Consider the following 72089-nt stretch of genomic DNA (forward strand, 5'->3'; position numbering starts at 1 on the left):
AACCAAATTTTCAATTTTCTAAGTATAAAGGGCCCATAATTCCGTCCAAATGCCAGTCAGAGTTACATAACTTTGCCTGCACGGTCCCCTTATGATAGTTAATAAGTGTTGCAAGTATGAAAGCAATAGCTTTGATACTGTAGGAATAAAGTGGACCTAAACACAAAACTTAATCAAATTTTCAATTTTCTAAGTATAAAAAGGGCACATAATTCTGTCAAAATGCCAGTCAGAGTTACATTACTTTGCCTGCACAGTCCCCTTATGATAGTTAGTAAGTGTTGCAAGTATGAAAGCAATAGGTTTGATGCTTAAGGAATAAAATGGACCTAAACACAAAACTTAACCAAAATTTTCAATTTTCTAAGTATAAAAAGGGCACATAATTCTGTCAAAATGCATGCCAGAGTTATCTAACTTTGCCTGCCCAGTCCCCTCATGATAGTAAGTAAGTGTAACAAGTTTGAATGCAATAGCATTGATACTCACTGAGAAAAGTGGACCTAAACGCAAAACTTAACCAAAATTTTCAATTTTCTAAGTATAAAAAGGGCACATAATTCTGTCAAAATGCATGCCAGTGTTATCTAACTTTGCCTGCCCAGTCCCCTCATGATAGTAAGTAAGTGTACCAAGTTTGAATGCAATAGCATTGATACTTTCTGAGAAAAGTGGACCTAAACACAAAACTTAACCGGACGCCAACGCCAACGCCGACGCCAAGGTGATGACAATAGCTCATATTTTTTTTTCAAAAAATAGATGAGCTAATAAGTTTGACAAGTCCTACACATCATTTATAATGACATAGTATAATAAATAGTAAAATGAAAATCTATTGAGGTCAGTTCAAACATTAGGTTTGTCATTATCAACCGATTGCCGATCAAATTCATCGGTTAAAATCGCCAGAAAATTGGTTGTTTTTTCCCGAATCTTTAAAATTGCGATCGGAAGTTTTGATCATGCAAACCGACAATAATTGACGAGGAATAACCATACTATAGTAGAGCGACGCCCGGTCATTCAGTCAGTCCATTAACTCCGCCTAAGAGCTACTGTTTTCAATGAATTTCTCAGCGAGTGGCAAATATTGATTTTTCCAGCTGTCAATCAAATTCTTCTTGGTAAGCACGTCAACCAATCAGCGCTCAGGCAGCCGAATACACGCCGACCCCACGTGAAATGATATCAAATAGCTGAACATTTCACAGATTATTACTGACCATATCTCAACAAATGTTGCACTGTAGAGCGTAATTAACTAGTTTTTTTAGTTAGAGAAAAGGTTTCCATATATTAAAAAATGCTCTTCGATTTTCTACCAAAATAAAAGATAATAGCGACCTCTGCGCTACGAAGTTGTAATTCAGCATCTAAATATCAAAGTCTTTGCTTTCTCCGAGGAAGAACGACGTAATGTTATACATGAAGTCTAACTTTGGCATGATTTTCATCTGTACATGAAAAACACGAGAAATGTGTCTCGGTTGCTAGAATTTTCTTATTTTCCATGAATAATGAAATCTGAAAATGATTTTGGATAACACATTTAATTATACCTAGGTTGGCGCTAAGGAAAACAAATAAGTCGCCAAATCTAGGGGGTTCGGGGGCATGCCCCCCCTGGAAATTGTTGGACCCTAGATAGTCTGTGGTGCGTTTTAGGGCTATTTCCTGAGCAAAATTAAGACTATTTTTGTCTGAAATTAGCCTTTTTTTTTTGTTTTAAAATTTTTCTTTGCTGGTGAGCCACTTGCTGACATTTTGCAGCCGATTTTTTTGTTTACATAGACACCGGTGGCGTAGTGGTAATGATACATTAACACCGTTAAACAGTTTTCGGCACATGTGGTTTTTAGGTTTGAAACCGAGCCCGTCTCGGTAGTAATTATACGACATTTTATAAAATCCAAACATTACTTTTTCATTTTTTGTTTTTGTTTTTGAAGAAATGCGTGAGACCGTCATTGCATGTCAAAAACCGTGAGACTCACGACGAAACCCTGAGACTTGACAGGTAGACGTTTCCGATTCTGCACTATTTTAGAAGTCCTCCGATCGCGAACCTAACATTTGGTCATTCCCTGAGTTTACATTATTCTGTCCGCTTTCTTTTCTAAAGAATTATGTTAATTTATGTTGCTTCGACTTTCCATTTTCGCTATTTATTATTACTAATTTTTTCACGATTTAGAAAGTGAGTTGCAGATTCCGGGAAAATTTTTTCCTGGAATCTGCAACTCACTTTCTAAATCGTTCTTTCAAGTCGCATAGCGACCGTAAAGGGAAGTTACTCTTATCTACTTTTTTAGCCAATCACAATTGTTATTTCTTGGGAAATTAGTTTATAGTGGCTATGTCAATGCCATAACTCCGCCCATCTGATTAAATGACAATTCCGTACTGGTCGATTCGATAACGTTGAATCGTAACATCTATAGCATAGGTCATTACACGGCACGCTTCAGTGATTCAGTTATCATGTAAATCGCTAAGTAACCCAAATGTTCGAAAAGTCTGGTCGCAGTGTAAAGCGTGACCAATTAAGACGTTAGCCATGTGGATTATCGACCTAGGCGGTCGTCATTATCCCCTGGGGCTTTTCCGGTAAGGGTGTTATCTGCGTAATCTTAGCAATGTTTCTGGCAATTTATACGGCCTGAAAACAGGCATTTAGAGTGTGCATTTGTAAAGCATAGGGTCTTTTTTTTTCAATCGCCAATTTCATGAAAATCTTATTTTTAATCGCCAGCTAGGAATTGTAATCGCCAATGGCGATTTCGGCGATCGGTAACGCTAACGTAGATTATACGCATTTTGAAAATACTTCAATTAAATAATGCATTTTGTTATACAAATGGTCATAACACATAATGTAATAAGTAGGTAAATAACGTGTTTTGAGATTGCCAAACTATGCATACATATAGGTCTACATGCATGAATGACCTGACAGGTTATATCACGATCCAGAATGAAAAGTACTCGGTAAAATTTAAAGAAAGGCGCCTTTTTATTCTCTGAAATTCACTTTCACTTTCGCAAACTTTTCTGAAAGAAGGTACAGTACATGTAACAGTTTAGATTGAGTGGTTGACTTGTGGTAATTACTAAATATAAACGGTTCCCAATGCTCTCAAATCGCCTTACGTGATTCAAGCATGTTCAATTGGAATTCCCCAATCCCACAATTCAATTTGTATATGCACTTGCGTTAAATGGTGGACAACATTCATCGTCAAAATTGGGCGTAATTTGGTTTTGAAAAAAAGAAATCGTAATAATACTGGATTATCGGGTAATGGATAGAATCGGAACATGCAAAGATCTATCAATATAATATATTTTTACATTGTACAGTTTACTAAAAATGTGAAAATCTTAAAATTTTCTATTCTTTTTAGACCTCATTTTAACTTTTTATGCTCTGAGAATAGCAGTATTTTGTCCCTAAAATGTCTAGAATTCGTTTTCGGTCAGGGTGCTTCGCCCAACTGACACCCCTACCAGGGCCTTGCCCCCGGCCGAATCGGTTACTTTTCCAAAATAATCCTTTGTTTACAATCATAATGACAACCCTGAAACAGTTTTCTATTTATTAAACATTAGCAAAAGTTGTAATCACATATTACATTTAGAGGAACTTGCAGTTAATATGGTGTTTCCACCCCAGGAAACCCGATACCTGGTGAGCTCCCAGGCTGAGAGATAATTCGTGTTGATCAGAGAATAAAGTTTGTTTTAACTTAATGTATTTAAATAATTCTTATGTATTTACAGATTTACAATATCGCTGGATATTCTAGACGGGGTCGAGGAGAAAGTATCCCTCTTCAATCATGAAGAAAGGCCAAACTGGCCTATGAGTCCAACAAAATGTAATGCATGTGATGCTGGTCCTTACAGCGGATACAGTTCGTACCAGAGGCACTGGGCCATGAAACACAGTGAAACTGTCTCTATTTTTTCAAGTTCCTTGTGTGCTAAAAAGTTTGGAAGACGGACCGTGTCGCGCACCTAAGGAAACATCATAAATATCCGGGGCAGCTGACACCTGAGACCATCCAAAACATCCATAATATTGATCCTAATGGCTTCCTGCCTTATAAGATGGATCACAGGGAACGGCTGCGCCAGAAGAAGAGACAGTCAGAGGTGGCCCCAGACTTAAAAACTGAGCGCGCTTTGGGACACCTCGTTAGGTGTAAGACATAGGACCCGTTCTATTACATTGGTGGAGATGCTGGGGAATGAACCCGGGGCCTCTCACTTGCGATGCACAGTATAGTGCTTAATTGTTTTTCATTCAAATCAACTGTATATAGATGCATAATGAATGTACCTGTTAAGTTATTAGAATTCCTAATGGAATATTATTACAAGTTTAAGGTTACCAGATAAATGACCATGTAAGCCGATAATATAAAATTGTAGTCATTTTAATAACTTAATTGCGTGTTTAAAGTGTTGAAAACAAAACAAATTTAACGGGTACATTAACATTTTGTAGTTTGTATTTTAATTTTTGTGTATTTACCAGTAAATAAATGGCTATTAGGGTGTTAATATTTTTGAAGCGACGGTCATAAGTTATATTGTTTCACAGATAAGTGTACCGATTTAGATCGCCCTGTGTTTCCAGTTGGAGGTCCTTTTACCTGCCAGGTACCGGGATGCAGTACGGAAATGTTTCTTACATTAAAGAAATATCAACAACATTGGGTGCGGTCACACGTCGCCACTCTGCGACGTTTTAATTGTCTTCAATGCCCATATTTCTCCTACAATTTGTCCAAGGCTAGATGGCATGGTCGGACACGGGGTCCCCTCTGCTTCTGTAATTGCACAGTGGTAATGAATGCCTGGTACAGAGCCCCAGGAGATATCAAGTGACCATGGGCAGCATCACCGGAGGAAAGGGCGGTGGCTATGATAGAAGAGTGCAGGGAGAGGGCTCGGAGAGAGCAGGCGCGTGCAGTGAAAAACCTCGACCTGGCAGAATATTTTACCCAGCAATATGCAGCCGTCCATGAACTTGATTATTGACTTTTGAATTATAATTACCTATGTATAATAAAATTGAGGGTTAATTTAAAGTACTGGTTATGTGTGTAATTTTCAAGTTTGAAAGTGCCTTAATACATGGAAACACTTTTTAGAGTTATACTTAAATATTGTAATTTTATTAAGGGTAATGCAAGTAAGTTCAAATTACAATTTTAGAAAAGAGCATATTCAACATAAAGTTTGTTTAATTACAACTCAATTAATGAATGTTTTTTGTTTACCATTTATTATTCCCATTCTGCTTACATTATAAGGGATAGGGTTTGCAGATTAACTTAAAGGATTATTTATATATAATGAGAGAAAACTAATTATTTAACATTTGATATGTTGGTTGTTATATTAATGTTTTGTTTATATGTTACAGAAGGTGCGTTTTACAATACTTCAGCCGGATGGGCCTTGGTCGATCGGAACGTGCGTTTGAAACTCATACCGACCACTGTTGATCGCCGTACATGAAATCTAAAAAAAAAACAAGATGTGTTTGTGAAACACAATGTCCCCCTATATGATGTTTGATCTTGAAGGATGACCTTGGCCTTGTGAAGGATGACCTTGACCTTTCACCACTCAAAATGTGCAGCTCCATGAGATACACATGCATGCCAAATATCAAGTTGCTATCTTCAATATAGCAAAAGTTATTGCAAAATGTTAAAGTTGGCGCAAACAGACCAACAGACCAACAGACAGACCAACAGACAGACCAACAGACAGGGCAAAAACAATATGTCCCCCACTACTATAGTGGGGGACATAAAAAAATCAATTGTGATGTGAGAACATTTAGTTGAAGTGTTGTTTATGAACTCTTTGTGTTAAGTGTGTTAAATATGTTTTAAAAATCTCAACAGTGTTTTCCTGAAAATATGTTAACATAAATTCATTATATTCATTTATTTTTCTGTTAAGGGGGGATGAATGTAGTAGGGCTGGTTTTCTCCCTTCATTCAAATTATTGCCCTTTAAATGTAAACTACTTTTATGTGTATTTCCCTTTAGTTAATAAGTTACCATATTGTATAATAATATGTTGTGTTCGATATAATTATTATAATTTATATGTGTATTTTGTATCATTGTAGTATGATATATTGTATAAATGTTGTAATTGCTTATTGTATGGGGACGTGTTTGGAAATTGGAGTTAACCTCCGCACTTTTCCTCAAAGGAAACCATGACCGGTATGTTATAACACGTTCATACAATCTTAGAGTAATAATAAAGTAGATAACAGTTAATTTCCTAGTTTCTTAGTTATTCGTAAGAGTTAATCTCTGTAAAGCCTCGTTAGGTGTAAGACATAGGACCTGTTCTATTACAGTAACCGAGGCTCAAACGCTAGGTTGGCGCTAAGGAAAACAAATTAGTCGCCAAATCTAGGGGGTTCGGGGGCATGCCCCCCCTGAAAATTGTTGGACCCTAGATAGTCTGTGGTGCGTTTTAGGGCTATTTCCTGAGCAAAATTAAGACTATTTTTGTCTGAAATTAGCCTTTTTTTTTTGTTTTAAAATTTTTCTTTGCTGGTGAGCCACTTGCTGACATTTTGCAGCCGATTTTTTTGTTTACATAGACACCGGTGGCGTAGTGGTAATGATACATTAACACCGTTAAACAGTTTTCGGCACATGTGGTTTTTAGGTTTGAAACCGAGCCCGTCTCGGTAGTAATTATACGACATTTTATAAAATCCAAACATTACTTTTTCATTTTTTGTTTTTGTTTTTGAAGAAATGCGTGAGACCGTCATTGCATGTCAAAAACCGTGAGACTCACGACGAAACCCTGAGACTTGACAGGTAGACGTTTCCGATTCTGCACTATTTTAGAAGTCCTCCGATCGCGAACCTAACATTTGGTCATTCCCTGAGTTTACATTATTCTGTCCGCTTTCTTTTCTAAAGAATTATGTTAATTTATGTTGCTTCGACTTTCCATTTTCGCTATTTATTATTACTAATTTTTTCACGATTTAGAAAGTGAGTTGCAGATTCCGGGAAAATTTTTTCCTGGAATCTGCAACTCACTTTCTAAATCGTTCTTTCAAGTCGCATAGCGACCGTAAAGGGAAGTTACTCTTATCTACTTTTTTAGCCAATCACAATTGTTATTTCTTGGGAAATTAGTTTATAGTGGCTATGTCAATGCCATAACTCCGCCCATCTGATTAAATGACAATTCCGTACTGGTCGATTCGATAACGTTGAATCGTAACATCTATAGCATAGGTCATTACACGGCACGCTTCAGTGATTCAGTTATCATGTAAATCGCTAAGTAACCCAAATGTTCGAAAAGTCTGGTCGCAGTGTAAAGCGTGACCAATTAAGACGTTAGCCATGTGGATTATCGACCTAGGCGGTCGTCATTATCCCCTGGGGCTTTTCCGGTAAGGGTGTTATCTGCGTAATCTTAGCAATGTTTCTGGCAATTTATACGGCCTGAAAACAGGCATTTAGAGTGTGCATTTGTAAAGCATAGGGTCTTTTTTTTTCAATCGCCAATTTCATGAAAATCTTATTTTTAATCGCCAGCTAGGAATTGTAATCGCCAATGGCGATTTCGGCGATCGGTAACGCTAACGTAGCTCAAACGATATCCCACAATTCAGTTTTCTTCCGGATGCGGAAATAACAACATGCCATTTTGATGGCTTTGAAAATTGGATTTATATCTAATTATTACCTGTGTTTTGGTTGAGGTTTTGTTTAGACAACTTTTAATATTTGTCTAGCAACTTATTATCCAGATTATTTCATATATATTGAATTAAACTTTTGTTTAATTTATGCCCAAGGGCTGAGTGTATTCAAGCGTACAACAGAGAGTCTAAAAAAAGATGTGTCTTGCATGAAAATGTAATAGGGCTGATTTTCTCCCTTTTGATTATTTATTTCCCTTTTTGTTATTAAAACTATAATATAATGTTGTTTAAGGGGTTTGTGTATTTTTCGTATTGGGTGGGTACGTGTATCTTAAACTTATATTCTCCTTGAGGGTGGGAGTGGGTTTGTTTGTGCATTGTTATATTTTTGCCATACATATATTGTTTGTACTCTGTACTCTGGGAAGTCATCTTCCACTAAAGGAGTTATTGCTCTGATTAAGACAACGCCTTACAAAGGTCATGTTAATTACTTGTGCATGTGAACTTAATAGGTGATATATATATATATACTTAATTGTAAAGACAGCATTAATTCAGCTTCATGATATAACTTCCTTTCATAGGCAGTGTAATAATTCTGTTACAAAAGTGTTTGATTACTTCACAAGTTGTTTATTGCAAATAATGTGTGCAGCAAATATATAACATTTATCATAGTGTCTAGAGTGTCTTTTTCTGTTGTACATACTAGTATTAGTGAAATCTACAATAAGTATTATTGCATTTTGTATTATATATACCGTTGTTGTTTCTGTTTTTTTGGAATACGGTTTAAACTAGAGATTGCCAAGCAATATTGTCCGCTACCGGTGAAACTCCACCATTGTCAGTAAAAAATAATAATTTTATTATATATTTGTTGCCATAGCATCCAGAATTCTTGACGAAGGAAAAAAATGAAGTGATGTGCATAATCTCCATATTGCCATCTATCCATGTTTCAAGTTTCATGAAAAAACACGAAGAACTTTTAAAGTTATCGCAGGATCCAGAAAAGTGTGACAAACAGACAGACGGACTGACAGACGAGCGCAAACCATAAGTCCCCTCCAGTTTCACAGGTAGGGGACAATAATTACTGTTTGCCAGACTTGATAATAGTTAGACATATTCTGACAGAATTGTTTACATTCATTGGCAAATTCGACTTAGATTTTGATGTCTGACAAACGCACTAGAAAGCTTACTGTAAAAGCTATGGCACAGTACAAAGAAAAGATTAAAGACTTAGAAGATGCTCTATCTAGGAATGAAGCAGGGTTCAATTGGTTATTCAAACCTACATTACTGAAAACACTGATATCATGAACCTTCAAAAGGTTTTGGACATTTCAGTAACTACTTATCAGTTTGTGATGAACAAATTTAGAGAGTGTTTGACTGAAACTAGAACTGAAGATTCCTTATTGAAGCTTAAACATGTTGAGGACTTGCATGAACAGATCTCCAAAACATATGAAGAGTTTTTAGCCAAACTAAATGTCAAACCCCCTTATAAGTCATTAGAAACTACAAAAACCTACTCCCATTCAAGATCCAGGACTAGTGTTTCTGAGAGTGTTATACTAGCTTGAGCCAAGGCTGAAGCAGCTCTTGCAAAGGTAAAAGTCGCTGAGGAAGAGCAAAGAGTTAGACGAGAGATAGCATAAATTTCAGAGAAAGAGAAAGTAGTGGCGGCAGCTGCAGATATGGCAAAGGCCGGTTTAGTAAAATTTGAGAAAAAACTCCTTTAAGTGTTATATAATTCTCAGCTTAATGTTTAACACATTTATTGTCATTCGTTTAATACAGAAATGCGCTTTCCATAAAAGATAGATTACCATTTTTCTCAAGAAGCAAAGGAGCTCTTTTATGAAATTGCTGCTAGACAGCAAGCAGTAATTGTTGATGTAGCAACAGTAATGTGTGTGCAGGCATTGTCCCATTGCTGCTAGACAGCCAGCAGTAATCCTTGATGTAGCAACACAGTGGTGTGGGTGCAGGCATTGTTCCATGATGGACCATTACAAGGACAAGTTTTGTGGTGGTATTGCCCCATATACTGTGCAAGCCAGAGACCTGTATGCTTTTGTTGTTGAATCTGACCATTTGTTCATGCTTGTGAACCTGGTTAAAAGAACTTGTATTTTATCTACATCAAATGTATATGTAATATCAATATCATGCAATAAGACAACTATCCATGTCTCAACTTAAAATAAATATTTGAGAAAAAATTACTCGTAAAGATTTAAAACATTGGCTTCTATGTTCATGCATCTTAAAAAGTCCATAAATCTAGATTTATCAAATGGTGATGAGTTTTTTTAAGTGGCCATATTTTGAAGGAAATGGGATTAGTGGTAAGTGATCTGCTCAGCAAAAAAAACGTTTATGAACAATTTGTAAGCTCATCAGGCAGTTGATGTGGAGGACACAAATCACTCAATGCGACAAGCTGCATATAACCAATTTGTTTTTTTAATACATGGACGCCTTACAACTGCACATGCATTTGTCAGAAGAATTTACTTACACAGAAGACACTTCATTTTTAAGTGATGAAACATCAAAGGTTGAGAAACGATTAAAGGTCTTTATGCAGAGGAGAATTCCAGGAGGGTTTAGCTTTAGATTTTCATAAAATTGAAAAAAAATCAGGGCAGGATGCCTGAGAAAATTCAGGACAGGATGCCTAAGACACCCTAAAAGATATTTCATGACAAACACTCAGTTGCCAATGAAACAGACAAAATAAATTTGTAAAAATATTGTTGCCACCATATGTCACAGAGCAGATAAATCTGTGAACTGTGCAATGACTGAGGCAGATCACAACCAATGAGGCATACTGTGCATCTATTAGTGCACATTCAGAACATATGAGCCTCACTCTGTGAAAAGGGTGTTTAATTAATGTGCATAACGTGTTGTTCCAGATTAGCCTGTGCAATGACCCTTTCTGCTTTTATTGTATTTTTCATTTCAAGGAAAACTTCTTGACGAAAATCCAGTTTAGGCGGAAAATGTCTGCAGAGGCTAATCAGGGACGACACTTTACGCACAAGCATTTAACCTCTTTTCACAGAGTGCTACAAATATCGTTACTAAATCATTCTGGATTTATCATAAAAAATGCTTCAAGATAGGAACAGAAAACAAACAGAAACATGGAATGAAGCACTGGACAATCATTCCAGACTTCTTCAACCGGATGTATAGCGGTTTTATTGATTTTGAACAAATTTTACAGGTATCAAAAATAGATAATCCAATGTAAACAACACTGAAGGATGTGGTGTAAAAGGGGAATCCTCCCAAACTTGTTTGTCTGTAAATGACAATGCAAATGTACATGTTCTTTGAAAGCAAGGTTTTGATTTTTCAGATATATGGGTAATCAGAGATACTTTCCCGTACTGGGTCAGCGTTTGCATAATGCAGACCAGAAAAGGGACCTAAGCACCTGAGACAGAAAACAACTATTGATGACATTTTGGTAAATAATCTAGGAAGTACCCTGAATAATGGAATTTAAAAGGTTTAAAAGGCTGCTTAAGTACCAGCCTCATTAAAGTAGTAAATTTCAAGGGGTGAATAAGTTAGTCTGGCCTGACTGCTAAAAAGAGCATTCTAATTATACGATTTTTGAAATGGTAGTGTTCTTAAACTGTGGCTCAGGGTACAATTTAACAGCTCTCTAAAGAATGTAAGAATAAAATTCAAAATACGGAACAGTGGTCAGACGCCTGATGGGTTCCAACTTTATATTACTGTTATATTAGTATTCTTAAACCTCATCTCTGGGTACAATTGGTCCACGCCCTAGAGAATGATAGAATAAAATACAAAATATCGTAGGTGAACAGACAGACGCCTGGTTGGTTCCTCCAGTATATGACTTATTGTCTCTCATCTTGGGTTGTAAAATCAAACAAGAAGTTGCTTGATCTCATTTGGATTTAAGCAAATATTTCTCATACACATTTTGTAAGACCCTATGCGATATAGATCAGAGAAACTGGTCCATGGCAAAAAAGAATTGCTGGACAAGCTAGCAAAAAAGCATAACTGGTTGAAGTTGTTTTAGTTTGAAATTCTAACTAAGTTCGAAACCAAACAAAATAAAACTGATGTAAGAGACACTTGTTGATCTACTTCAGACGAGGGCTTTAAAGGCAGGCCTAGATGTATAGCCTAGTTGTAGGAATGGTTGGACTGCTCCGCCTTCTACCTGCCAGGTGATTGCCTGGTTGGTACTGGTGGTGTTTGGAGTTATCTATTTCACCACACTAGTGCCCACTATCCAAAACTTCTGTCAGCCAGGTGATTGCCTGGCTGGTACTGGCGGTGGTACTGGCGGTGTTAGGAGTTCTCCATTTTACAACACTGGTGCCTGCTATCTACCACTTCTGGCAGCCTGGCAATTGCCTGGTTGGTACTGTTGGTGTTTTGAGTTATCCATTTCACCACACTAGTGCCCACTATCACGTTTTAACCAATGTTACCATTCTGTATAAAACGAGGTGCATTTTTCAAACCTCGAGCCACTTTCATAGCGAATCGCACAGTATACTTCCCAATTTTAAGGCTTCACAGGAAATAGCTGGAGACGGACATTTACATTTCGGATGGATTTTATTTGTGTTGGAGTATCTTGTTTATATTTTGTTTCTATCTTGTTTCAATTATTTAATAAGAATTATATACAGAATAATACAAATCTATACGATAATAAACCAAGAATAAAAGTTGATGTATTATACAAAAGGACTTGTTGCCTTCTTTAGCAAACTGATGGGTAGTTAAACAAACCTGGAACATTTAAGTCAAAACAAAAAATTACACAGCGCGACTTAAATGAACCTTTGAACACTAATAAATTCACATAAAGGTAGAAGTGCCACATGTGGATATCATTTTTGGCGCCGTGACCAGGATACTTAAAGTTTGCAGGCAACTACAAAACCGGAAAAGGGGCCGGGAAAAGCAGTAACTAATCCCTTTACAGAATATTATTTCAACGACAAGTGGGAAGCTATGAAAAACAGTAACCATTCATTTTTTACAGAATATTTTTTCATCGACACGCTAGGGGAGCAGAGACGACATCGACAAAATTTTAAAAACATTAATCGAGACTCTTTCAGCAGCAACGACAACAACATCAGCAACGACTTTGACGACGGGAGCGGCAGAAAACCATCACGACAATGACAGGCAGCAGCAAAGACCATTTTTTATGTTTATGATTATATAGATTTAATTAATAATTGTTAAGTGACAAACAAATAATTGTTATTATATTATCTAAATATTGTTTAATAATTACAGGTCACGCAATATCGGTGGAGCTCTCCTGAAGGACGTTCACTGGAAGAGTACAGCTGAGAAGACATTTTTCACGCAAGCCGGAGTCAGGTAAGAACCTTTTTTATCTCTCAGTTCTTAGACTTAGCTGCCAAATTGCTGAGTACCCATATTTTAGGTTAAAATACCCACATTTTAGATTAAATTGTTTAGCACCCACATTTTGAGTAAAGCAATAAGGTTACGTTTTTTAAGAAAATAATATTAAGATGGCCACAGGATCACAACAAACACATTTTTAAGTACTGGCGGAAAGTTTAATTAACTTACCGGACACTTTATATGCAAATACAGCTTTAACACAGTTAACACGATTTTCGGGAAAATCGTCGAAGTTCCATGACTGGACGTTAGAACTAGAAAGATTTTTTATGATTCACAATTGCGATGAGGCCAGAAATATTAAAATAGTATTTCAGACGGCTGCAGGCACGGTCTGTGAATTCTTAAACCGTTTTTTAACTACAAACCCTGACGTTAGGTTCAGACAGGACAAGTACGAGAAGCTGCTAGAGGAGTTCGCTAAGAAGGAGGAGGACATGGAAGACATAATATTGACTTAAAAGCTGAGTTGAAAATGCGGTACGGGGAAATAACAGACCCGCAATACACTTTAAAACTATTGAGGAATGTTAAGCAACGCGCAGGGGAAAATGTCGCAAATTATGAGGAACGTTTGTTAATGTTAGCTAGGGACGCATGTAAAGGTGAACTCGACAAGAAGGATCCCATGCAACGCATTTTAGTAGGTCAATTTATCGATGGGTTGAACGATGATGCAGTGAGAATTAAATTAATACAAAGCAACCCAGTTAATTTAACAGAATCAGTCAACATGGCTCTTAAAAAGCAGAACATCTTAAAAAGGGTGAACATGAGATGAGGTCACGGGGGAATGAATTAAATAATTCAAATAATGATCCACAACCAATGGAAGTAGATCATGCACGTCTGACACGCAGATGTTTTGAATGTGGAAAGAAAAACCACATCACAAACAATTGCAGGACAGTTGGGGCGGTCAATCATCAGCCATGTATGGAATTGGATGATTTTAGGAACAAATGTCATAATTGTCTTTCAACCAACCATTTCATTAAGGATTGCCCAAAACCAATGACAATTACTGGTTCTCTAGCCCACCATTTTTATACACAAACCTTAAAAGCGAAACATTTAAACATGCAACGTCCTTTCGACGCAGGCCAAACGAAGGGAACAAATTAGAGGCCACACAGTTAACAAGAGGGCCTGAAAGGCCCAAAGTCGCTCACCTGAGATAATAAGATATTATTGGGACAAATCTTCTGACCAAGTTTAACAACGATCGGAAAATAAAGGTGGCCTCTAGAGTGTTAACAAGGTTTTACTATAGCCATATAAGGAAAAATGCCCCACCCCCTTGCAGCCATGTTTTTCAACCAACCAGCATCATTTTTGAACTCATCCCAAGATATTATCGGGATAAATCTTCTGACCAAGTTTCATGAAAACGGGACAGTAAATGTGGCCTCTAGATATTTAACAAGATTTTACTATAGCCATATAAGGAAAAATGCCCTGCCCATTGGAAGCCATTTTTTTCAAGCAAACATAATTATTTTCGAACTCATCCAAGATATCAATGCGACCAATCTTTTGACCAAATTTCATTAAGATTGGACAATAAATGTGGCCTCTAGAGTGTTAACAAGGTTTTACTATAGCCAAATATAGCCATATAAGGAAAAATACCCCGCCCCTGGTGGCCATATTTTTAAAGCAACCAAAACCATTTTCTAACTCATCCAAGATATCATTGGGACAAATCTTCTGACCAAGTTTCATGATGATCGGAAAATAAATGTGACCTCTAGAGTGTTAACAAGATTTTACTATAGCCATATAAGGAAAACTGCCCCGCCCCTGTGGTGGCCATGTTTTTAAGCAACCGGCATCATTTTTGAACTCGTCCAAGATATCATTGGGATGAATCTTCTGACCAAGTTTCATGAAGATCGGACTATAAATGTGGCCTCTAGAGTGTTAACAAGATTTTACTATAGCCTTATGAATGCCGGACAAAAACCATCCCAGATAAAAACCCTCCCGTCAGTTTTATAGGGGCCGGAGAAAAACCCTCCCATGAATGAACATGGACGAACAAAAACCCTCCCATGAAAAAAACGGGGGAGGACAAAAAGTGGACCTAAACACAAAACTTAACCAAAATTTTCAATTTTCTAAGTATAAAAAGGGCACATAACTCTGTCAAAATGCAAGCCAGAATTATCTAACTTTGCCTGCCCAGTCCCCTCATGATAGAAAGTAAATGTAGCAAGTTTGAATGCTAGAGCATTGATACTTTATGAGAAAAGTGTACCTAAACGCAAAACTTAACCGGACGCCGACGCCAAGGTCATGACAATAGCTCATAATTTTTTTTCAAAAAATAGATGAGCTAAAAATGCCGGACTTCACCGCCTTCTTACCGCCAGGCAGAAATGTTTTCTCAAAAATCAGAAAAAAACTGATAAACGAAGGTGAAAAACTTACATTAGATAAAGCATTGCAAATTGCGCAATTGTATGAAAACAGTCGGGAGCAATTAAAATCGATGCAATCAACGGCATTGAATGACGTCGCATTGATCGCTAAACCAGGGTGGGGGAAACAGCCCATGAAAGGGGCTACCAGAGGCAGGAAAGGAGCTACAGGTCAAGCGCAGGTCAAGGATGCTGGGGTGGCCTGATGAGCGTTGCAGAAAAATGATAGTGGCCTTTCACATCATAGCACCAAATCATGCAACAACTGCGGACTTTTACAACCGAAATGAAACCGTCCCGCATATGGGAATACATGTCATACATGTACAAAAAAATCATTTTGCTTCTTACTGTAGATCAGTGAAACTCTGTTTGTGACAGTGAGTGTACCTCCAAGAGTGAAGACACAGACTACAATGATGATATTGGTATCGTGAGTACAAGATTGAGCTTTAGTTGAACGTTTGGTGGGTCCTTCTAAAACAGCAATACATTTCAAAATTGACACAGGATCTGTAGTGAAGTAATACCTATTGCACAAAATGAAACCATGAAAATATCTAATCTGTTACAGCAAGCTGTTCACACTCGACAAGCTACACAGGCAACACTCTTCCAATACTAGGTCACATTAACCTCCCATGCAGTTATAAATCAAAAGTGACTAAAACTGACTTCCACATTGTGAATAGCAAATCACATCCATGATTAGGTATGCAAACTTGCATAGATCTCGGACTAGTGCAGTTGACATTTCAAATAGAGAATAAAATCCTTGACCGTGACACAGTCTTGACTGAGTATGGCGACCTATTCAAAGGCACTGGAGTTTTGCCTGGAACATGCAAATTGTTCTCTTGAAAACAGACGCTGTTCCTGTTGTAAATTTGCCTAGGAGAGTCCCTGAGGCACTCAAAAAAAGAATCCAGACTATGGAAAAAGAAGAGATCATTACTAAAGTACGTGAATGACTGACTGGTTCTGTTTAGAACAAAGAAATGTTTGCACAAAAGGCCAAACTACACACTCCATGGTACCAGATGTATAGGACCATGACAATCTTTGGAAAACAACTTAAAAATAATAAAGATAAGATTCCCTTTATACCATGTGCAGTTCAACACAAACTTTTGTTAAACAACAAACAATAGGTATACAAGGGTATATTTACAGAACTGTATATTACCAAGGTACAACCACATTGCTCCAGGAGTCAGAAAATGGTAGCTTGCCAATGTATGTTGATATTAAACCAGCTGTTGGAAATGTTTAGCTTGATTAAAAAACAAGGTTGTATTCGCATTGTTCCATCTAACTACTTACACTGTTTTAATTTCACCTAGAGCCATTTTATGTGAAATAAAGCTATACCACAAGAGTTTTTGACAAGTACCGGAGACATTGTCATATTGTGTGGTTTTTGTCACAAAATGATCACCAAAAACCTCAAATAATGAGTCAATCAAACAGACTCAGTCACCAACCTCTATTCAATTCTCTGCATACAATAAATAACCTTGATGAATCCTATGTACCCTTATACAATTATTGTTTCATTTTTCTGCCCCTTTCTGTCTATCAAATTCACATTCTTATACACAAAATTAATGTGCATTATCTCAAAGAAGACTGCTCAAAACAGTCTTATTCCAATAACATTAAAGCAAAACTATACAACAAAACAGCTCTAACATACTATAAACCAAATAACTTTATACATGGTGTGTCTACTATCAATTTTAAGACAATTGTAAAAGTTAAGACTTGCTCTGGAAAAATGGGGATTATAAATGCATGTACATAAAGTGTTGTCCCAGATTAGCATGTGCATTTTCGATTATTTTGTTTTTCCTTTGAAAAAAAAAGACAATAAAAGCAGAGAGCGTTGTCACTTATAAGCCTGAGTGGGCTACACAGGCTAATTTGCGATGACACTTTACGTACATGCACTTTGTATAACAAATCTATAAAATACTCCTCTATTTCTGCTGCCTCTTGAGGCAGTCTGGAATGGTTACAGCATACATTTACTCTAACAAACCTGACATTGACATTGTTTTCAGCTGAATTCCTTCATTTCCGATGCCTGTTGAGTCCCGAAACTGATAATGCTTATAAATTGAAGTATATTTCCTCATTTCTTCTGCCTGTTGAGCCGTTCTGGAATGGTAACTGCAATCAAGGCCACTACGAAGTTAACCAGTCCGAACACAAAGAACACAAAACTCACATCAAACGGCGGACCCAGCACCTCTGAGGAGTAGGAAACCGTCCATGTGTATATTGCACCTCCTATCAGGGGCGCGATGGACCTTAAACACAACCAATGAGAACCGTTCAAAGAATCATCACAATACAAGTACATAAGTCTGATCAAGTGCTCCAGCTATGCCTAAATGGACTGGCGCAGCACTCTGCCTCACCAAGGTTCTACCCTTCCCCCTCAGACAAAAATGTGACTTCTAGAATATTAACTAGAGCTTTGTCACAGACGTGACGTATACCCCCAAATGCCACATTGACACAGACTATTTTGCATCCTGTCTTCACAAAATAAGAGAATCTAAATTATGGCCATTTTTAAGAATTATTATGCCATTATCATTTATGGCCATTTCGACCTTTGAACTCTTGAATTCTTTCGCATGACATACTGTCCAATGACTGTGAACAAAATTAATGTACAGAGTCATTTTAAAATCTCACAATGATTGACATAGTTATAGCCCGGACAAGCTCATTTTATGGCCAATTTTACTTTTGAACTCTAAGTGTGACCTTGACCTTGGAGATATCGACTTAGTTCTTTTGCATGACACATCGTCCAATAATTGTGAACAAATGTACCAGGTAATTTTAAAATCTCACAATGAAAGACATAGTTATGGTCCGGATAAGCTCATTTATGGCCGTTTTTGACCTTTGAACTTAAAGTGTGACCTTGACCTTGGAGATATCAACGTAATTCTTTCGCGCGACACACCGTCAAATGATGGTCAACAAATGTGCCAAATGATTTCAAAATCTCACAATGAACAGCACAGTTATTGCCCCACAAGCTCATTTATGGCCATTTTTGATCTTTGAACTCAAAGTTAGACCTTGACCTTGGAAATATTGACGTAATTCTTTCGCGCAACACACCGTCCAATGATGGTGAACAAATTCGCCAAATGATTTTAAAATTTCACATTTAATGATAGTATAATGGCCCGGACAAGCATTTGACCTTTGAACTCCAAGTGTGACTTTGACCTTGGAGATATCGACATGCTTTTTTCTCACGACACACCGTCCCATGACGGTGAACAAATGTGCCAAGTAATTTTAAAATCTAACTTTAAATGACAAAGTTTTGGTCCAGACAAACTTTCGGTTTAAAACACACTAAGTGACCCAGTGAACTAGTTTTTGACCCGGCATGACCCATATTCACACTTGACTTAGACATCATCTAGACACAACTTGTAACCAAGTTTGTTGAAGATCGGATGAAGTTTCGAGACAGACCAGCAGACAGACCGACCGACAGACAGACCGACAAAGTGACTCCTATATAGCCCCCATTACCAATGGTAATGGGGGTATAATAAGGTTTTACTGTAGCCATATAAGGAAAAATGACCCTCTCCCTGGCAGCTATATTTTTGGGGGAACCATAACCATTTTCAAACTCAGCCCAGATATATTATTACAACAAATTTTCTGACCAAGTTAAATGAAGATTGGACTGAAATGTGACTTCTAGAGTGCTATCAAGGTTTTACTATAGCCATATCAGGAAAATGTACCACCCCCTGGCAGCCATGTTTTTCAACGATCAATAATCATTTTAAAAGTCAGCAAAGCTATCATTAGAACAAATCTTTTAACCAAGTTCCATTTTGATTGCACCATAAATGGGACTTCTAGAGAGTTAACAAGGTTTTACTATGAACTTATAGGGAAAAATGATCCCACCCCAGGAGACCATGTTTTCAACAGACCAAACACATTTTTAAACTCATTCAAAATATCATTAAAACAAATTTCAACAGACTGGAAACCTTTTCAACTCATCCAAGATATCATAAGAACAAGTTTTCTGACCAAGTTTCAAGAATATTGAAAGATGAATGTGACTTCTAGATTGTAAACAAGGTTTTACTATAGCTATATAACTTAATAAGGAAAAATGTCCCGCCTCCTGGCAGCCATGTTTTTCAACAAACTGTAACTATTTTCGAACAAGTTCAATGTATAATTGGGACAAATTCTCTGACCAAATTTCATGAAAATCTGACAATAAATGTGGCCTCTAGAGTATTAACAAGGCAAATGTTGACAACGCATGATGGATGACGGACGATGCACGACAGACAAAATGCGATCACAAAAGCTCACCATGAGCACATTGTGCTCAGGTGAGCTAAAACACATGCTCCATTGAAAATATACCACAGGGATAATAAATGCATGACTACACATGCTGAAAAGCCCTTTCGACCGATTTTCCCATTAGTCACTTTTTCAGTGAACACTTTGCCCATACATGTTCAAGAGTTCATAGTCTTAAAATATCCCTCAAGGTTAAAAAAAACAAGTTACATCTTCACATTTAAAACTTTCCATTTAAGTTGTAAAACAAAAAACTACATCAAAAAGTGTTAATCCAGTATATATTAAACAAGAGGGCCTAAAAGGCCCAAAGTCGCTCACCTGAGATAACAAGAAATTATTTGGACAAATCTTCTGACCAAGTTTCATGAAGATCGGAAAATAAATGTGGCCTCTAGAGTGTTAACAAGTTTTTACTATAGCCATGTAAGGAAAAATGCCCCGCCCCCTGGCAGCCATGTTTTTCAACCAACCCACATCATTTTTGAACTCTTCCAAGATATTATCGGGATGAATCTTCTGACCAAGTTTCATGAAGATCTGACAGTAAATGTGGCTTCTAGAGTGTTAACAAGATTTTACTATAGCCATATAAGGAAAAATGCCCCGCCCCTTGGAAGCCATGTTCTTCAAGCAAACATAGTTATTTTCGATCTCATCCAAGATATCATTGAAACCAATCTTCTGACCAAATTTCATGAAGATTGGACAATAAATGTGTCCTCGAGAGTGTTAACAAGGCTTTACCAAAGCCATATATAGCCATATAAGGAAAAATGCCCCGCCCCAGGTGGCCATGTTTTTAAAGCAACCAAACCATTTTCGAACTCATCCAAAATATCATTGGGACAAATCTTCTGACCAAGTTTCATGATGATCGGAAAATAAACGTGATCTCTAGAGTGTTAACAAGGTTTTACTATAGCCATATAAGGAAAAATGCCCCGCCCCTGTGGTGGCCATGTTTTTCAACCAACCGGAATCATTTTTAACTCGTCCAAGTTATTATTGGCATCAATCTTCTGACCGAGTTTCATGAAGATCAGACTATAAATGTGGCCTCTAGAGTGTTAACAAGATTTTACTATAGCCATATATAGCCTTATAAGGAAAAATGCCCCGCCCCCTGGTGACCATGTTTTTAAAGGAACCAAAACCATTTTCGAACTCATACAAGATATTATTGGGACAAATCTTCTTACCAAGTTTCATCAAGATCGGAAAATAAATATGGCCTCTAGTGTGTTAACAAGGTTTTACTATAGCCATATAAGGAAAAATGCCCAGCCCCCTGGCGGCCATGTTTTTCAACCAAAGGGCATCATTTTTGAACTCGTCTAAGATATTATTGGGATGAATCTTCTGACCAAGTTTCATGAAAATTGGACAATAAATGTGGCCTCTAGAGTGTTAACAAGATTTTTCTAGCCCTATAAGGAAAAATGCCCCGCCCCTTCGCAGCCATGTTTTTCAAGCAAAGGTTACCATTTTCAAACTCATCCAAGATATTATCGGGACAAATCTTCTGACCAAGTTTCATGAAGATCGGAAAATAAATGTGGCTTCTAGAGTGTTAACAAGGATTTACTATAGCCATATAAGGAAAAATGCCCATCCCCTTGGCGGCCATGTTTTTCAACCAAAGGGCATCATTTTTGAACTCGTCTAAGATATTATTGGGATGAATCTTCTGACCAAGTTTCATGAAGATTGGACAATAAAAGTGGCCTCTAGAGTGTTAACAAGATTTTACTATAGCCATATAAGGAAAAATCCCCCCCCCCCCCTTGGAAGCCATGTTTTTCAAGCAAAGGTTACCATTTTCACACTCATCCAAGAAATCATTGGGACAAATCTTCTGACCAAGTTTCATGAAGATCGGAAAATAAATGTGGCCGCTAGAGTGTTAACAAGGTTTTACTATAGCCATATAAGGAAAAATGCCCCGCCCCCTGGCGGCCATGTTTTTCAACCAACCGGCTTCATTTTCGAAATCTTCTAAGATATTATTGGGATGAATAGTCTGACCAAGTTACATGAAGATTGGACAATAAATGTGGCCTCTAGAGTGTTAACAAGATTTTACTGTAGCCATATATAGCCATTAAAGGAAAATAGCCCCGCCCCTTGGCAGCCATGTTTTTCAAGCAAAGGTTACCATTTTTGAACTCATCCAAGATATCATTGGGACAAATCTTCTGAGCAAGTTTCACGAAGATCAGAAAATAAATGTGGCCTCTAAAAAGTTAACAAGGTTTTACTATAGCCATATTAAGAAAAATGCCCCACCCCTGGCAGCCATGTTTTTCAAGATATAATTGGGATGAATCTTCTGACCAAGTTTTATGAAGATTAGACAATAAATGTGGCCTCTAGAGTGTTAACAAGATTTTACTATAGTCATATATAGCCATATAAGGAACAAGAGCTGTCAGAGGACAGCGCGCTTGACTATTTGAGTGCTTGACAGTATAACGTAAGCCATGATGGGGAAATTGTTCATATTCAATAATTTATAAGACGATCTTTCAAAAAAAAAAAAATTATTTTTTTTTTGGGGGGGGGGGGGTAGGGGGGGTTGAGAGGGTGATATAATGTGGGGTGTGGTCATTAAATAGACGATCTTTCAAAAATATAAAAATGAAAAAAAAAACATTTATTTTTTTCGGGGGGTAGGGGGGGGGGGGGGTGAGAGGGGAGTATAATGTGGGGTGTGGTCATTTATTAGATGATCTTTCAAAAATAAAAAAAGGGGAAAAAAATTAAAAAAATTGGGGGGGGGGCAGGGATTCTGGGTTGGGCGTGGGGTATTGTTTGGGTGGAATCCATTGTGGTATTCAGGTAAGTGTTGTTTTGTCAAAGTAATAAAATCTGATCATGAATATAGAAGTTATGGCAATTTAAGCAAAATGTTCAATTATCTAAGTATAAAAGGGGCCATAATTCTGTCAAAATGCTTGATACAGTTGTCTGCTCTTGTTTATAGGTTGGGGTCATGTTAGTAAACAAGTATGCAAAATATGAAAGCAATATGTGAAAGGACATTGAAAACATTTGGTGTAGTACGCAAACTTTAACAATTGCTGCATATTCTAAGTTGAAAAGGGGTCAAAATTATTACAAAATGCTTCATAGAGTTGTCTGCTCTTGTTTATAGGTTGGGATCATGATGGTAAACAAGTATGCAAAATATGAAAGCAATATGTCAAGGGACACAGGAAATATTTGGGGTAGTATGCAAACTTTAACATAGATTTATCAATAATATGCATATTCTAAGTATAAAAGGGGTCATAATTCTGTCAAAATGATTGATACAGTTGTCTGCTCTTGTTTATAGGTTGGGGTTATGATGGTTAACAAGTATGCAAAATATGAAAGCAATATGTCAAGTGACACAGGAAATATTTGGGGTAGTACACAAACTTTAACATAGATTTATCAATAATTTGCATATTCTAAGTATAAAAGGGGCCATAATAAAATGCTTGATACAGTTGTCTGATCTTGTTTATAGGTTGGGGTCATGATGGTTAACAAGTATGCAAAAAATGAAAGAAATATGTCAAGGGACATTGAAAATATTTGAAGTAGTACGCAAACTTTAACATTTGACACGGGAACGGCAACCCCGACGCCGGGATGAGTAGGATAGCTCCACTATATATATATTTCATATATAATAGTCGGGCTAAAATTGCCCCGCCCCTTGGCAGCCATGTTTTACAAGCAAACGTAACCATTTTCGAACTTATCCAAGATATCATTGAGACCAATCTTCTGACTAAATTTGATAAAAATTGTTAGATAAATGTGGCCTCTAGAGAGTTAACAAGGCAAATGTTGACAGCGCAAGACGCACGATGACAAAAGGCGATCACAAAAGCTCACCTTGAGCACGTTGTAGAAACCGTTGGAGACAGGATTTTTTTGTCACAATATTGCACTATATATTCAGATAAAAGGAAACGTCTTGAGGGCACAGTAGTTGGGGGGACAAGAATTTTTTTATAGAAAATTTCAAAGAGCTATAACTCTGTGAAAAATCATCCGACAGAACCCGCTGATAATATGCACATCTCCTCTTGGTAGTGAAGCTTCCCATAAAGTTTCATTGAACTCCGGTCATTAGTTGCTGAGAAATAGCCTGGACAAAAATTATGCACGGACAGACAGACGCACACACGGACAGACCAAGGGGCGACTAAATAAATTTTGGGGAAGCATAATAAAAGAATTCACAACATGACAGATAAAGTGACGAATTAGCATACCCAATGTGGACCTTAATTCTTAAGAAGTTAATATGAAAAATACCTAACAAAGAAAAGTTGTCCCTTATTAGCCTGAGCGGACTGCATAGGCTGATCTTGGATGACACTTTACGCACATGCATTAAACCCCACTTCCCCAGAGTAAGGCTCATAAAATGTTACAATTTCTTTTAGTACAAAACATCAAGATAATCCAACAACAAGATGGCAATAACTTAACAAAAGATGTGTTTGTCAGAAACAAAATGCCCCCTACTGCGCCCTTTGATTGATTTATATATTTTTTTGATTATATCCCTTTAAAAAAAAATTACTTCTGTTGTAAAAATGATCTGTACCTGCTAAATGATAAATATAAATTATCTCCCTTTAAAGTTTATTACTTCCCTTGGATTTTTTTTTAACCTTTGACCTTGAAGGATGACCTTCACCTTTCACCACTCAAAATGTGCAACTCCATGAGAGACACATGCATGCCAAATATCAAATTGCTATCTTCAATATTGCAAAAGTTATGGCCAATGTTAAAGTTTTCGGACGGACAGACAGACTGACAGACAGTTAGAATGCTATATTCCACCCTACCAGGGGCATAAAAATGTATTTTCTTCTCACAATACGAAGCATGAACCATTTAATACTTCAGCTAATAACGTGTTATTGTTCATATATACCTAAAAAATGTATACACAATAATCGTTAATATAAATGATACTTCAGTATATTTTACAGACCAAGTATGCTGTGTTGCACATTGATGAAACCCCTTTTCACAGAGCACAGCCCAAATATAAAAGAAGATAATCCGAGTACCTTGCCAGGGCAGAGAACATCACCCCGATACCATTGACAGTGCCGGCCATGTGGGGCTGGACAGAGTTGTTGATGAGGAGTCCCGTACTGGAGAATATGCAGCTTGTCATCAGCTTCATGGTGCAGTGAATAGCTATCAGCAGAGTCCACAACGTGATTGGACTGAATAGGACAAAAAACTTCCTTGAGCAGTGTATTTAGCCAAAATGGTGGAAAAAGGTACCATGTGCGATTGAATTTTAATGGTGCATGGTACTTTATTGCACATGACACATGGTACCTTTTTGCATCAATGGGGTGATTTGCTCCAAATTATTAAGCTAATGAGCCATTAATCCAGATAAAATACTGTGCAAAAACTGATGCATCAAATGTGAAATTGAGGCTCACTATGAGAAAACAGGGCTTATTACCCCGTTTTCCCTAAGGTACACTCAATTTTTCGAAAAGGGTGTCAAACTACGGACAATAGACTATAAAAAAATATTAACATGAGCAAGTTATGCTCAGGTGAGATGAAAACTCTTGATGGGGGTGGGGATCAGAAAACAAACAATAATATTAGTTCAACATGTTCTACACAAAAAAGCACTTTTGATGTCAGGATTTACAGTAAGCTTTGACATAATTATCAAGAAATGCAACATCAGGAATGTAAAGATCTAGCTAAAATAGAGCCTTGTTCCAGGAAAACGGGGCTTAATGCATGTGTCTGAAGTGTTGTCTCAAATTAGCCAGTGCAGACCCCACAGGGACCATACATTCCACCAAGACTTGATTTCATTTTGAATATACTTCCTTTAAAAGAAAAAATTCAATTAGAGCGGAAAGTGTCCACCCTGATTAGCCTCTAACAATCCAACAGGCTAATCTGGGACAACATTTAACGTTTATGCATTGGGACCAATTTTCCCAGCGCAAGGCTCAATTGCCATCATTTTCTTTCTATCTTTCCCACATCATTTTTGTCTGGAACATACTTACCATACATGGCTTTTTTGTTGATTTCATCGTCATAACTTAAACTTGACATAAGATCTTTTATAAGCAAGAGCCCCTGACAGTCAAAACTTACACATTTGTAAGAGCCCCGACAGTGAACACTTACACATTTGTAAGCAGGTGCAGAAGAGGGGTGGCCTGGGTCATTACCAGAGATATCACCGTACACACCAGCAGGGTCTGCAAAGCAAGACATGCAAAAGTGAACACTTAAAAGACATGAACCACGCTCTGGGAAAATGGGGCTTAATGCATGGGAGTAAAGTTTCTCCCCAGATTAAAGTTTATAGGCATTCTTATATTAGCAAAAAAATGGTTTAGGCGGAAAGTGTCATCCCTGGTTAGCCTGTGCGTACTGCACAGGCTAATCTGGGACACTACTTTATGCACATGCATTAAACACCGTTATCCCAGAGCGAGCTTATATAAACTTTTCACTAAAATAATTTGTACTTTGTTTTTACATTCTTAAGTTAATAATTTATGGACAGCTTCACAGTAGTGGTTGCAAGAAATATTTTATTTGCTACATGATATTATATTATAGTACACAAAATTAATTATTTAAGAGGCAGAATACTCCGTTGATACATTGCTGGACTTCCAGACCCTGACATTATAACTTGTCTATTGATGGTCATGAACTTATATCTAAGTAACAAACAAAACTAACTATTTTTTAAAACAAATGTGTTTGTCATGATATAATATAAATCAAGATTTAAATTGAGAAGTGATTGTGAGAATGTCGTATCGGGTTCATATTTCTATAAAAGATTCATGTTTTGTACAAAACTTAGCCTTCTGCAAAATTTGGGCTTAATCCATGTGCTGAAAGTGTCGTCCCGGATAAGCCAGCGCAGTCCTCACAAAAATCCATAAAGGCTGCACAAGCTAATCTGGGATGACTCTACTGGCATGCCTTTAGCATGAATGAGGCTCAGATGCTTACATTTTTTATTCCCAGCCTGCGACAAAGGTTTGGAAAGACGACCAGTTGTAGAAAGAGGAGAGGCAGTGCAGAGGCGCCCATCACAGCACCGATCTGGCTGGGCTCAAACCCCAGGCCATCTGTAACGAGAATAGATGTGATACGAAGATAAAGCCTCGTTCTGGGAAAACTGGTCTTCATTCATGTGGGTAGTGTTGTCCCAGATTAGCCTTTTCAGTTTGCACAGGCTAATCAGGGCCAACACTTTCTGCTTTTATGTATTTTCACTTTTAAAGGATGTCTCTTCCTAGGTAAAATCCAGTTATTGCGGAAAAAGTCATCCCTTATAAGACTGTGTATAATAATCAGACTTACCCAGGACGACACTGTATGATCATGCATTAAACCCTATTTTTGCACAGCAAAACTCATATTTTGGTCAAATTAACAATGTGATTTAGCAGACCAAGGGTCTTAATGAGAGGCCTTCTGATTTAAATACAGAGGTACACAACATAACAAGGGACGCAATTGTAATTGAAACCAGGTTTTCAATTTTAAAAAGTCTGATAAAGGGAGACAATTCAAAATGTGCATTATTACCCCCCCTTGTTTCAAATTCAATCTATTTTTACTCGTGGCGACCTTGATTTCAATTAGAAAAAAGTCTGATTAAGGGAGAAAACTCAAAATGTGCATTGTAACTGATTGTGCATAGTTACCCCCTTGTTTCAAAATCAATATATTATTAGTCGTTGCGAGCTTGATCTTGGAGATATTGACGTAATTCTTTCGCTCGACACACCGTCCAATGATGGTGAACAAATGTGCCAAATGATATTAAAATCTCACAATGAACGACATAATTATGGCCCAGACAAGCTCATTTATGGCCATTTTTGACCTTTGAACTCAAAGTGTGACCTTGACCTTGGAGATATCGACACAATTCTTTCGCGCGACACACCGTCCAATGATGGTGAACAAGCTTATTCCGCCTGCCCTCCCGCCGACATTTGCCAATCTAATAACCAGTTTTTTCCTTTGGAAAACCTGATTAAAAACCGCCTCTGAATATAAACATAGCCGTCCTCAACCAACATACCATAAAAAGTCTCTGTTGCCGCCCACACAGTGAATATCTCCTCTACCCCGATAACACTGATGGAAAACAGACTGTAAAGACCCACTGCCAGCACCACATCATGTTCTCTGAAACAGGCGAATGAGAACTCACTATTTGAGCCTCACTCTGGGAGATGGACCTGAATGGATGTGCACAAAGTGTTGTCACGTATTAGCATGTGCAGTCTAATAAGGGACAATACTTTCCTTCATGACTGAATTTTTGTTTAGAAGAAAAGTAAAAAAAATTCATAAAAGGGGAAAAATCTTGGATGACACTTTATGTGTATGCATTAAGCCCCAATTTCCCAGAACGCAGCCCATTTGGTTTATAACATTGCATTTCTTGTTGGAAAAATAACTATCCCTGCATATTCAGTATATGCATTTTTTACCTACAATTTCTGTCAAGCAATGAAGACCTTGTACTAACCAAAGGCCGTTGAATCTCCTAAATCAGTCAATGGAACAATCTTATTTGCTTATATAGACAAATGACAATAACTCTGTAAATATTATTTATATTTAACAAGAGCACCGCATAACAGGTGCCAACGCTTGGCTGCGGGTACAGTTTTGAATTAATGAAAGCTTGTCAGAATTTTTAAATTTTTTTTATTTTAAGAGGTCACAGTGACCTTGATCTTTGACCTAGTGACCCAAAAATGGGTGTGGCGTGTAGAACTCATCAAGGTGCAGCTAAATATGAAGTTTCAATGTTGTAGGTGGAAGCACTTTCAGTTTAGAACCAATGTTCAAAAGGTTAACAAAATGTTAAGGTTTAAGCATAACGTGGAAGGCAGATGACACAACACAACCAGCTGGCTATGACAATACATCGTGTTTAAACAGCCGAGCTAAAAATTACAATCATAGGCAATTGATAATTTTTACAATAAAAATAAAGACAAATAACAAATTACAAATGTCAAAACACTATGTTTCCAAAGTAAAACATGACTGTACCTCATCATTCTTACAGTGGGCCAGTTTAAAAACTGCCAGCAACACCGCGGAACATTTTTTGGCTTCTTCTTTTCTGGAGATTTCTCAGTTTTATCACCATTTAGTAATGTAACTTCCTCATCTTTAACATCTACGGACTCTGGAAGTTTCTCTTTAACAGAAACATCACTTTCGTTTACATTGGAGAGGCCTTCTTTTCCATTTTTGACAGAATCATACGACCGATCGGTGTGATTGGTATCTATGTTGATTGCAGTGATACCATGTCTGGATACTTGCAGCTCTTTTTTGTGACCTGAAGAAGAGGCACAAGATGCACATTGACATTCACAAATGATGAAACCCTTGATAAATAGATCCGCGCTCCGGTAAAACGGGGCTTAATGCATGAGCAAGAAATGTCTTCAGAGATAAGCATGTTCTTGGATTTTGTTTAAGAGGAGACCTTCTTCAAACAAAAAATACCATAAAAGCAGAGAGTGTGTTACCTGATTACCCTGTGCAGTCTGCACAGGCATATCTGGGACAACACCTTATGCAAATGCATTAAGTCTTATTTTCCCAGAATGTAGCACAATTGATTTAACAAGTGATCTTATGTTTTTGTAGCTTCGTCAGTACATTTTATTACCAATTTCTGCAGGTTCATTTTGAAAACATCAACAGACTGGGTACTTTTTATCAACACCCAGGGGCTCAGTTGACTGGCATCAAAACTTACCGGCCAGGAACGTGGCCCCTTCACTTTCAAGGTGAAGATCCTCCACCGAGACTGTCAGCCCGGGAGAGGGGCCAACCATGTGACCAGGACCCTGGAAGTTTTCTCTGTCGTCAACAATGGCATCTTCAATGCTTGCCTTGCCTGGTTCCTCTATTACAATAACTTCTACCTCTGTCTTTCTGTAAATAGAACTTAGAGCTCAGGCTCTCTGTAAAGAGAAGTTACAGCTAACAGATTGAGTCTCTTTCTGGAAAAACTAGACCTAACACATGTGTGTTAAGTGTTGTCTCAGATTAGCCTGTGAAGTCTGCAAATTGGATTTCAGTTAGTGAAGACTTCCTTTTAACAAAAAAATTCCTTACAAGAGAGCCACGGGCCTAATACCCTTACCTTAGACCCTAAGGAACTTAACTCACAAACTCACGATGGACAAAAAATCATCACAAAAACTCATCATGAGTATATTGTGTTCAAGTGAGCTTAAAAGCGTAAAAAAGTGTTATACTTGATGAGTCTGTGAGAGGACTGCACCGGCTAATCTGGACCAGCACTTTAAGCACACGATGCATTAAGAACAGTTTCCCCAGAACGTGGCTCATTTATGAAGACAATTATTCACAGAAATTTCGTTGTAAACTTAAACTATATAAACCTTTCTTACAAGGTCAATTCAAGCTATTCATATAAGATATTTTTATTTGCAATTTGGCTTAAATAGAATTTTTAATTTAAAAGAAAGTCTTTTCTAAACAAAAATCCACTCAAGGTGCAGACTGCACAGGCTAATCTTGGATGACAGTTTACACCCACGCATTGAGCACCATTTTCCTAAAACTAGGCTCATTTGTGTCTGAAGGACACTGATGACCCCACATTCCACGTTGCTTCCTCAAAATGTCCAAAAAATATGAACTAAAATAAACCAAGTGTGCAAGATCAAATGCTGGTAAATATGTTTTGAAAGTTTCATCACTTAAGCAGCCATTATTTTAATGTTATAAGCGCTACATACATCCGATGGAAGGACAGACAAGGTCAGAATTATAATATATAACGAATGTGCCTCACTCTGGCAAATCTAAGCTTAAGACGTGTGTAAATGGTAGTCCCAGGTTAGCCTGTGCAGTCTGCCCAGGTTAATCAGGGATGACACTTACCATCAATACTGGGATTTGTTTAGAACATACTTCCTGTAAACTAACAAGAGATGTGTTTGTCAGAAACACAATGCCCCCTATTTTGAAATTTTTATTATTATTTTTTTTGACCTTTGACCTTGAAGGATGACCTTGACCTTCCACCACTAAAAATGTGCAGCTTTATGAGAACGCCACTTTGAAATTATTTTTATTTACCTTTGACCTTGAAGGAAGAAATTGACCTTGAAGGATGACCTTGACCTAGAACTTCCACCACTCAAAATGTGCAGCTTCATGATAACGCCGCTTTGACATTTTTATTTTTTTTTTACCTTTGACCTTGAAGGATGACTTTGACCTTGAAGGATGTCCTTGACCTTGAACTTCCATCACTCAAAATGTGCAGCTTCATGAGATACACATGCATGCCAACTATCAAGTTGCTATCTTCAATATTTAAAAAGTTATGGCCAATGTTAAAGTTTTCGGACGGACAGACGCCATAAATTTGACATTTGACCTTGAAGGATGACCTTGACCTTTCACCATTCAAAATGTGCAGCTCCATGAGATACACATGCACACCTAATATTAAGTTGCTATCTTCAATAGTGAAAAAGTTATGGCCAATGTTAAAGTTTTTTTCGGACGGACGGACTGACACACTGACGGACAGTTCAACTGCTATATGCCACCCTACTGGGGGCATAAAAATACCATAACAGCTTAAAGTATAGTCCCTGATTAGCCTGTGCAGGCTCTACAAGGGGTAATAAATCCTATTCAAATGCAACTCACTTCATGTTTAGCGTCTCTGGCAGGAAGAAGATGTCCAAGACAAATGGTAGGAAGCAAAGGCAGAAAGCGATGAAACCTGGCAGGAAGTAGGGGAACTTGAAGAAGAATCCTTCGGAGGGGAACATTTCTGGGTAGCGCTTGCAGGGGTTGGCCAGGTAACCTGTGGAGGGTTGTGTTTTTTGTTAATTGGGATAGTTGAGCCTCGTTCTTGAAAACTTGGCTTAATGCATGTGCGTAAAGTGGCGTCCCATATTTGCACATGCAGTCCACACAGGATAATCAGGGACAGCGTATTTTGCCTAAAGTGGATTCTTGTTTAGAAGAGACCTCCTTTAAACAAAAACAATTCCATACAAATGGCATGATCCCTGATAAGCCTGTCTGGACTGCAAGTGCTAATCTGGGATGAGACTTTATTGCACATGCATTAAGTCTAGCTCATTTGGATATTTTGTCATGTTCAAAGTATTCCCATTCCCCGGGCTACTGATATGATGGACATTCCCATCCCACTGACTTACCTCCCACTGCTGGTCCCACCATCATTCCCATTCCCCAGGCTACTGATATGATGGACATTCCCATCCCACTGATTTACCTCCCACTGCTGGTCCCACCATCATTCCCATTCCCCGGGCTACTGATATGATGGACATTCCCATCACACTGAATTACCTCCCACTGCTGGTCCTACCATCATTCCCATTCCCCGAGCTTCTGATATGATGGACATTCCCATCCCACTGACTTACCTCCCACTGCTGGTCCCACCATCATTCCCATTCCCCGGACTACTGATATGATGGACATTCCCATCCCACTGACTTACCTCCCACTGCTGGTCCAACCATCATTCCCATTCCCCGGGCTACTTATATGATGGACATTCCCATCCCACTGACTTACCTCCCACTGCTGGTCCTACCATCATTCCCATTCCCTGGGCTACTGATATGATGGACATTCCCATCCCACTGACTTACCTCCCACTGCTGATCCCACCATCATTCCCATTCCCCGGGCTACTGATATGATGGACATTCCGATCCCACTGACTTACCTCCCACTGCTGGTCCCACCATCATTCCCATTCCCCAGGCTACTGATATGATGGACATTCCCACCGCCTGGTTTGTGTTGTCTGAGATCTCATACAGAATGGTTTTTGATGTACCCACAGTTCCTGAAGATTAAAAATGCACCTTGCTCTGGGAAGATGAGGTAAAATATAAGTATGGAGAGTCTTCCCAGATTAGCCTGTGCAGTATGCACAGGCTAATCAGAGATGACACTTTCCATCTAGTCTGGATTTTTGTTAAGAAGAGACTTCCTTTAAACGAAAAACAAAAAGCGTAAAGTGTTGTCGATGAAAAGCCAGATAATTTCGGACGACACAAATGCATTAAGCCCCGTTTTTTTCAAGAGAGGCTCATATGTAAAATAAAGTTGTCGATCTGAATAATAATGGTTTAAACATATTGGTTTAAAGGGCCATGCTCATGTCTTTTTGCCTTTGTGGAAGCTCGTAATTAAACGTTTTAAATTGATTATTTGGTAAAAAATGTATTCACAATGTTTCACTTAAGCCATATAATGAAAACGCCCCCACCCCTTGCATCTATGTTCTACAGACCACAACTATTTGAGAACTTGGTTGACATATTATAAGAAAGCAAGTTTAATGAAGACTTCTAGACAGTTCCAAAGGTTTCAAAATGGTCATAACAGGAAACTGCACAAACACCCTTGCCGCCATAATTTCAACTTATTGGAACCATTTTACAACTAAGTGCGATATTATTTTAAAAAACAATTCTTAGCAAGTTTTATGTTGATTGGGGAAATAATATGACTTCTAAAATGTTTACAAGTGTTTTATTTTATTCCACATACTGATCTACTTTAAAACCCACATGACCAAGTTTTGAACTTGACCAAAATTTGATTGGGAAAAATGTTCTGACTTTGATGAAGATTGGGCAATAAGTGTGACCTCCAAAGGTGGCTTGATGACAGACCACCAACAATGTACAAATGACAAAGGTGACCTTCAAAGGTGGCTTGATGACAGACCACCAACAATGTACAAGTGACAAGGGTGATCTCCAAAGGTGGCTTGATGACAGACCACCAACAATGTACAAATGACAAGGGTGATCTCCAAAGGTGGCTTGATGACAGACCACCAACAATGTACAAATGACAAAGGTGACCTTCAAAGGTGGCTTGATGACAGACCACCAACAATGTACAAATGACAAGGGTGATCTCCAAAGGTGGCTTGATGACAGACCACCAACAATGTACAAATGACAAGGGTGATCTCCAAAGGTGGCTTGATGACAGACCACCAACAATGTACAAATGACAAGGGTGATCTCCAAAGGTGGCTTGATGACAGACCACCAACAATGTACAAATGACAAGGGTGATCGCAAAAGCTCGTCATTAGCAAGTTGTGAGCTAGAAAACTGGAAGTGTTAATACATTAAAAAAAGTAAGATAAGGTTTATGCACTTAACAAGTAAATTTGAAAGGTTTATACCACTAACAAGTAAAAACATGAAAGTATTCATACCATAAACAAGTAAAAACTGGATATATTCATACCATTAACAAGTAAACAAGAGCTGTCACCATAAGATGACACATGCCCCTTATAAACGCTTTGATAGAAGTTATGAGCATTTTACCTTGCTAAATCCTTGAAATGCACTAAGTGACCCCGTGACCTAGATTTTGACCCGGCATGACCCATATTCGAACTTGACCTAGATATTGTCTAGATACAACTTCTGACCAAGTTTGGTAAAGATGGGATTTAAAGTATTTGAAATAGAGAGCGGACACGAAAAGTGTGACAGACTGACAGACTTACAGACGGACAGTGTGAAAACTATATACCCCCTATCCTTCGAAAGGGGGCATAACAAGAAAAAACTGAATATATTCATACCATCAACAAGTAGCAACTTTGAAAAGTTCATATCATTAACAAATGAAAACTGGGAATATTCATAACATTAACAAGTAACAAGGGACAAAATTGTCACAAAACCAGGTTTTCATTGTGAAAAAAAAATCTGATAAAGGGAGAAAACTCAAACTGAACTTTTGAAATGAAAAAAAAAAATTAACCCCCTTTGTAAGTTTTTTTTTTTTTTTTAAATCTATTTTTAGTCGTGGCGACCTTGACATTGGAGATATTGACGTGATTCTTTCGTGCGACACACCGTCCCATGATGGTGAACAAATGTGCCAAATGATTTTAAAATCTCACAATGAATGACATAGTTATGGCCAGGACAAGCTAATTTATGGCCATTTTTGACCTTTGAACTCAAAGTGTGACCTTGACCTTGGATATATCGACGTAATTATTTCGCGCGACACACCGTCCAATGATGGTGAACAAATGTGCCAAATGATTTTAAAATCTGACAATGAACGACATAGTTATGGCCCTGACAAGCTTGTTCCGCCAGCCCGCCAGCCAGCCTGCCAGCCAGCCCGCCCGCATTCGCCAATCTAATAACCAGTTTTTTCCTTCGGAAAACCTGGTTAAAAACTGGTAGTATTCATAGCATTAACATGTAAAAACTGGAAGTATTCATAGCATTACAAGTAAAAACTGGTAGCATTCATACCATTAACAAGTAAACATTTGTAGTATTCATACCATTAACAAGTACAAATTGGTAGTACTAATACCATTAACAAGTAAAAGCTGGAAATATTCATACCATTAACAAGTCCAGAGAAGAGTCGTGTTATGATGGCGAAGGTGATGCTGGTGGTGAAACCAAACGCCAGTGATGACAAACCGTTGAGGAGAATGGTGAGCAGCATGACCGGCTTGCGGCCCACTCGGTCTGACAGCCAGCCCCAGAAATAGCTGCAAGATTAAATAAGTGGTCTGGACTTAATGCATGGGCGAAAAGTGTCATCCCAGATTAATCAGGGACAACAATTTCCACTTTTGTGTAATTTTTCATTTCCCAAAAGAATGGTAAGCAGCATGAAAGGCTTGTGGCCCAGTGTCTCAATGCCTGCCCCAGAAAAAGCGAACATACTGCAAGGTTAAATGAGCTAAGTTTTGGGGGAAAACTGTCCTTCATGCATGTGCCTTAAGTGTCATCCCAAATTAGCCTGTGCGGTCCCCACAGCCTAATGAAGAAGGACAATCCGCTTTAAAAAAAAATAAAGTCTCTGCTATAAGTTTAGGCAGAAAGTGTCCTATTAAATTAGCCAGTGCAGATTGAATTAGGCCCAGTTTTCCAAGAATGAGGCTCAAATATCGGAAAAACTGATGGGATTCCCCCTGAAAATGTGCTCAGGCAATGAGAAAAATTTAACGAGCCCAATATTTACACTTGATAGTCGACAAAATGTTTTTTAAGAAAAGAGAGTTATGTCCTTTGTTAAGTAATTCAAACAATTAATCACATTAAATATATGCAGTCGGCACAGGCTTATCAGGGACAACATTTTAGAAACATGCATTACAACCCCTTTTCACAAGAATATTGCCAAGCAATTAAAGTCCCCTACCTCTCCATACTGCCATTTGTCCATGTTTTAAGTTTCATGAAAAAATATGAAGAACTTTTAAAGTTATCGCAGGATCCAGAAAATTGTGACAGACTGACAGACTCACAGAGCGCAAACCATAAGTCCAGGGATTTTTTTTTAGAAAAAGGGGAAGACGCTGGACACTGGGTGAAAAGGGAAAATAGAGTGCGAAAGAGACATTTTTGGGGAAAAAATAAAAACTGTTTTAATCAATGTCTATATTATATAAATACTATCAACTGGTTTATATTTCTTTTAATGACAACAAAGGCATATCACATATCATAATATAACATACAGTTTTCAGCATAGAAATAATGATTATGGTACTTGTCAAAGTGCAAACATAAGTTATTTTATACGTGTTCATTTAACAGTTGTGTCGATTGTCTCAAATTTTAAATCCTGAAAATAAGGCCAGGGGTCTTGGAATCCAGCCGTAGGAACACATAAGAAATAAAGGGCAAAGCCCCCCACCCCACCCAGAGCCCTTACTAATTGTTCTTTTTTATAGTATTTCCAAGTGCAATTTCAGGTGAATACAATTCAAAATAGTATAAACCACACCGTCTGTATCACCGCATGTGTATTCATCATTCTATTTCTTCTATAAAGAACTTTGAAAATAAAATATATTTCACGAAAAATAATTTATCCGGAAATGAACGTCCGAAAAATTGTGTGCGTTTGGAAATGAAATAAAATGTGCATATCGTTTGACTGCAGACAATGAAAACCAGTTACCTAGCAAATATGTAATTAATATACAATTTTATTGACATATTGCTTTACAATAGCATAATTTGTGGGTAAAAAACAACTTACCGTAAATCCACGAATATAATACGCCCTCGTGCATAATACGCACCCCCGAGTTTGGTCAAAATTTATCGTTAAAAATTGAAAATCCGAGTAAATTTGCACTAAAAAATCAGTGTCCGAAATCGGCCATTTCCAAAAAAATGTGTCAATATATTTTTGTGCTGTGAAAATAGCAAATCAATTTGGTGTTGTCAACTATCTGTTACCCTGGTATATTGATCGGGATGTGTTATAGTGCTGTTGTTATGACAGTTGCATAATAAACATCTCTGTCTATTGTTTATATTACCATTGATTGTTACCGATACACATGGGCCCCTTGCTGACATCCGGGTAAAGCAGTCATAATTACAAAAGAAAGAAGCAGAGACGCTGTTTTTTGTTTTCACATTTAATTCAATTTGACAATATTCGGGACGATAATAATTATAATAATAATAAAGTAATAAAAAGACAAAATGGTTACTTCCGTTTTTATAGTTGTCTAGATGAATTACTTTTTCTTTTTTCGAGTTACAAACTCGATACTTTAATATAACTTAAAATACAATAAAACCGCTCGTGTTTTTCATGATCTAGTTAATTGAAATACGCTGCTGTCATTAAGGCTAGTTTGGGAGTAAAAAACAAATAAATTAATTATCACCTTTCAATTTAATGCGGCAATCGGCAGACAGGTGTAATAGACTCTATTAGCATCATAAAACTAATTATTTAATTACCATCCTTTACTTCAGATATGGTAAATATGCGGTAGAAAGATAAATAGTGGTCAGCTAAGAAATATTTATTTCCGGGTATTGTCAGTTGTTATCCCCCGCCAGTGGCAGAGGGATATTGTTTTGGCGTTGTCCGTCCGTCCGGCTGTCCGTCCCTCCGTCCGGCACATTTGTGTCCGGAGCCATATCCGCTTTGGCGGATTTCATTGAAACTTCGTATGAGTATATATATGCATAAGAGGATGATGCACGCCAAATGGCATTGTAAACCATTTGTTAAAAACAGAGTTATGGCCCTTTGTATCTTGAAAAAATGCTTTTTACTATAGGCACTTTTGTGTCCGGAGCCATATCTTGGACGTTCTTTGGCGGATTTCATTGAAACTTGGTACGAGTATAAATATGCATAAGAGGATGATGCACGCCAAATGGCATTGTAAACCATCTGTTAATTACAGAGTTATGGCCCTTTGTATCTTGAAAAAATGCTTTTTACTATAGGCACTTTTGCGTCCGGAGCCATATCTTAGAAGTGCTTTGGTGGATTTCATTGAAACTTGGTATGAGTATATATATGCATAAGAGGATGATGCACGCCAAATGGCATTGTATACCATCTGTTAAAAACAGAGTTATGGCCCTTTGTATCTTGAAAAAATGCTTTTTACTATAGGCACTTTTGTGTCCGGAGCTATATCTTGGAAGTGCTTTGGTGGATTTCATTGAAACTTGGTATGAGTATATATATGGATAAGAGGATGATGCATGCCAAATGACATTGTACACCATCTGTTAATTACAGAGTTATTGCCCTTTGTATGTTGAAAAAATGCTTTTTTCAGTGTCAATTATAACCCTTTTGTGTCAAGAAGCATATGGGCGGGGGATATCAATTCAACCAATTTGCTTGTCTTTTTTTCATTTGCTAATCTCTTTAAACGACTTAGCGTCCAGTCGCTATTTTGTAAGCAGACGACAATATTAACTGTGCATTCAAAGTATACAGTGTCTGCGCATGGATGACCCAATATTATCCGATAGCTCCTCCCGTTCTCACGTTTCATTCGACAACGTCATTTCATGTGTAAGCGAGCTCAATGTTGATTGGCCAGCTACCATGCGCACTTCAATAACAATAAGGTCAAGCGATGTCTCATAATCGGGTACAGACCGGGTTTCGTTTACTGTTCGAATTGCGAACACTTTCTTTAAAACAAAGAGACAAATATAGAAAACCAATCCGATATAAATGGCGGATGTTTTCAATGAAATTTTACTAGATTTTCGCATTTAAACAAATAAGATTTTTATTGAGCCAAATTCTCAATATTTTCGCAAATGACTCAAATGGCGAACGACAGCGCGAGCCCTGTTGCACCCCTTTGATGTAATGGTGTAGTTCAAAATGGCTGCCGCGAAGCGAATAACAGCGATTAAGTTGAAAATTTGCACAGGAAAAATTTTGTTCTGCTCTAAACTCGTATATTATACGCACCCCCTACTTGAAGAAAAAATCGGGAGGTAAAAAAGTGCGTATTATATTCGTAGATTTACGGTAATTATCACCTTTTAATTTCAAACGATAATCGGCAAAAACTGAGAAAGGTGTTACATCATCGACATAGAACTTATTATTTAATTATCCTCCTTTAATTCAGATCAAAAGTGGGTAGAAAGGTGTATAAGTGATCAGCTTAGAAATTATTTAATTATTGTTACGCTTCTTTTTCATTTGTTTATCTTTAAAAACGACGATTGCCATTGGTCGCTATATTGTTGGCAGACGACAATATAAACTGTGTATTCCATGTAAACAGTGTCTGCGCATGAATGACCCATTAGACTATGTGTGAGCAAACTCAATGTGTGAGCTACCACGTGCGCTTCAATTACAGCAAGGTCAAGCGATGACTCATGTTCTGGTGCAGACCGGTTTTCGTTTATTGTTCAAATTGCGAACAATATAATTGAAACAATAAGCTAGTGTTACGATGGATAATTAAGCAATCAAAATGAACAACATTCGATTTAAAGCTTAAATAAATGGTGAAAAATGATACTCTTGGTGGGGAAATTGTATTTTGAGGGGAAAAAATTCTGGAAGGGGAAGACGCAGACTATCGTCGTCACTTTCTTAGTAAAAAAAAACCCTCCCCACTATGGGAGCGTTCCTAACATCCCCCGGAAGACACATATTATTGATTGTAACCAACAAATGGACTCAAAAGCCTTTCAAAAAGAGTAAGGCTTCAAATGAAAGGGCTTAAAAAATAAATAGGCTTGAACTAATCAGATGAAGTACATAAAAGCGTCAGGTAAATTGTCCTTTATAAAATGTTACATGTTTTCTTGCAATGCATGTGCAAAAAGTGTCATCCCAGATTAGCCTTGGCAGTCTGCACAGGCTATTCAGGGACAACACTTTCCGCATTTGCAGATTTTTTCATTTGAAGGAGGTTTCTGCTAAATGAAAACCCTATGTAGGCGGAAAGTACTGTCCCTGATTAGCCTGTGCAGACTGCACATGCTAATTTTGGACGTGACATTACGCACATGCATTTAGCCCAGTTTTCTCAAAGAATGGTGAGCAGATGTTAACATTCTGGATGTTTACCTTCCAAAGAATCTCCCCACAAACAGCGCGGAGGCCACGAAGCCAGCATAGTATCCTTTCTCCTCCTCCTTATAGCCAAACATCTGTAGAGATATAACACGGGAAAACTGGGCTTAATGCATGCACATAGTGGGCTTAATGCATGCACATAGTGGGCTTAATGCATGCACATAGTGGGCTTAATTCATGCACATAGAGGGCTTAATGCATGCACATAGTGGGCTTAATTCATGCACATAGTGGGCTTAATGCATGCACATAGTGGGCTTAATGCATGCACATAGTGGGCTTAATGCATGCACATAGTGGGTTTAATGCATGCACATGGTGGGTTTAATGCATGCACATGGTGGGCTTAATGCATGCACATGGTGGGCTTAATGCATGCACATGGTGGGCTTAATGCATGCACATAGTGGGTTTAATGCATGCACATAGTGGGTTTAATGCATGCACATAGTGGGCTTAATGCATGCACATAGTGGGTTTAATGCATGCACATAGTGGGCTTAATGCATGCACATAGTGGGCTTAATGCATGCACATAGTGGGCTTAATGCATGCACATAGTGGGCTTTATGCATCATTGCATGCACATAGTGGGCTTAATGCATGCACATAGTGGGCTTAATGCATGCACATAGTGGGCTTAATGCATGCACATAGTGGGCTTAATGCATGCACATAGTGGGCTTAATGCATGCACATAGTGGGTTTAATGCATGCACATAGTGGGTTTAATGCATGCACATAGTGGGCTTAATGCATGCACATAGTGGGCTTAATGCATGCACATAGTGGGCTTAATGCATGCACATAGTGGGCTTTATGCATGCACATAGTGGGCTTAATGCATGCACATAGCGGGCTTAATGCATGCACATAGTGGGCTTAATGCATGCACATAGTGGGCTTAATGCATGCACATAGTGGGCTTAATGCATGCACATAGTGGGCTTAATGCATGCACATAGTGGGCTTTATGCATGCACATAGTGGGCTTAATGCATGCACATAGTGGGCTTAATGCATGCACATAGTGGGCTTAATGCATGCACATAGTGGGCTTAATGCATGCACATAGTGGGCTTAATGCATGCACATAGTGGGTTTAATGCATGCACATAGTGGGTTTAATGCATGCACATAGTGCCATCCCTGATAAGCCTGAACAGTCTGCACAGACTAATCAAGAACTCCGCTGCAATTTATGGATTTTTTTTCGTTTAAAAGGGGTTTCTTCTTTACAAAAATTCAGTGTAAACTGAAAATGTTCACGTATAGTTTGCACAGGCTTATCTAGGACAACACTAAACGCACATGCATTAAGCCCAGTTTTCCTAGGACCCAGCTCAGATATTGCTTGCAGAAAATGACTGAAGGGAAAACTGGAAGAAATTGTTGTCCTGTGCACTTATTGCATTTTTTGTTGTTTCTAGGCAGTTAATTAACTGTAAGTGGGAAGAGACATCCTAGTTCAGCCTGCTTCTCCACACATCTGCATTATAATTGTTCCAAAGGTCTAAATCGGACACAATTAATCACTTTCATTTTAAGAAATAATTGATGTGTAACAGGCCTTTTCCTGGCCGTTTTGGAAAAAAATGCAATTTTGGGATTGGGATTTTTTTGGCACGAAAAGTCTACTGATTTGACAAAAACTAATTTAATATAACTCTAACATAATAATTCAAATTAGAAAAACAAAATAATGTAAATTATAGGTATAATTTGTTAGATGTGATTGTACTAAAATTAAGATATAATAAACATTAGACACACCTTAGAAAAAAAAATGGGGGGGGGGGGGGGTGAGTAATTGGATTTTTTCAAATAGGGATTTATTTTAAAATTCTGTTTGGGAATGTGTCCATTTAATAGACACGTAGATACGCCAGGAAAAGGACTGGGTAAATGTTTGTGTTTGTAATAATAACCCATTGTTAGCGAGTTTAGATCGCTGCAACTAAACCTGAGCTGTTAGCTGTCCAGGAGGATCCATGTTTAACCCTTTCCCACTAAGATGCAAAAGGGAAATGGCCTTGGCAAACAGCATAAAACCAGAACAGCCTGCGAGTAACTCACAGTCTGTTCAGGTTTAATCCTGTTTGCTGCTCATCAGCATCTTAGGGTAGGAAATGAGGGCTTTAAAACTTGAATCTAGTAAGAAAAGTATTTCTTTTATACCTAATGATAAAATATGACATTTCTGCAGTGAAATAACAGCAGTGTAAATAACAAATTGTTATTTTCACCGATGAAAAGAACAAATTTTCTGAACTCCTTTTCTATTTTTATATTATCATAAATAATTTTATATATATTTTCTATGCTTACGAGTGAATTAAAATCGACATACCACTGAATCCAACACATTTTCTTTTTATTTTATGCTTAAATTCACCGTTTATTTATATTGTAAAATATAATTTACTGGAAATTCCCTGGTATAATGACGTCATTTCGTCATACTAATGACCTCATTTTGTGCTTTGAAATGTATTTAGGCGCGCCACGGGAGAAACTCCGAGAAAGGGTAACTTTTCAGAGAAAGGGAAACAGCTGTTAATTATTTTCTTGAAAAGGGGGCATAAAAGAAACAGAAAATTTGTTCATGTCAGTGTAAGATCGTTAATTATTTTACTCGTAATCATAGAAAAATAATATTTTTTCGCTCGTGGCTGCGCCACTCGTGAAAATATAATTTCTATGATCACTCGTGAAATAACAATCGATCTTACACTGACATGAACAAATATCCTCTATATGTTTAACTTTCTGAGGGACAACACGTGTGTCAAAATACGCATCTAAGTGGTAAAGGGTTAATGTATACACACATTAATAAAACCAAATGACTCACTGAACAAGCAGCATTAGAAATTTAAATTGTTGATATAGCTCAAATGTAATGTATATATTTTTTTTTTGGCAGTTGGATCTAATACCCAAAATATTTGCATTTCAACAAGAGTGTGTTTGTCAGAAACACAATGGCCTCTATTGCGCCTCTTTGATTATAATTTTTTTACCTTTGACCTTGAACAATAACCTTGACCTTTCACCACTAAAAATGTGCAGCTCCATGAGATATAAATGCATGGCAAATATTAAGTTGCTATGTTCAATATTTCATAAGTTATCGCAAAACTTTAACCAAGGTTTAAGTTTTGGGACACACACAATGAATGACAGACAGACAGACAGACCAACAACATACCCCCGATCTTTCGATTCGGGGGCATAAAAATCATTTTCTCTTTGGGATAAAAAAATATAAATAACTGTTTATTTTAACTTCTTCAGTGGTTGTTTTATGTAAAAATAAAAAATTATGAGCTGCGCTCTTGGAAAACTGGTCTTAATGCATGTGCAGTCTGCACAGGCTTATCAGGGAGGACATTCTCCTCATAAACTTGAATTTTTGCAAAGAAAAGACTTCTTTTAAATGAAAAATTCCACGAAAGCAAAGTGTCGTCCCTCATTAGCCTGTTAGATCTGGAATGACACTTAAAGCAAATTCATTAAGCCCAGTTTTACCAGAGCCCAAAGCACATTACCGAGATGCTTACCAATATCATTTCTGGTAGGAATGGAAACAGGAATGTGACGTTAAACGAGCTTGAAAACTGAAAACAAAAAAGATAAATTTAAGTTCTGTCGAAAGGTTATCATGCATTCTTTATAATTTTATGATTTTTTAACAGTCTTAAACAAATGCAAAATTTAAATATTTAAAGTGTTAAGTGATTTTGGCGGTCGATCCAGTTTTCAAAACAAAAAACAAGTTTTAAATAAACAAACTAGTAATATATAAGTATACACAAGGGTTTTCGCATAAATTAGACCTCCAACCCACGAGAAAAGAGTAAATATATTGAAAACTGCACTGAACATTGAAGGAGTGGAATGCCAGACCTCAAAATACACAACGTTCTATGCAAAAAACATTCAATTTTTCTACTCCCAACTGACGTTGCTTCTGTCAACAGTCTGAACATGGATGACAGGGGTTGTGGTTTATTTATGCCATGAGATGCATTCTGGACAAACTGGGCTTCATGCATGAAAGTAAAATGTCATCCCAGATTATCCTGTGCAGCCCAAACAGGCTAATCAGGGATAACACTTTTCGCCTTAACTGGATTTTCGCTTACATCATGCTTCCATTTTTAATAAATCCATAAAAGCAGAGAATGTTGTTAATGATTAGCCCATGCACTATGCACAGGCTTATCATCAGTAATCTGGGATAACACTTTGTACTAAGCCAAGTCTTCCCAAACCAACACAACCATTATAAGACTGACCAATGACATGAAGACTAGGAAGACAAGTTTCCACTGGACCGGTGTCGCTCCCTCGTTTGTCAAACGCAGCTGTCTCTTCACTTTCTTCATAGTGGCCCAGGCTGCGGATGACTTCCGCCTACCCACAGTGCTCTCTTGAGTTGCATCATTGGTTGCCATGCAGAGATTTTTTATTGTACAGCCTCTTTGGCTTTTGGATTAAGGAAAATCAGAGTGAATAATCTGGAAAATGAAAAGAGAAATATTATAAGCAGAGTTTTCTATAGGTATCATGATATTTTTAAACAAATAAATATTTTTTCAGTAAAGTGCAACAGAGCATTTGAAATATGAAGTCCCCACACCAATCCGACATTTTTCTAACCGTTCAAACGCGCGGTTGCATTTTACTGAAAAAATATTTATTTGTTTAAAATATCATGATACCTATAGAAAAATCTTACCAATGAGCGGGCTCTCCATTTTATCCAATTAAAAATGGTGATATATTTTAAAAGAGATCCTTAAAAATGTTAACTGGGTCGTGCTTTATTCTCCCAAGACTGATCTGAACAAGCAAATTCGTTGAATTGATATCCCCCTGCCAATATACTTCTGGACACAAAAAGTTGTCTGGACGGATGAACAACGCCTACGTACATCATCCTCTTATCCATATATATACTCCTACCAAGTTTCAATGAAATCCGTCAAAGCACTTCCAAGATATGGCTTCGGACACACAAAAAAGCATTTTTTCAAGATACAAAGGGCTATAACTCCGTTATTATCCAATGGCGTACAATGCCATTTGGCGTGCATCATCCTCTTGTCCATATATATACTCATAACAAGTTTCAATGAAATCCACCAAAGCACTTCCAAGATATGGCTCCGGACACAAAAGTGCCGCCCCCAGCCGGCCGGAGACGGAAAGATGGACGGACGGACAACGCCAAAACAATATCCCTTCGCCTATTGCGGGGGATAAAAAGTCACGTGGTATAGGCACCGTGATACTTACTCGTTGTTATTTGTTTTTCTTTTTGCTTGTTGAAAAGGGATGAAAGTGTTGGCGTATTTTCGAATCTTTTTTTCTTATTTTGGCAACGTTATATTTGCTGTTTTGAGACGCCATTTTGATGATTAATGATTACCTGCACAGTCACTGACCGTCACCGAGTGCGCGCAGTATTGATTGTTACAAAGCTGAACTCAAAACAAGCGGGTTTTCCCCAATGTTTAGTTTGCGGATTAAGCTAACGTTATTAGGCGCATTTTTAGCAGCAGAAAATAATCAACTTTGCAATCGTTGGAAGTTGGAATTGGGATTTTTTTTTAATTGGGAAAAAACAACCAGATTTGCATTGGGTATGGGGCCAATATTCGGACCCGTGGCATAGGGCGGAAAAGGCCTGGTTTATTCATGTTTAAATTAATATTAGTGCTGTTTAACCTAGTAACTACTTATCTACTAGACAAAAAAATAAACAACAGTGGCAGACAGTGGTCTACATTTACATCTACATTGTACCATGCTGCAATCACGCATGATTATTACGTGACGGGTGGTAAAAGAAATAAGAATAAAGAGTGAGGGACAGTAAAGTAAGAAGAGCTTGATAGTTAAAAGACAGAAGGAAAGTAAAGCAGAACACCAGCTACGTTTAGCCCTTCTCCCTCATGCCTCTCCGGCTACGGTGGTCGCTGAGAGGATTGAATCTCAACTGGCACAGCCACGAGGGGTCATTAGGAGTTACTTTGTAGCTGGTGCTGACAACTTATTCAGAAACTGGTTGTTGTGGTGTTGTGTTTGTTTCTACTGCAGTTAATATTGAATTATTTTAATCATAAAAAGGAAATTACTCAATAAAGTTGAGTATGATTGTGTAAATCATTTATCTGATATATGATTATGAAGATGGTTTCTAGACATATTTTTTTTAATGCAGGGCGAGAAGATTAAAGTGAAGGGCCAGTGGATTTTAAGACCTACTTTCCCTGCAGGGCGAGTGGCTCTGGATAAAAATTCATGGCCTGCAGTTGTGTCTGGGTTTGTACATGTCAAGGACTTAATAATGTTTTCAACTTATAAATCAAGTCAGGGCGTATTTACCACAACCCCACAAAATTGTAAAATTTGAGCCAACATATGGAGGTGTTATTTGTGCAATTTTCATTGCCCAATTGTTAATATACATTATTTACCAAATGTTTATTTTCAAAAACACTACACCCTACAATCTACAACCAAAACTCCTCACGCCAATGCCCACTAGGGAATATTTTCTCACTTAGATGAATCTTGTCTTCAAGATGACCTTTAGGTCGGGTGCTGGAGGTTTCGGTAAATGACAAGTTCGGTAAATTGATTTATAGAGTAAAAGCCGTGGAGGGTTCGGTAAATTGATATTATAGAGGAGGTATACCTACAACGAGGTGTTAATGACACCTATTAGCGGCTTACAATAACATTAGGGGCATTTATTTGCAAACTGTGGATTAATTTTGAGTTGAGTAATTAATGCTATGCCTAAGGTAAAGAAATAAGGGAAATGAATGAGCTACCTCTGAAAAACGAATTCTGTTAGGAAATTTTAGGTTAATTTTACGATTTAAATAACGCAATACTGTTGTTTGTTTTTTAAATTGGTGCTTTTATTTAAATAACATAATAGTAACATAATAGTAATAAGAAATAATGATTTATGGCGGAATCAATGTAAGCTCTTCAATTAAGTTTAATGCTATTTTAAAAAGTTTCTTGTAAAATATGATTTAATAAAAATGATTTTAGGTTGAATTTTATATTTATTTATATGTTTTATTATTTCTTTCTGGTTGAGAAAAACACAAGAAAAAACAATATATAAAATTTAATACGTGTACGTAATTAATAAAAAAAGTAATATAATGATACGCGTTATGTTTTATAATTATGTTAAGTGCGCGTGCCATTGAACGTTGAGTTAAGCGAAGAGATACACATAATTGAAAACTGATAAAAATGACATCTAACACAAAGCCAGCAGAATTAATACACTGTGTAATAGCAAGCTGCTGTGATGATCATTATCTTATCAAATTAATACACAGGCACCTGGCTACTGTGCTGGAACAATAACTGATATCATTTTTTGCCTAAACAAATCGGTTCAATAAAAAAATAATAACTGATTTACTTTGTAATCCGTTTTATTTACCATATATTATAAATAAGCAACAACTAAACCTTGGATACAATATATATATTTGAATATGAGGGAGTAATCACATATTAATTAGATACATTTTTGACACACTACAATATTAATACGACACATTATTATCATTCAGATTTTCCGCATGCTGATTTAATTTAATTACATTTCTAATACAAATGAGATACATGTACGACACTGTTCAATTTAATGTTACATTTCAACCATATCAGTCTTTCATCGTTCATGACTCGTCGTCGTCGAGCATGTGGTGGACCGCTGTGGATGGTCCCAGGGCATTGATGTGGCTGATGATCCTCAGAAGTTCAGTGGTTGTCAGCTTCTCCTCTTTGTAGTCATCCCATGCTTGATGTTGTCTGCCGTGTATCGTAACATACTTCTTCCGTCTGATCTTCGTGAGAAGGTGCTGTTGTTTTTGTTTTTTATCGAGTGCACCGGGATTGTCTCCCATATGGCCATCGCCCCCAGAAAGACGTGTTAGTTGGTTACGGGGGATAGTGCAAGATACAGGAGACACCCCGTTCCAGAGGTGACCCTGGGTCTTTTAGTGCCCGGTGTATAGCACCTAGTACACTGCACCTCGGTTTAACGTCTCATGCGAAAGACGAGTTAGTAGGTTAGGTGCAGCGGGGGATCGAACCAGCGATCTCTGGATTGTGAAGCCAGTGTGTTACCACTAGACCATGGAGAAGGTGCTGGCTCACCAGCCGTATATGTAGATCAACTGTCTCAGATTCCTCTCTGAGAAGGTTGGCCAACTTGTAAAGACCGAGGTTGGCTGAACACGCTCGTGCCTTGATGCGTTTATGCCATCCTGTAATTATAATAAAAACATATGTGTGTACTTAATAACATGATTATGTCATTTTTTATCAGTTTTTAATAACAGTATTATAAAACAAATGCTTATTACCGATATTGTATACTATGAAAGTATAATATTAATATACGAATAATATCCAATGTGAAACTGTGACTTGTTTCTTACTTATAAATTAATAATGCTAATTGTATTATAGTTACCTTCCAAGTCGTTGCTCGTGCGCATCTTCTCTCCTCACCAAGCATAAATAAAGCAAAGTTATAACATAATATGATTTTAAATTTACAGCCATTATCTGTTTATTTACGTTAATTAAAATAATCAATGGCATTACTTATAATCAGTTTTAAATAACGGCATTACAGGCGACCACAAAAGAAATGCAAATACACAATTTTAATGTATCTCTATTATCACAAAGAAATTACTAAGACTTACCGGTGTGTCTACGGTGACTCCATCTTCCACATGCAATAGCGTGCGCACGAGAAGTGACCTCAATATTGCAGAAAATACATGGATGTTCAGCCATGATTGTATGATACAGTAAAAGAAATCATCTGCATATATACATACTTTAACATTTGAGCAACAACACTTACCATAATTACTCGATAACCCGTGAAAACCTTATCTTCATCCTCTCTTTGATTTCTTATTTGACAATGACCATGATAATTTTATAATTACCCAATTACATAATAATGTTTTTTTACCACAAATAAACATCCTTTGATGTCACCACCAGTATTTTTTGGTAAACATGATTAAAGAAGGAAAACGTTTGTTTATTTCACATTTTGAAAGTTACTGGTCGTGTATGTAAAAACTCGGCCACCAGTGTTAAAGCATGTTCACGATCTAAACATACATATCTAGATTATTTTAAGAATAATACCTTATGTGCAGAACTGATTGTAGGAAAAAGAAGCGAGAAATTTATTTTTATACAAAACAAACATATTTGATCTTAGTATTTTAAACCACCGAAACTTAACCATTATATAAACATGAGGTAGTTTGCCAACATAATGAATATGTTGCCCAGCTCTTGCTACGTGGAGGCCACCTCTTGTAAGAGCCACATTATTATATTTTTTTAACTGATACGCTTTAATTAAGGTTTTTATCAACTAATTGTTTAAAAACATATATAAAATACAAAACGATCATGACCTTAATATATAATTTACCTCCATCTATTAGAATATTAATAGGTTGAAAGCCTGGATAATTAATAATAACACTTTGCTAACATCTCTAATTTGATAAAATCAAGTCCGTACATTTAAACAGATAATTTAATTAGTGCCAAACAACTCAATTAATGTACATCAAAATTAATCCACAGTTTGCAAATAAATGCCCCTAATGTTATTGTAAGCCGCTAATAGGTGTCATTAACACCTCGTTGTAGGTATACCTCCTCTATAAAATCAATTTACCGAAACCTCCACGGCTTTTACTCTATAAATCAATTTACCGAACTTGTCATTTACCGAAACCTCCATAACCCCTTTAGGTCAACTCCTTAAGGATTGTAAAATTAAAATGGACAACGTGATCTACGAAACCATTTAAATAATAATAATTATGAATTATTTAAATTTACGCCACCACAAAATGAACAGTAAAAGTAGTGGATGCGAACCGACATTGCTACGATATTACGGCAAAAGAAAGGTACTTGAAAAAATCAACGCGAAATCACATTGCAAATCAGACGAGGTTTCTAAACTTAAGATTAAAATACGATTTTTTTCCAAAGAAATATGAACATGATTATGTGGTAACACAAATATCTACATACTTCTACACATCGTGTAGCTTTTATTATTTAATTTAATTATAAATTTATAGTTCCTCATGACGTATTCGTTATTTTGGTGACACGTTATTTTGACACGTTTATGTCCGGTTACTGAATTGACCAGAAAATACCAGAATCTACCATAATCCTCCGGAATATAGCAAAATCTACCAAAATATACCATAAAACGTGATATTTTGTATAATTATGTAATGATAATTACCATCAAACTGACCACATACAATGAAATTATATATATATATATATATATATATATATATATATATATATATAAAACAAATTTATGACCCTCCAAAATCATCTCAAGCAGGGCCGGGTTAAGCACTAGGCTAACAAGGCGGCAGTCTTGGGCCCCAGCCCAAGAAACTGGCCTACCAGTTTCCCAATGTTTGATCTTGTTTTATTGCGCCATTTAACGTCTCTACCGGGATTGCAGTATACATTTTCTGTGTGATTTTACTAGTTTCCCGATGTATATCCGATTGTAACCGTTTAGTTCACTTTGATTTACTATGATATACATTTTCTTTCTGTGTTGTATATCTATTCAGAACAATTAGTGTCTAAATTTACTATCAGACTTGCCCATGGTCATGAAAACATCTGGACCGTTTAGTTCGCTTTGATTTATTATGCTATCTGGATGCACGAGTGTGGTGCCTCATAAGATATGCAGCACAAAATTGCTTCTTGTGTTATCAGGCCTCTGATGTATATCCAATAGCAGCGGAGCCAATCACTGGCTTCCTTATGTTGTTAACACCGTATCACGGTTTTAAGCTCAATTTACCGTATGCTTATAACCTGCCCATTTTTTGTCACCCACCATTATCCTATAAGTCTACGAACAGATTACCACACTAACCTGTAGGATATTTCACTGAATTATCGGATTACTGACACGGGCCACAAGGATATCTAACTGTTTCTGAAAATTCTACAACTCGGATCACAGACACGAATAACAGATTAAATATACAGACTTTTTCTATTGCTTTTTTCGCCACACATTCTACAGCATAGTTGATGTCTCACTGCTGAAATTCGCAAGCGGTTGAGCGCATATTCTGGTATTGACAAACTGTTTGGTTTCATGAAAAAGTTTTAGTCTCTCACCTTTGATGAACTACGGAAATGTACAGCGCATCTAGTGGAGTCTTATTCAGATGACATTGAGGCGTATTTTGTTGACGAGTTCGTTCAATTCAAAGCCATTTTAGTAGCGGACCAAGACAGAACCATCACTCACATGAGTGAACTGCTGAAGTGAGACGGAGGTCAACTATACAGACAAACTTTCCAAACGTTGCCATCGCTGCACGAATATACTTAACAATTCCAGTTAATAACAGTCACAGTCGGCTGTCATGTTCAACAAGTGCTTGACAGTAAAAGATTTTTTTCCATTATTTTAACTTTAAATGTATTGCTGTTTATTAATGTCTATTACGACGAACTTTCTCACGAATTCCGTTTTTCATTTAAAAGTAGGTCATGTTTATTCCAGGCCAATATTATGATAATACATAATTGATTCTTTTTTTTGGTTTATAAGTTGGTTTATCAAATGTTGTATAAGCCGCTTATTTGTGAAACAAAACATGTATAAATAATTTAAGAAAAACATGAACAAGTGTTTCGTTTTTTCCTTATATACTATTTCTAGAAAAATAACATGCGCATAGTAACAAACCTTAGCAACCAATCAGAAGGGCTGATATCACGAGAAACTGTGTACATGATATGGATTACTACATGGAGCTTAGTCTCGCCAGTATTTTGGCAAACATTACCGATTTTGATGCAGCTTTTGTTGTTATGTCCGAGAACACTTATTAAACTATAGATTGACGTATTGAACATGCATATTTTTCATTATTTTTTCACTTAAAATACTTAAATGGTTTCATTAAGAGGGCTGATACTACGGTACGGATACACATACTATATATAACTTAACTGTCAACTGTGTACAAAAACAAGTTATCTGATCTTTGCAGTTGTAGTTAATGTTCAACATACATAAGGGGACCAGTAACCAGAAGGAAGGGGGCCCCCGAAACATGTGCAGCCTTGGGCCCCAAAACAGCTTAAGCCGGCCTTGATCACAAGATTCCCAATCGACGCCCTCCTTAGGGTAGGATATTACAAAACAATATTGGATAGGTACTGTTTAAATGCAAACTAAATTAATTTTGTCATTCAAAGGCAAAATGTTGTTATATATTTTTTTATTTATTCATTCTTGGTTTTGTATCTGGGAAATTGTATCTTTCACAATGATGCATTTTTTATTTAATAAAAATATATTTTAAGACCAAAGTTGATGTTTGCAGAGGGTCGAGCGTAAGCAAGCAACTGGCGTGGCGTAAGTGAGAAAAAGTCACTGTTGTTCATAATGACGGTTAACGGATGATTTGTGAATGTTTTCTCCGGTATTTTTGTATGGTTTGTCCTCAAAAAGTTGTAACTCTGTTGCTCTGGTATCCTTCCTACCATTTAGTTATTCAATTTTAATTAAATTGGATGCGTTTTAATTCCCTTTTATTATTGTTTAATTTGAGTTGCAATGCTATGAGGTTAAATTTTATTTACACTTCCATGTATCATGAATATTGCTGGACCAAGTGTGAGGTTGAGCGCTCTAAACCCGGTTAAAACCCCAAATGCTTTGCATTGACCGTTCCAAAGCGGTGACCTCAGCTTTATTCTTCTTCGTGTGTATGTTGTTTCGTATTGTACTGTTTCGTACTGTTCTGGCAATCGGTGACTTGCTGTATATAAAGGACCAACTAATTGTGTATAATAAGAATGCAATACTGCTCCAGCAGCTGGAGTTTCACGTCTTTATATTGTACATTTATCATACTTATAACAAATTATTCGTACGCGCAGGATGATCTGCTGATATCCACTTAACATCGCTATAAAACCTGTTGATGCATTATCAATATTAAAAACAATATTGAAGACTTAATAAGAAAGTGCCTAGTTGTAAACGATTGACCCGATTCATTGTATGTGCATTTTAAGCCATTTATAAGGCTTTCTAAGCAGTTTTCATGGAAAAGTGGACTCAAGAACCATCATATTTAACCTAGCATGCGCACCAGGATGCTACCAACAGGCAATCGCAATATATGCAGCAACATTCAAAAATTAACCCCCATTTTCATATATGTTGAGCACAGTAACCCCGCTTTCAGTAACTGATTTTTATGCAAAAGTCAGAGTACAAGGATACAAAATGGAAAACAGAATAAAATACTCATGTTTATATTTGCTTTTTTGATTAGTGATGCGTTATTATAATTTGTTGAGTCACAATAAATTGTACGGCTGCATAGAAGAAACATGGAACATATATTTTTGCCCAATGCACGTGCGGACGTATTTCTTATATTTGTGCACGAATTGTTTTCGTGCGCACATAACAGTGAACACGTGCGCTTGTATTCACATATACGTACACACACATAAACGTTTACGTGCGCACGTATTAATGTTAATGAGCGCATGCTTAACGTTCTGCTTGCGCACAATTTACTTTTTCATTGATCTATCTATAACATGCGCACGTATTGCTTTCTTGTGCGCTCGTGTTGCTTTTACTTGCGCACATATTAGTTTCACGTGCGCATGTATTCATTAGAAATACACACACACACACACACATATATATATATATATATACCTTCGTGCGCACGTATTCGCTAAAAAATAAGATATCTATTACGTCTAAACGGTTAATGTTGTTTTTAGATGGTCGCTTTAGCGACCGTCTAAAGTGCTTAGTGTAAAATTCAGGTCGGTACGGCCTAGGTACGATTAGCCCAATTCCCGCTTACTACGCGTATCCGCGCAAGAAAGAGTTGTATAATTTATGCAAAAGGTTTGAGTTCTCCAATTATGTTTATTCACAAATGGAAACATTATATTAATATCGTGTTAAATGCAATAGTTTCGAATGGTGTTTTATAGAAAAGAATATAAAAAAAACAATGATCGTATTGTACGTGTCGCGGTGGAGATTGTTTATGAATGATTAAAATAGTCCACTTTCTGCTGCGTCTGCGTGACGCAGTATTTTCGCTCATCTCATTCATAAATCTGAGGCTGGCGATAAACAAAGGGGAGTCCGGGTGAGAATAACGCACTAGTATAAGGTTACGCTTGTTTATATTCACAGGTCTCAATTAATAATACGTTGACCACGAGTTCAACAATTATTACAGGGATACGATAGACAACATAAAAAATGTTTCATTATCGCTGAACTTGTTAAAAAAAACATTTAAATATAAAAGAATATTCTAAAAAATGTAGTCTTGCTGTTTTAAAATAAGGTTTGGAATTTGGGTTTCTAAATAACTTAATTCAAAACAAAAGTTTAATTATAGTGTTTTTTACATGTTAGTCGTCGCATATTTACCGCATTATAATGTGTGCTATAATAGGCAAACCATACATTAGTAAAATTCAATCTGCCTTCGCACATAGAAGAAATGGGTCAATTAGGTGCTGTGTTTCCTTTGCTTACTTCAGTTAGAGGTCAATTCTTTACGTAATAGCAATCACAAGGCCCCGGCTTCAAAGGAATTGCGGAGCGTTCTTACATAATAAAAGTCGTAGTCGCATGGTATTTGCGTTTAGCGTCCTATTTGGTCACGTGTTTTTTTTTTCGCGGGTGTTTTGGCATTCATGATATGAGGCTATTAATAGATGCGCCTGTCGATAAACAAAGGAAAGTTTACGGGCGAACGCAATAGGTTACGCTCTCACATACAACTCAATGACGTAGTACAGGTCGTAAATTGAAAGATTCGGAAAAAGTTGAAGCTTATTTATATTCTCAATTTATAAAACGTTGAACATAAGTTCAACGATAACTTCAGCGATGCGATAGACAAAAACAAAAAATGTTTCATAATCGCTAAACCCGAATATAACAAACAATTTATAATAATACGAATGACCTGTTTCATAGCCTCGTTCATGCTACTACAGCGGGTATTTCTGGAAAACGTTCTTTGGTTCTCAACAGATAGCGGCGATCTTTTGTATTTACGGGTGCTAGCAACGCAATAGTAGAAGGTTAGTAGAAGGTTTAGCTTGTTTATATTCACAGTTCTCAATACATAGACAGTTGGATATGAGTTCATCAATTACTACAGGCATACTATAGGCAACCTCGAAAATGCTTTATTATCGCTAAAACCGAAAATAACAAAATATATTATATTAAATATATTTATAACAATAAATGTCTTTTAAAAATGTAGTCGGCGTATACGCTGACTTTGAAATTAAGTTAGCAATTTACTTTTCTAAATAATTAAATACAATTAAACAAAAGTTAAACTATTGTGTTGTGTTTTTCACTTGTAAGCTGCATATTTACCGCATGAAATGTGTGTTAGCATTGTCAAACCACACATTAGTGTGAGTAAATAAAAAATATACTACGGGATAGCACTTCATATGTGTCCTCATATGCCTTGTTATGAGCATCTTTCTTCACTATCGAAATATATCGTATGCTTATATTTGAATTAAACGCAGTTTTCTTTCGACACAATTAAATCACACGTCAATAGCGCCGTCATGCGAAAATGGGTCTTATGCGTTTCGGCAAGCGTTTGTTAAACCCAACATGTGCTTTTGCGCAGTCAGTCCATAGGCGATGCTGTTCGCTTTAAAATCACTCAATATGTTATGTTTCTCCTTACCAGAAGGAGGGATAGCTGAGTGGGCGATTTATATGATGGGCGCATATGGAATAAGACCCATTTTCGCATGACAAGGGTCATTACAAATCTCATTGCGAATCGAAAACGCCACATTTAAGAACAATGCTTTTTGATACAAAATTGAATTCAAAATAGCAATCTTGTTAAAAATGGCAGCCACACATTAAGGAATGATTGCCAGACGTGATGACCAAGTACGGCAAACATTGTGGTATGATAATTAAACGATTTTCTCTTATCGTGACATTATACTATTTCGCTAATGATTGTTTTCTCATCTTGGAGGCGAAAGTGAAATTCTGCGAGATGGATTGTAACGCGTAATTGTAACAGGGCCACAATTTGTGTCGTTTGAGCATACAGAGAGTAGTCCGGAATTCCTTACACTGAACAGTGCTACATCCTTTGAATTGAGCACATACGCAGTGATGTAGCAAAAATTCAGAGGTTGTATCTCGAATCAGTTTATTAAATATTCGAAAATATTCATGCGTGTCTGTTGGCGTTATGTAAAAGTCACTAAGATGAAAACTGAAACAGTTACGCCTAAAAGCGCATTAGTGCTCTATACTTATGTTTATGTTAGCGTTGTTGACACCGTGTGAACTGCTCGGGTAACAAGTAAAGCATAAACAGCAATGTTTATATACTTTTATTCCTCCATATACAAGATACGAAGATTATTGTATATTTTGATTTTGTATATGGTGTCAAAAATCAAAAGTTTTGTACACGGAACTTTCATTATGAATTTATATTCTTGGTGAGATAGTCATTTGATATTAGAAAAAATATTCCTTTAATATGATGGTGACTGCAAATTTTCTTTATATTAAGTTCTCAATACCTTTTTCATCATACTTTCTATGCTTTCAGAACTTCCAAAAAGCATGTTGTTTTTATTTTTCTTAGTTATATCTATTAAATAATAAGGATGATAAAAAGTGCACACAAAACTCGACCCGTGCGCTATGACACACACTTTATAAAGTTGAATGGCATATGTTCATTTCAAACCTGCGATTGATTTTGAAAAATGAATTGCGTGTTAAATTATGCAATAGCGAACATCTTCAGTGCCTTCAGCGCTTTGATTCGATAGTAAATTGATTTCGACGTATATTTCAGTTTTCTTGTTAAGGGAAGTTGCGACAGTTTATTTAACCGAGAATATATTCATAGCAACACCAATGATGCTAATATCACAACTCAATATTTTTGTTATCAGTTTCATCAAAAGTTGACCCAGTATTTGTAAAAATATTGCAAGACATATACATTTCCAGAAAGAAAATTCTTTTCTGCGTTGAATAAGACCAAGATATTGAAAATCGCTGCAAAATTGATGAAGTAATGGCTGTTCAAAACGATGCACCCCGTTTTCGGGTGATTTCGAGTTGGATACCTTGTTATACATATATTTGATAGTGAATTTTTTTTCAGAAAAGTGGATTTTTCGTTATAACATGATAATTTATCATTCAAAATGATGTTTCACTAATTAATATCATAGCCAGTGAGCCACACGCTAACCACCTGTGGTGTGTACACAATGCCGAGTTTGTTCATAATACAATTGTCAGTGGTTCGATCCCAGGTGGGGTTAACTATTTTTTTCTTTTGCTTTCTATCTTTAATTTCATTCTTGTTTTATACTGGAGCTCTTTAGTCCTGTTGTTTACATTTATCAATTTAAAGCATTTAAAAACAAACTTCAAAACATGCCGAAATCTGCGAACAAGTACATGTAAGTTATTAATGATTAAGGTCGAGTTTGTGATTAAATATTGTTTTTTATTAATGTCTTTTGGTAAGCTGTTGTAATCCCCGTTAGGATTGTAAACAATTTCTAATGTTTATGCATATTTCTAACAATCTTTGTACCGGTACTTGGGTTTTGCCGAATTGCTGTATTTTATTAAATTTGACGTATACGGTAGGGATTGTTAAAACGAAAAATCTTTATTAAAAGTGCGGTGACCCCCTTATTTATGTGTGTTTTATGATGGCAATACGTAAATGAACAAATTTGAGCAGTTTCGCGGAATTCTATTAGACAGAAAAACAAATATATTCATGTGGTTACAAGAGTAAAAAAATGACGTTTTTGGGGTAGATAAAAATTATAAACAATAAATTTCTTACTTGTGTACTCCATTTTATTGATAGTGTGTGGTTTAATTAAATAGTGTATGATGTATCTTAGCTTATGTAATATCTATATGTTGCCAATTTCATAGGTTATTAATTATTTTTACGCAATTAGAGATTTTTAAGTCTTACTGCAAAAGTTCATGTTATATAATGGTGAATAAAATCAAAACAAGGCCGGTGACCATATGGTTTTATTTCATTTTTCATATAGCATATGTATATATATCTTAAATATTAATTTTGGACAAAATCTATTTGATGGAAAAAATCCGTAAAACTGCAGCAACACCCCATTAAATCATTGCTTATACAAACATCATTCGTTAGAGATAAATGAGAACGAGCACCTCTTAAATATGCGAGAATTGTGCAAGAACACCACTTTTGTAGATTTGGAAAATAAACAAATAGCACACGAAGTGGATTTGTCGGTAACTCTTCATTGCAGAATTACTCTGAACAAAATCAATTACACAATTGCTACACATTATTATTCTCAATGAAAAACACAAATAAGCTTAACATAAATACATGTAATAATATTAAAAAACACACACGGCAAGAAAATCCAATCATATGTATAGAGAAACAAGCTAACGATTCGGAACGATTCAAAGGACGTTTAACGATATGAGGTCGATGTATATAGACCTCATTTGTGTAGGGATAGTATTAACTAGTACGTGCGCACGTGAACAAATAAGTAATACGTGCGCACGTTTTAAAAAAAAAATCCCGTCTCTGGTCTATGTCGCCGTGAAAGGGTTTAAACCTTACAATAAAACAAAATGAATCCATATCGTGCAAATTTTTATCAACTTAACACTACACACAGTTATAACACATTTAAGTTCTGTCGAAAGGTTATCATGCATTCTATAGAATCTTGTGATTTTTTAACAGTCTTAAACAAGTGCAAAAATTAAATATTTAAAGTGTTAAGTGATTTTGGCGGTCGATCCAGTTTTAAAAACAAAAAAAAAACAAGTTAAAAAAAACTAGTAATATATTAGTATACACAAGGGTTTTCGCATAAATTAGACCTCCAACCAATGAGAAAAGAGGAAATATTGATTGAAAACTGCACTGAACATTTAAGGAGTGGAATGCCAGACCTCAAAACACACAACGTTCTATGCAAAAAGCATTTAGTTTTTATACTCTCAACAGGCGTTTTCTTCCGCCAACAGCCTGAAAATGGATGACAGGGGTGTGCGGTTTATTTATACCATGAGCGCATTGCACATGATAATGTAGGACAACATTTTACTTTTATGCATTAATCCCAGTCTTCCCAAAACAACGCAACCACTTTCAGACTGACCAATGACATGAAGACTAGGAAGACCAGTTTCCACTGGACCGGTGTCGCTCCCTGGTTTGTCAAACGCAGCTGTCTTCACTTTCTTCATGGCGGCCCAGGCTGCGGATGACTTCCGCCTACCCACAGTGCTCTCTTGAGTTGCATCATTGGTTGCCATGCAGAGATTTTTTTATTGTACAGCCTCTTTGGCTTTTGGATTAAGGAAAATCAGAGTGAATATTCTGAAAAATAAAAAGAGAAATATTATAAGCAGAGTTTTCTATAGGTATCATGATATTTTTAAACAAATAAATATTTTTTCAATAAAGTGCAACCGCGCATTTGAAATATGAAGTCCCCACACCGATCCGACATTTTTCTAACCTTTCAAACGCGCTGTTGCACTTTACTGAAAAAATATTTATTTGTTTAAAATATCATGATACCTTTAGAAAACTCTTACCAATGAGCGGGCTCTCCACTTTATCCCATTAAAAATGGTGTTATATTTAAAAAGAGATCCTTAAAAATGTTAATTGGGTCGTGCTTTATTCTCCCAACACAGATCCGAACAAGCAAATTCGTTGAATTTATATCCCCCGCCAATATACTTCTGGACACAAAAAGTTGTCTGGACGGATTTACAACGCCAACGTACATCATCCTCTTATCCATATATATACTCCTACCAAGTTTTAATGAAATCCGTCAAAGCACTTCCAAGATATGAATCCGGACACACAAAAAAGCATTTTTTCAAGATACAAAGGGCCATAACTCCGTTATTATCCAATTGCGTACAATACCATTTGGCGTGCATCATCCTCTTGTCCATATATATACTCATAACAAGTTTCAATGAAATCCGCCAAAGCACTTCCAAGATATGGCTCCGGACACAAAAAAGCATTTTTTCAAGATACAAAGGGCCATAACTCCGTTATTAATAGATGGTGTACAATGCCATTTGGCATGCATCATCCCCTTAACCATATATATATACTCATACCAAGTTTCAATGAAATTCAACAAAGCACTTCCAAGATATGGCTCCGGACACAAAAGTGCCGGCCGGACGGAAAGATGGACGGACGGACAACGCCAAAACAATATCCCTTCGCATATGGCGGGGGATAAAAAGTCACGTGGTATAGGCACCGTGATACTTACTTCACACGTTGTTATTTGTTTTTCTTTTTGCTTGTTAAAAAGGGACGAAATTGTTGACGTATTTTCGATTCTTTTTTTCTAATTTTGGCAACGTAATATTTGCTGTTGTGAGACGCCATTTTGATGATTAATGATTACCTGCACAGTCATTGACCGTAATACTGCAGCAACACCCCATAAATCATTGCTTATACAAACATCATTCGTTAGACATAAATGAGAACGAGCACCTCTTAAATATGTGAGAATTGTGCAAGAACACCACTTTTGTAGATTTGGAAAGTAAACAAACAACACACGAAGTGGAATTTGTCGGTAACTCTTCATTGAAGAATTACTCTGAACAAAATCAGTTACACAATTGCTACACATTATTATTCTCAATGAAAAACACAAATAAGCTTAACATAAATACATGTAATAATATTAAAAAACACACACGGCAAGAAAATCCAATCATATGTATAGAGAAACAAGCTAACGATTCGGAACGATTCAAAGGACGTTTAACGATATGAGGTCGATGTATATAGACCTCATTTGTGTAGGGATAGTATTTACTAGTACGTGCGCACGTGAACAAATAAGTAATGCGTGCGCACGTTTAAAAAAAATCCCGTCTCCGGTCTATGCCGCCGTGAAAGGGTTTCAAACCTTACAATAAAACAAAATGAATCCATATCGTGCACATTTGTATCAACTTTAACACTACGCACAGTTATAACACACTTATTTTTCATTGACAAATATTGTGGAAGTTATTGAATGCGTAATCCACGCAATCTAGCAAAGTTATTTTTTAAATCTGTTAGCCTTTAGTCATTTGACTGGGGGCCCAACCGGGGAGGGTTTAGGAGGGTCTTCCCTCGCTATTTGTTTAATATTGCACTTTTCAAGGTTATATGCTTTATAAAACTTATTTTGTAATATAAATTTACGGAATATAGCAAGCAAATCAGCACCTTTCTGAAGTCTTAGGCTTTAAGCATTGGTTTAAAGCATTTGACTTCAGAAATGTATGATGTTTGATGAAAAAGGAACGCATACTTTGAAAATCAAAATCTTTTATTAAGAAATGTATCATAAAGTATGACAAAAATATAACCATAATACTATTGTCTCTTTGACTTCAAACCTCCTCTAAAGTTTTAAAGTAAATTACTCATTAAATCTTTATCATTTACTACACAGTTCACCATCATCAACACAGATGAACCATCAAAATCGTCTACAAATGGACCTTGAATTTTTGTTTTTATAAAAACTGTTTTTCTTAGGTTTTTTTTTTACGGAACTATTTCATATATTGAGCTGAGATTTGGCATATGAATCTATATATGACCAACATATAAAGTGTGAAATTCGTTCCAGTCCATTGATATTTGGCACTTATAGCCAGTGGAATAAAATTTTCTCTATAATGACCATTTTGTGGAGTTTTTTTCGCAATTCTTACCGATATTGTGCTGATTATTATGCCACCGGTTGGGTGGCATATAGCAGTCGAACTGTCCGTCCGGCATTTCATTTTCCGGGCTTTTTTTCAAAACGCTTTAAGATATGTACCTGATAGTTGGTGTGTGAGTCTACCTACATGACGAACGGATGAAGTATGACTTTCGTTCCGGCCCATTGTTTTTTTCGCGAAGTTATGGGCCTTTGACTTGAACCAAAAACTTGCCGGTTCAAATTAATGACAATTATCCATATCACCCCTCTTATTGCTTCCATTTTTTTCACAAATTATTTAACATCAGCAATGTACAGACCTACAACCTTCTGTATCATTTGCTTCAATTCGCTGCTTCTCTTTCCTCGGCCAACCAAAAAACGCGTTACATCGACCATCGATAGATGAAGCATTCAGGATTACAAGGGGTAATTGACTGGTCGGGGATGTGTGTACAAGCGATAAGAAAACATTGCATATGGGCTTACCTACACTGGCGAGTAAAATATACCCCTTGTTTATCAGGGACATTAAAACATATCTCCTCTTTGGTATTGAGGTAAAGTGTACTGTGAGCCCTTTCATAAGAGAAAACTTGCAGTAGGCCCATTATTAAATTCAAAGTACTGAAAGTACTGGTGTAACGATGCTTTTGAGAGGATGGATATAAAAGCATCAAGTTAAGTTTATCTACATCACCACAATCACCACAATTGTGTATGTTGGTTCGAAAAAAAAAAATTGGTACAAAAGTTTTGCGAAAAAAAAAATGGGTATGAAAACAAAATTCGGTACGAAAAAATATTTTGGAACAAAAAAATTGGGACCGAAAAAAAATTGGGTACGAACAAAAAATTGGGGATGAAAAAAAAAATCGGGTACGAAAAAAAAATTGGGTACGAAAAATTTTAGGTACGGAAAAAAATTGGGGGAACGGGAAAGTAGTACCTGTGGGGAACTTGACCCACACTCGCACATTTTCGGCCCTTTCCGTCAAACATCAGATAGTTCCTCGAAGGCAATAGTATGAATACACATTTCGGAAGCGGTAATGCGGTCCTACCTACGCACGTCAAAATGTAAGCGAAATATGTACACAAGTCTGTCAGGAATGATTGAATTTACGAAGAAAATCGTGTATTGATGTAAGTTTTTTGAAGAAATGTGCAGAAAATATATTAAACAAGAGCTGTGTTTGTGAAACACAATGCCCCCTGCTGCGCAGCTTTGAAGCCATTTATTTTACCTTTGACCTTGAAGGATGAACTTGACCTTTCACCACTCAAAATGTGCAGCTCCATGACATACACATGCATGCCGAATATGGAGTTGCTACCTTCAATATTGCAAAATTTGACCTTTGACCTTGACCTTTCACCAATCAATATGTGCAGCTCTATGAGATACGCATGCACGCCAATATTGAAAAAGTTATGGCCAATGTTAAAGTTTTTGGACAGACAGACAGACGCTTTATATTTGACATTTGACCTTGAAGGATGACCTTCACCTTCACCTTTCACAACTGAAAATGTGCAGCTCCATGAGATGCACATGTATGCCAAATATCAAGTTGCTATGTTCAATATTAAAAAAGTTATGGCCATTAAAGTTTTCGGACGGACGGACAGACTGACACACTGACTGACTGACTGACAGTTCAACTGATATAGGCCACCCTACCGGGGGCATAAAAAGCAATGGCGATATTTTTCTCAGCCACATTATTGTTAATAGTTCGATATCACAAAATGAAAGTGAAAGTAGAACTGTCAAAAATGACAACCTGTCAACGTGTTGTTTTTGCTGGCACGAGAGGGCGATTACACTCAATGCGTTCACATTTTGACCATAGGCTTTGTCAATGACCTTTATAGTATGGGTAGTTTTGATATTATTTATTGCCATCATGTAACTGCATGATTGTGTATATGTTTACAATACACAAAGCATAAATAATGATATAAATATACTGATTGAGCTTATAATAATCTGAGAACTATAGGCAGGTCAATTAAGGACTTAAAATACAATTTTGTGTCCTGATTTCATGAAGAAATGACCATGCATGTCCTAGATTTCAAATTCAAGGCCCTGGTGTGACACATTGGTTGCATTACCGTTAAACTGTTACCATGCTTATGAAATTAGTTTTTATTGAACTATCTAAGGAAATCTAAATCAGGCACTGATTTTTCTTGTTTTAATACAGTCATAGATCAGTTGTGGCCTCTGGGTAATGACCAATTTTTGCTTACTTGTCACACCCTTAAAACTTTCCACACGTCTATAACAGATAATCTGGATTTAGGTGATCTTCAATGGTACATTTAAACTTTAGCTCTGTTACAAGAGTGCTGGTAAAGTCCAGTCACATATTTAAATCTAGGCCATGTCAAAATCAAAGTGTCAAAGACAAATGAAAGATGCGTTCATTAATTATTGTCCAGTTGTTTACTACTGCTGTAAGTTTTTATATAATATGACTGATGAACATCATGTGAGAGAAAATTCACATTATCATTGAATATCAGGTTTAGCAGACTTTTAGATAACAAAGTATGCTAGTTTTCAATGTCGCTTCTGGGGATCAAACCCGTGGGGCTTTTAGGAAGATTCTGAAATTTTCGATCACTCGAGAGCAACCAAACCAAAAATTAAGTCAAATATTGCCGACTCGGTTTTTTGAGTCGGTTCATGAGGGATAATGGAGCTCGATTGGACATTGTCGGCTCTGGTACTACTTACATGTACCCCGGGTACTCTTAAGTATACTTACATGTACCCTGGGTACTCTAAGTATTCTTACATGTACCCCAGGTATGGTAAATAAAAGTAAATGTACTCGGTCCATATTAGACTGTACCCGAGTTGTATTCGCGCCCAAAATCCGATGTCGTAAAACGCGCAACCGATTATCTTAAACACACTTCTCTTTAAAAAACACTGCATCAACATGCTTTTTAGTATGTGTTTCGATAATATAGAGGCCATTCTACAGAAAATTGACATAAATGTGCAGGGCTTAACACTAAGGCACGTCCGAACGACATATACTGCCCGTACCTTGGTCCGGGCTAGCCAATGTCCCAGGAACATGCCCGACCGGTCGTGTGTATTTTGGGCGGGATTATATGTTCTATATCAATAAACTGCGTTTTAAATAAGCTTTTCAAAGATGCAAAAATCTTAATACAGTACGATCAGATGACAATTAAATCCCAGAGTGAGTTCGGAGACAACAAACGGATCGTATCTCGAAATAGATTCGGAACCCCCTGATTGCAATCAAAAAGAGGCCGACAATTCAGAAAATCCCCGGACGTTTTCCTGGTAAAACACATCAGTACCTAAACTTCTTAAACGGAATGCCGCTAGACACGGTTTTTGATTGGTTTCCTCGAAGTGACGTGTTTTCTCAATGAAAATACGTTTGAAACTAAAAGCCGGGATCGCCCAGGATCGTCCGGAATGATGAAGGTATAAAACTCGACATTAACACAAAGTAACTATAAAATTAATAGTTATTTATCAATTTTAAATAATTTTAATTTGTTGTCATTATGGAAAAGTTATTCCATCCTTTAGGAGATTAATAAATCCATTTACAGGAAGATAGAGACTTTATTTAGATTAGAAATGTTTAGACAATATTTTTAACGCAATTGAATTAGCAAAACTAATATTAATGGTCGATCCCGGCTTTTAGTAGAGAGTTAACCCTGTACAATTGTTACAACTACCGTAACACGTTATTTTGCTAAGATTCACTTACCATTTCTTGTAAGACGGTAACCCGGCAATCTATGTAAAAAAGGTTTTAACGTTCATGTCGTTGTTTAAGTTTGGCTTTACGGGTGGGGATGGGGGTTCCTCGGATACGAAAAGAAAAGGGAAGGACGAAAGTAAGAGAAAGTATGAGGAAATAAAAAAACAAGAAAATTTCTCCAGAAATGGCGTGAAGATTACAAATAGATATCTTAAATAGATGAATATTGAATTCAATAGCATTAGTAAGGCAAGCTAATAAATTTATGATTTAATCATAATTGCGCATCTCCAAGCACAAGAAAATACAAGTTGAATGATAAATATAAAGGTTTTTATAATACTTGGGTCAGGGCACATGAAAGATTGGTCAGGGCTAGTAGGTTTTGCATTTACTAGCCCGAACGGGCTAATTGAAAAAAAGTTAGTGTTAAGCCCTGATGTGTATATATAATTATTACAAAAAAATAGTCGACAATGACGGATTTAGGGTTAAATTTCCCGGGTACATTTTAGTATATTTACCGTACCCGGGATACATGTAAGTATACTTAAGAGTAACCGGGGTACATGTACGTAGTACCCGAGCCGACAATGAACAATCGAGCGTTACTGGAAGGTGCAACATCTCTCACGCCCCCTAGCATCGCCTTTAGCAGTATTCAATTCTCAACAGGAAAGTGCTGGAGTCATTGATCCCGAGGGACAAGAAAAACAATTGATTAATGTTTAAAATAAATAATTTGATTAATGACAATTCTATTATTTGAGCAAGGTCACAGGAAAAGCGCAGTCAAATCAGTATCCAATTAAATTATTTGTTATTGTCAGAAAAACGCTTTTAAGCAAACAGCTTTCAAGCGACTGCAGGCTGATCTAGATCCAAACTGGCCACAATCGCCTTAATGTCTCTTTTACTGTGACACAGTTCATTTAACTTTAAAATGATAAAAAGTACTAACACTAAAAAGAGTATACAAACCAGTAAAGAGTTTGAAATCAATGTTGAATTTCAGGACAGCTTGGTGATCTGCAAATCCCCGATGAAATGTTGATATCGGGTATCATAGTCATTCAATAAGTCGCAAAATGCTCGAATACAATTTATAAAGCACAATGTGACTTATATTGATAACTAAAAATACCAGTAATGCAGTATGCCAGTTTTGCCGTGTCAAGCTGTTACGATCTAGAAAGTCCTTCATTCACATCGAGTATATGTCCTTCGAATTCCAACTATTGTTGTCATAAGCGGAGAATTTAGTGAATAAATAATTCATATATCCTAAATGACAGCTTCTAAATAGCGAAACAAGCCAATTTATGCAGTAAGAAAGTTTTGAATCGAGACTCTCATAGTGGCGGCCATTGTTGAATGTTGAAACACGAACGACAACTCTGCTAGGAGAATGTTATCAATAACGAGCAATATCATACGCAGTGGCGAATGCAAAGGGGAAGTAACTGAAAAATCGAGTTATCTCAATCGGACTGGCTCGGTCTTCTACATAGGTTGCCATTGTGAAAAAAAATTCTACGGTTTTGATACCTTGGACGATGCTGTTCGCATCGTCAAAAACATCGTAACTTGACTACCAGCTGGGGAGGGGGTCCGGGCTCTAGGGCCCAGAGCCTACGCACGTGCCTGTATTCAATAATGATGTTAATCATTTTTACTTGTTCAAATCTACAGTGATATATATATATATATTTACTTTCTAAATAAGCATATAATTATACTTTTTTTCATTTTATCACCTCATATTGTCATGACACTTAAATGTAATGTATACAAATTACATGTTCTTACTCGTTTCAGCGTGATACGCATTTTTTCATTATAAGATTAAGACAAAAATATAAATTGGTATGCTCCAGGTTTACATACGAAATTTTCCATGATTTTTTAGCAATAAAATACCCCATCTGAACCGAGCAAAACGATATTGAACAATGTTGACATTTGTATGCAAAACGTATAGTTGTCCTGTTATAAAATCATTTGAGCTTAGCACTATTGTTTAAACCGTAGGCATTTGAGCAACTTATATTTATATTTAACATTAATATTTATTATATAACATTTGACAGTATCTTTACAAATACATATATGACTATTTTACAAGACTGTGATTTATAAATTTAGTATGGTTATATAGAAAATTCACAATTCAGAAAAGGTTAAAAAAAAATATTTCAAAATAATTTCAGGTTCGAATACTGCAAACATCAATTGATTTCTTTTGCATTACTTATTCTTTGCTTACATCATGTATTTCTTTTATGAATCAAAAACAAACAAAAACCATTGTCAAAATGAATCCCTTTTTAAAGTCAACGTCTCTTAAAATCAGTTATTATATAAAGGGCCGTGTTCGTTTTCCATCTAGAGTTCGTTGAAATCATTAGATGTAATGCCAAGTATTAAAGGTTTTATGTTTGCTTCATTCAATTTTGTAGTGTAACCGATTGGACTGAACGCCTTTCAGAATTCCACCGAGGTTGCTGATCGTTGCCTTCTTTCTTTTGTGCGGAGTCCTGGCGTCGAACTTATGCTTTCTAAAACATCAGTGTTTTGTAGCATAAAGAGAGAAATCCAAAATCTGGAGTTAAATTTAAACACTGTTTTATGATGCTCCCGAAAGGAAGCATACAGTTTTTACACCGTCTTTCAGTCTATCTGTCTGTACGTCTGTCCACAATTGTGTGTCCGGTCCATATCTTGGTGACTTTTGCATAAATACCAGAGTTACTGAAAGTGGGGTAACTGTGCTCAACAGTTATGGAAATGGGGGTTATTTTTTTGAATTTTGACACATATATTGCGAACCATCAAAATTGTCTACAACTGCAACGTTGATGCGCATCATTCAATAAAAATCTTTTAAAAATAATAAGGTTAAAAAGAACAATCATAATAATATTTAAAATCATAATTAATTTAATGTATCTATTACTGAATACTTACTATTTTTTCCCGTCGCTACTCATTACCCGATAACCCAGAATATTCCAGTTTAAAAGCAAATTCTGGTAAAAAATTCGATAAAAGTTCTCATCAATTTCAAGAAATACAAACATTTTTCTTAAGTGTCAAGTAAACTTTGGCATTTGTTTCTATTTAAAGATGTGATAAAATAACGTCCAATCGGGGCGTTTTTTTCCACTGATCACGCGTAAATCGCCTGACGTGATGTTCATGTTTTTATACAACATAAAATACACCCACACTTTCCATGCGACGTTCTACATGTCTGCATAATTTTCGCGCGCTTTTTATTGAGACAAAGGATAAAGCACTGTTTATTTCACGCTATAATTTAATTGTTAATGTCGCGTTAGCATTTAAATTCGAAAGCGTGTTTCGGATTACAAATTGAATAATGCTCATTTGAGAATCGAACGAAATATTAACAGTTGTGCCTAATAATTCAACGATAATTTGTGAAGACGAATTAGATCTAAATGTCGATTATATTTGAGTGATATTATATAAATAAATAAAAAAAAAATAGTTATATTATTGAAGGGAATTCTTTTGATTTTAATGGCAAAATGTTCAAAATAAAAACTAATATGTCATGTGATATACAAAATGTGATTTATGTATTATTATGCAATGGATGCAAACAATATTATATAGGTCAAACTGGCGATAAACTTAGAAATAGGCGATCTGTCCATGAACAACAAATGCGAGACCCCTCAACAAGACAGATGCCTTTAAGTAAACATTTAGATGAATGTTCACATAATGAACCAAAATTTAAAATATTTCCATTTTATAAGCTATTTTCGAACAATATTTCAGCTAGGTTAGCAAAAGAACAACATTTTATACATGTATTTAAACCCAAATTAAATTTCATTTAATATTTATTGACGTTATGACGTCATAATTGATATGACGTTATCTCCATGACATTTTGACGTTGTAATATATTGTATTATGCCCTGATGAGCTATGCGAAACGCGTTGGCTAAATCAATATATATTTAAAATCCCAGACACGTGTTTTTACTTTTATTATATAATATTCACAATCTGGATTATTACATTTTACTTATATAACTATATATATATATATATATATATATATATATATATATATATATATATATATATAACTATATATATATATATATATGTGTGTGAATCGCGCCATGAGAAAACCAGCACAAATGGCATCGGCGACGTCATTGGCAAAACGTCATTTTCATTATATCATAATTTTCTGCGAAAAATTGATTTGCATTTGTGCGTGAGATATTTGTTTACACGTGTGTTTGATTTCGTTTGAAAGTTAAAAACTTATGGAATGGATGCCGAACTTGAGGTAAGAGCCTTAACACTATATAATTTAATTTATATTATGTTTTCGCACAATCGTCACTGACTATGTCTGTACTTGTTTTAACATTGTTTATTTAAACATGATTTAAAAACACGTCACGTAAGCCTAGTGTTTTGCACTGGATCAGTGAATGAAATAAACTTCGGTTGGTCGTAGAATAGTGTCAGATAATAACAAGACTATTACGATATTTTGAAAACATTATTTATTGTGTTAATATGTGTTGTTGTTTGAAAATTGTAAGTTTATCGCATATTTAAATCATGTTAAATGTGTGTTTACAATAATATTTAAAAAGCATATGACTACTACTAGCCATAATAAGTAAAATCTAAAGTTCAAGTAGCATAAATGGACAGATTAATAAGCTGTTAGTTAATATGTTTTACTTTTATGTGGATAGTCAATTCCAAATTTTTTTTTTGCAACATACCGTATGGATATATTTAGATACAATAAAGTACAATACGTCCTCACTCTACTGAGAGTAAATAACGCAGTCGGTAAGGCAGTACGCTCAATGCTGGTTTGATTGATCTAAGCATTGGTTCGAATCGTAGAAGTTCCTACATTTTTTTTTGTGTTAGTATGTACATGTTAAAGAATATAATCATTATTAAATTGCCACTTAATTTTTGCTCTAAATATACTGATATACATAAATTAGCAATTGATTAAAGCGTATTTAAATATTTCAGGATTTGGGAAGTATCATCTCAGACTACTTTGTTCGTACCCCGGCGAGTACACCCGTTTGTTCCCAGACATTGGAGGCGAGTGACGAGAGCGACGTGGATACTACCAGCTACGCCGACATCTGTCAGGATCGTGTGAGGTCTATGGTGAGTGAAAATATTGATGCGAGTGATGACAACAATAGCGACAACGAAGACGATCAAAGCTATGGTCGATCACTATCAGAGGATGAAAACAACTGAACTTTCTAATCGACGAGAACGAAACCCCTGGGAAAGATGGCAAGATTACGCACGGCCTAAACGCAGTGCTTTCCATGGTAGATTGGGCACTGGAAACAGCGTCAAATACATCTAGGTCGTTCATTATTGACGCCGATAACTGTCCAGGTAATTAACAACAAGGGCGTATTTAATGTGTATAACAGTTTAAGTACTATATTTGTTTTGTATGGTATTAAGCTACGAATAGCTCGTGTAAGCTACGAAGCGCTACTATGTCAAATATGCTTTATATTATGAATACGCTTTTTTGAACGAAAATACCACACGGGTGATCCGAATTACCGCCTAAACAATAAAAAAGTGATATTATTTATACATATTTTTTTTTACAAAACAACACAATGCTTGGAGAATTTCTAAGTGTCTATTCATAACTGAATACAATATGCGCTATATTCTTTTTCAGGACAGAATTAAAACAGGTACGTCATTGGATACTTCCTGTGGCGTGTCATGACAGGTCAGCAGGACATCATCGAGTTCCTGGTGCAGATTCCCGGTAAAGA

At 36.6% G+C, this 72089-nt stretch overlaps 2 protein-coding genes across 2 annotated transcripts in view; one reads left to right on the forward strand and one right to left on the reverse strand.

The window, feature by feature from the left end:
- Positions 1-17399: 17399 nt before the first annotated feature.
- LOC127852365 (uncharacterized) lies at positions 17400-50722 on the reverse strand. The gene is made up of 14 exons (XM_052386325.1): positions 50633-50722; positions 44800-45021; positions 44062-44118; positions 40490-40572; positions 35506-35657; positions 32823-32945; positions 31763-31922; positions 29826-30004; positions 29105-29399; positions 28119-28225; positions 27035-27153; positions 26189-26262; positions 25081-25242; positions 17400-17928 (listed from the first exon to the last, which is right to left on the reverse strand). The coding sequence occupies exons 2-14, from the start codon at positions 44956-44958 to the stop codon at positions 17751-17753; spliced, it is 1848 nt and encodes a 615-aa protein (XP_052242285.1). The 5' UTR covers positions 44959-45021; positions 50633-50722; the 3' UTR covers positions 17400-17750.
- A 19699-nt stretch (positions 50723-70421) lies between these two features.
- Positions 70422-72089, forward strand: part of LOC127852442 (uncharacterized) — a 2427-nt gene continuing 759 nt past the window's right edge. The window contains exons 1-3 of the mRNA XM_052386400.1: positions 70422-70585; positions 71302-71688; positions 71990-72082. Of these exons, the coding sequence (XP_052242360.1) occupies positions 72037-72082 (46 nt within the window). The 5' untranslated portion in view covers positions 70422-70585; positions 71302-71688; positions 71990-72036. The remainder of the gene's footprint in view (positions 70586-71301; positions 71689-71989; positions 72083-72089) is intronic.

The sequence above is a fragment of the Dreissena polymorpha genome, chromosome 1, assembly GCF_020536995.1.
Source record: "Dreissena polymorpha isolate Duluth1 chromosome 1, UMN_Dpol_1.0, whole genome shotgun sequence".
Classification (NCBI taxonomy): Eukaryota; Metazoa; Mollusca; class Bivalvia; order Myida; family Dreissenidae; genus Dreissena; species Dreissena polymorpha.

Excerpts from the sequence above, each read along its gene's own strand:
- LOC127852365 (XM_052386325.1), bottom strand. The coding sequence starts at position 44,958 with ATGGCAACCAATGATGCAACTCAAGAGAGCACTGTGGGTAGGCGGAAG. Across the intron at positions 27,154-28,118 it reads GGCAACAGAGACTTTTTATG|ATGGCCTGGGGTTTGAGCCC; the intron begins GTATGTTGGTTG and ends TTCTCGTTACAG. Across the intron at positions 26,263-27,034 it reads GCAGGCTGGGAATAAAAAAT|ACCCTGCTGGTGTGTACGGT; the intron begins GTAAGCATCTGA and ends CTTGCTTTGCAG.